This window comes from Lonchura striata, chromosome 25, assembly GCF_046129695.1.
Source record: "Lonchura striata isolate bLonStr1 chromosome 25, bLonStr1.mat, whole genome shotgun sequence".
NCBI classification, from domain to species: Eukaryota; Metazoa; Chordata; class Aves; order Passeriformes; family Estrildidae; genus Lonchura; species Lonchura striata.
In genome coordinates, this window is record NC_134627.1 from 1,327,553 (window position 1) to 1,388,500 (window position 60,948).

The 60,948-nt window shown below is 49.4% G+C and overlaps 1 protein-coding gene across 1 annotated transcript; it reads right to left on the reverse strand.

The window, feature by feature from the left end:
- Nucleotides 1–13,779: 13,779 nt before the first annotated feature.
- Nucleotides 13,780–44,427, reverse strand: CRHR1 (corticotropin releasing hormone receptor 1). Its single transcript, XM_021542298.3, has 13 exons — nucleotides 44,012–44,427; nucleotides 35,914–35,998; nucleotides 25,377–25,496; nucleotides 24,146–24,231; nucleotides 23,068–23,174; nucleotides 22,608–22,728; nucleotides 21,990–22,143; nucleotides 21,692–21,752; nucleotides 20,257–20,329; nucleotides 19,147–19,232; nucleotides 17,620–17,755; nucleotides 17,387–17,428; nucleotides 13,780–16,726 (listed from the first exon to the last, which is right to left on the reverse strand). Exons 1-13 carry the CDS (start codon nucleotides 44,048–44,050, stop codon nucleotides 16,586–16,588), a joined length of 1,251 nt encoding a protein of 416 aa, XP_021397973.1. The 5' UTR covers nucleotides 44,051–44,427; the 3' UTR covers nucleotides 13,780–16,585.
- Between the last annotated feature and the right edge of the window lie 16,521 nt (nucleotides 44,428–60,948).

Sequence of the window (60,948 nt, forward strand, 5' to 3'; positions counted from 1 at the left end):
CTAATTTTGAGAGCCAATAGAGTAAATTTGGAGAGAGAAAGATCCGGCTGCCGCAAGATCTCCCTCCCTACCTGATCCCAAAAAGGGACTTGATATAATTTGGCTGCCGAAATATTGGGGAAAGCCTGCGACAGCCACCGGACAAACTTTTTAATTTCAGACTTCTTAACTTTAACCCCCCCCACTAAAAGGATGCCCACAACTTGGGTATACAAGCCCTTCTGCGGCACAGACAGCTTGGCACCCATGCTGCAAGTTGGAAAATGTGCCGCGGATTTACAGCTGGGGAAAAGGATAACAAAACTAAGGAGACTACCCCACCCGCTCTCTCCCTAGACCTTTAGCTTCCTGCCCGGGAAGGGAAGCACCAAAAATGAGGGTTTCTTTCCCCGAACCCCAGGGGAAAAAGAAAACCCGACCAACAAAGGGAATAAACCCTTAACCAAAAAGGACAGGGGAGTGCCGGGGGCCCCAATAAAGAAAAACCGGGGGGCCCTAAGGGAAGGGTAGAAACGAAAAAACCCAACTGTAACTCACCAACGAGGGGGAGCCGACTCCGGTGGTGCCCTCCGGAGCTACCGGATCCGTCCCCGGGAGCGCTACCCACTAAAACGCGGGTCTGCTCCCACCGGGGTAGCTGACGGCCACGAGGATTTTTCTTCGGGTCCGGGTGACCCTAGGATCCTCAGACGAGGGGTCCAACGCCAGAAAACGGGGCCCCACATTGGGCGCCAGCTGCCGCGCTCCCACCCCAGATCCCTCCTCTCTCTAGCCCCGGCTAGCTCTTCCTGGGGCGAGAGTGGGCAGTGGAGGCACCCCCCGCTGCTCCTGGATAGGGTTTAGGAGGTGCCTTTGTGGGTCCTCGGGATAGCGCTGGCGAGCCTCGTCGGTTTGAAGGAAAGGCGGATCCAGCTGGGGGCTAAATCTTCTTTATTCTGGGCCAACGGGGCCAAGTACACAGAAGCGGTGCCAGCCAACTGGAACACTGGGAGGGGTCTGACACCGGGTTATAAGCTTTCTGGGAGGGGTAAACCTTGAGGGAGGGATATCGGGGAACCAATGAGGAGAGGGGAAGGGAGTGGCTCCGGGATGGGGTGATTCGGCCTGGTCCAATGGGGTAAGGGTATGGGAGGGGCCCCAGGCCCTCGTCCTATCACTCGGTGCCCTGAGCAGAAGCTTCTAGATGGAGGGGAAGGAACACCGAGTGACAGACAAGGCACCTGGGAGGAGACAGGGGAATGACTCTGCACTTTCCAGGGTGATGGACAAGTGCTGGGAAGGCGGGAAGGGAGGACCAGGCGGGAAAACAGGGAACAAACCAAGTGGGAATGGGGGTGTACAGGAACAAACCAAACTGATAATACAAATATATAAAAACATATAAAGCACACAACTCCACAGTGGATCAAGCCAACTCGCTGAACTCAAGGCCGTTCAGCTGGCTCTGGACATTGCTGAAAGGGAGAAGTGGCCAAAGCTCTACCTTTATACTGATTCATGGATGGTAGCCAATGCTCTGTGGTCTGGCTGGGAAGGTGGAGGAAGGCCAACTGGCAACGTAGAGGAAAGCCAATCTGGGCTGCTGATATATGGAAACACATTGCCTCTCGGGTGGAAAAGCTGACGGTGAAAGTCCGTCATGTAGATGCCCATGTCCCCAAAAGTCGGGCTAATGAGGAGCACCAAACAACGAGCAGGTAGATCAGGCAGCAAAAATAGAGGTGTCAAAGATAGACTTAGATTGGCACCATAAGGGGGAGTTGTTCCTGGCTCAATGGGCTCATGATGCCTCAGGTCATCAGGGCAGAGATGCCACCTACAAGTGGGCACGAGACCGAGGGGTGGATCTAACCATGGACAGTGTTTCCCAGGTTATCCATGACTGTGAGACGTGTGCTGCCATCAAACAGGCCAAGAGAGTGAAGCCCCTATGGTATGGTGGGCGGTGGTCCAAGTACAAGTATGGGGAGGCCTGGCAGATTGACTACATCACACTGCCCCAGACACGCCAAGGCAAGCGCTACGTGCTGACCATGGTGGAAGCCACCACTGGATGGCTGGAGACTTTCCCTGTACCTCATGCCACTGCCCGGAACACCATCTTAGGCTTGGAAAAGCAAGTCCTGTGGAGACACGGCACACCTGAGAGAATTGAGTCTGACAACGGCACCCATTTCAAGAACAGCCTTATCAACACCTGGGCCAGAGAACATAGTATCGAATGGATATATCATATTCCCTATCATGCTCCAGCTGCCGGCAAAGTTGAACGGTGCAACGGACTCCTTAAGACTACCCTAAAGGCACTTGGTGGGGGAACATTTAAAAACTGGGAAATTAACCTGGCAAAAGCAACCTGGATGGTCAACAACCGAGGGTCTGTCAATTGAGCTGGCCCTGCCCAGTCAGAACCCTTACACACAGTAAATGGAGATGAAGTCCCTGTAGTACATATGAAAGGTATTTTAGGAAAAACTGTTTGTATTAATCCCACCTCAGGCAAAGACCAACCCATCGTGGGATTGTCTTTGCTCAAGGACCTGGTTACACATGGTGGGTAATGCAGAAAGATGGGGAGACCCGCTGTGTACCACAGGGAAACTTGGTCTTAAGAGAGAACTGGGTGTAAGATTTCATGGTGTGCAGATGGAAATAGAATAAGGGGTGGATAATGTCCTGGTTTGTAAGATAAGCTTGTATTCTATTTGCCATCTGTTGGAGGTTGGGCAGGTTTGTTATTTCTTCCAAGAACAATGGTTTGCTCCGAAGAGGCAATGGTTTGTTTATACACTATTGACTGACTCACTTGCAGGGCTGGTAAACGTAATATCATCCCATTGTGAGATGCTCCACCCAGAGGGGGAAGCCAAGCACTCTTTTATTGTATAAAGGGGTACCTTTTTGGAGACAGAGCAGCTCTCTCTCTCTTTACGGGATCCCCAGAGAAGCAGCTCTCTCTCTCTTTATGGGATTCCCAGAGAAGCAGCTCTCTCTTTGCGGGATTTTCCCAGAGAAGCAGCTCCTTCGTCGGGATTCCCAGAGAAGCGGCTGGAGCGCGGTGAGGCGGCGGCGGTGGAGCTCGGAGGCAGCCCCAGAGCAGAGGAAGACCAACCCAACTGCCACCAGATCTTCAGAGAAAACTATACCCTTCTAGAGGAGCAGCTGTCATTTCAACCGGACTGCTACCAACACCCCGAATCCTCAGGTTGTGGACTTTATCACTAGTTTTGTTTGTACCGATTGCATTTGCCTTTTTTTTTAAATTGTTATCTAGTTTTCTCCTAGTAAAGAATTGTTACTCCCATTCCCATATCTTTGCCTGAGAGCCTTTTAATTTAAAAAATCCTAGTAATTCGGAGGGAGGGGGTTTACCTTCTCCATTGCACAAGAGGCTTTTGCCCTCCTTCACAGACTCCTGTCTTGTCAAACCAAGACACTAAGGCCTACTTTTACAGCTTTCTGGAAGTATTCTTACCATTTCCCACAATGCTCCCACCTATGGTCTGGTTTTCAAATGAATGCTAAGATGAACAGTTCCAGAAGAAGCCACAGAAGTCACTGGAGGATTGCAGTACGCAGTCCAGGGAAATGTATTGCCTCAGTTAAAAAGAAGCATCTAACTAAAAGCAACGAGTGTAACTCTCTCTCTGCTGCAAGGCCAAGCACAGAAGAATATGAGAGTTTGAACACAAACTGTGCCAAAAAATTCCCTCAGCTCCTTCCCTCTCCCAGACCTAGCTTAAAGCTACAGGGCATAAAGCAGATGATAGGGAAATACAGTATTGTCATAAAATCACCTCAAGACAACAAACCTCCCAGGGGTGTTGTGGTGTGTTTTGCTTTGAACCCATGTTTGCTCCCTGTTCTCCTCCCTAATCCCCTTTCTTCCCCAGTTGCTAAATTTCCCAAACCCTTCCCTAACCTCCTCCCTTCCAAGTTTTCAATCCTACCTATCCCTACCCCTTTCTCCAAAGAGTTCTGTATTTGTCTTGTTGACCTCAACACCCCCATTTGTTCCTTTGTATTATTCCCCCCTCCCCATTTTCCCTGATAGGCTCATGAGCTATTTGCCCACCTTATACTCCTCCCTTACTATATTCTCATTGGTTCACTTCCTACACCCCTAGGCCTGAGCTGCTGTATAAACACTTCTGTTCACCCAGCCCCAGTCCTGTCTGGGAGCCCAGGAATAAATTCGTGGTGTCCCAGCCAAGCCCCGTGTCCTCGCGGTGTGTCCCTGCCGATCGCTGAGGTTGCAGAACTCGCAGGAACAGTCGCGGCCGCGCCGCAGCCGCCCCGCACAGCGCTCGCTGCAACACGGGGGCAGCCGATCCTGGTGCCCCAGCACCGGCCCTCGGAAGCAGCAAGATGGAACGGCAGGAATGAGCAAACATCCCGGGGTGGTAGACAAGATGTATCAGAAACTCTGCAGCTGTAGCTGGAACCACGAGGGGAATGTCTCAGGGTGTGCGGGTCTGTAGTGCAGCAAAAAGCCCAGAGCAGTTGCAAAGCAACGGAAGGGCTGGGCAGTGGCAGCCCGGTTCCTGAAGATGGCAGAGAGAGGCTCCCTTGGACGGGAAAGGGGCTCAGGGATCCTGGGGTTTCCCCTGAGGCACTCCAGCAGGTGGCGAAGGGTCCTCTGGTGAGGTGACACGACACAGACAATGCTGACGGCAGAAGAAAGGCAGCAGGAGATGGAACCCCGCAGTGGCAACGAACTCTCCCCAAAGCGACTGCAGCCTCTCTCTCCCCTCTGAATGCCAAGAGGACAGGACGCCTAGGAGCTGTGCCTAGCCCCTTTCTCCCCAGCCCAATTCTTGATAACTTTGCCCTTCCGAGTGAAACTCCTCAGCCCCCACAATAAAGCCAGCCGCACTGCTGCCTTTCCTCCGTATTACTTCTTTTGTCTCTCTTAGGTACCGATCGTTATTGTTTCTTAGCAACAAAAATGGGAGAAGATTCCCCGAGAAAACAAAAGGAAGAAATCCTAAACCCCAACACATGGTGTCCCTTCCCATGGCAGGGGTATGGAACCGGGCGGTCCCTTCTAACCCAATACCATTTTGGTATTCTTGGATTCTGTGACTTTCTCCTCCACCTTTTGAATCCCAAGTGTGTTTTTGACTTGTGCAGCTGGGTAACTCTAGACTGGCTTCTGTGGTCAAATTTGCCAAATCAGTGTGACACTACACCATCTTCTTGCAGCAAAAACTGGGAAAGTGGTGTCGTCTCCCGTTTTCAGGAGCCCATGACACTCCATGCCCTGAGCATTGCTATGAGGAGAGCCACTGACACTGCACCCTCTGTGCCCTGAGAGCTGCCCGCACCCCTTCCTGCAGTTCCAGCCCGGTGCTGCCCGTGAAGGACTGCTGAGGTGATTAACGCTGATGCAGCTGCCTCCTGTGCCATTAAGATTCCTCTCACGCTGTGCAATCACCCTCTCCGAGTGCGGGGAGAGCCCAGCCGGGCTTTTCTCCGCAGTGGCTTTGCCGCTCTGTCCACAGTGGTGCAGAGCTTGTGGCTCAGTCTCTGCCAGGGGAAGGTTGCAAAGAACAATGTGTGTTTCATTTCCAGTGGCACAGATGATTATCTGCCTCTTGTTCATTGTTATAATACATCCCAACCTTTATTGTGCCACATGCCCAGGGAAGAGTTTTGTCCAGTCCCTCCCTCAATGTACCTTTGCCTCCAGAACACTTTAGCCATCCTGCTAAACAGGCTCTCCAACTAACTGAAAAATTTTACCTCTAAATCCAGTTTTTGCCTCCTTCCCAGACACATTTTACTTTCTCAAAGGTCCTGAACAGCATCAGGGGCAGAGTTAAGGGTGTTTCCAGGACTGCTCTGCTTTGATGTGTTGTAACAAGAGACAGACCCTGAGTGACCTGCCCCTTGTTAGTGCAGTGCTATGGTTAGGAAAACGGGTTTAAACTTATTCTAAACCCTGCGAAGGTGACTAAACTGCTTGAGGCTGAATTTTGAAGCCAGGACACCCAGCTGCATCCTGCTCCTGCTCTGCTGCTCTTGCTGTGCCACTGCTACTGTAGTTTGTCACACGAACAAATCAAGAGGCATTAATTACCCTCCAGCAAGGAGCAGAAGGCCACAGACCCTGTGGGGAAGGCACCTGCATGTCCTTCCTGCTTTAGCACCAGGCTGTGATACCCCTTGTGAAGAGTAGCTGTGGTTGAGGCCGTGAGAAATTTCAGCTCAGTTTTTATGTGTCAGAGGCAGGGAGCTGGGGGAGCCTGAGGGATGGGTGTTAGCAAGTGACTGTGAAGTGCAGGGAGCGTGGAGCCAGCCATGAGAAACAGGAACACAGTGCAAAAACAGTCCATGAAGTACCTGAGCAGCTCCTTAGCATGGTCAGTGCCTTCCCCTGCTCTTGCTTGCTCCTTCCAGGCAGTAACAACCCATTTCCTACTCTCTTGCCAGGCATACTGTGCGTCCCTAGGGTGGACCCACAGCCTTTAGTCATACCCAGGGTAGGCCAGGAGAAGGACAAGACCCCCCCCTGATGGAGATTGGTAGACCCCTTCACCATGAGTGATCTGGACATACAGTCAGAGGCTTCTGCCACCTGAACATACCTCCCCACCATACAAGAGCTGTAATTTGCCTTGGGAAGAATCAGATTAATCTTGAAGGGGCTATTCCTGCTGAGGTTTAGAAGTAGATATGGCCATGATACATGGAAAGACTCTAAAACTCAAAGTGAATTATAAAGTATTTTCAGCCAGACACATGCGGGATACCTCCACAAAGGCATACGTATCTACCCATTCTCAGCATTCTTTTTTATCCTCTAAAATATTACATATACATTAGGTTTTGCCATACATTTATGCATATTCATTTCCTGGCTCCACCTTGTCCTGCTTCATATAGTTATGTGTAATATGGATAATTCATACTGATAAAGATATATATATATGTATATATATATATATATATATATATATATATATATATATATATTTAAAATATGTTATGCTGCCAAGAAATTTTGTATAAAGTTTTAAGCATGCGAGCCAGAGTCAGGGGATTACCTCACATATGGTGATCTGAGAAATTCCCAAGTGATGGTCAACTCGATAAATATCTAAGATTGAGCTTAATGGAGCCATTGGAAAGATACATCTCAATGCCAAGTTCCAGTAACTCAATCAGGGACATACATTGCTCTCTGAAAGGAAGAAAAGCCTGATCTCCAAGATCTCTGCCTCAGGCAGAATAAACTGTATAAAAACCCCACTTGAATGGGGAGGTTGGTGTGAAACATAGGGGACCCTATGCTATAGCAGTCAGACTTGTGTCCCGGGCTCAGCACTGTCCTTTTGATTGTGGCTGTCTTAGACCAAATTTTGATCACTGAATAAAAACTTATTTTTATTAATTTTTAATTTGGCTGGATCACTTTTACCTATAACAATATGTTAATTATCTTACCAGTCTGTTGCACCTGCCTACTTGTCTCTGGTGGTTGTCTTGAGGGAATTGGGGGTTGCAGGAGGATGAAGAAATTAGTCTTCATCAAAGCTGACCTTCTCACTGTCTTCTTGTGCATACTTACTCCTGTGGTCACAGTCCAAACCATGAGGTTGGCTGGATCTGGTTTGGGGGTCCAGAGGAGCCTTGTTATCTTGGTAAACTTGTAACTTTGTCCTGTCTTGATGAACATCATCCTTCCCTTATCACACATCCCTGCATTCTTCCATGTTGCTCTTGCATGTATACCCTGTCCCCCACATGTACCCTGCCTTCCCTTTACAGGCAGTTAGCACAGTAAAATGCAGCAAATATTAAACAACATTTCACCTAAATATCTATTTCTAATCAACACCCCTCTATGTCTCAGCTGCATGCCACTCTGCATCCACCACTGCTCACCCGGTGCTGCGGCTTGAGCACTGGGAAAGCCCTGTGGCTGCCAACTGAACGTTTCTGGGAGCAGCAGGATGCTTGCAGAAACAGCTGCTCTTTGCAGGGATGGACAGCTCTGCATAGAGCATGGTGTCACTGTAGAGCAATTAGCTCCCATTATATCTATTAGGTGTGTGATTAGTGTCCCATTAATACAATTAGCATGGTGACATTAGCAAAAGTATGTAATTGGCACCAACTGTGCTGCAGCTCAGCAGCTGAGCACCACATGGCGCCTGTTTCGGGTTTATCTGAGCTCGGTGAAAGGAGACACCTGGTAGTCCCCTCTCCAAGCACTGGACAGGGTGATTTCTATGTGCAGCCCTGGCTGTGCACCCCCACCTTCTCCTTCCTTACTTTAGCTGCAGTAGAAAGAAATCTCCCACCCTCTGTTCTTGTTTCAAACTCCCAGAGCTCTTTCAGGGACCTGATGAGGGGTGTCCCAGCTGCTTCGTGGAGCTGCAGGATGCAGAGCTGGGGTTTATCCATTTAGGAGGTTGGAGAACCAAATCTGACCTTGGCTGGATAACAGGTCCTTTTCTAAGCCTTGTATTCTCCTTGTGACAGTCCATGTGGTCACTACCAGGGGGATGAAGGTGGACAAGGAATGTCTGCCCACTCCCAGCCATATCCTGGGCCCCATCCCACCTTGGAAAGACATCAGACCATGTCACAGTTTGGCTTTCAGAGTCTTGACAAACTCCTCTGCACAGCACCAACACTGTTGGTGTGATAAATGAGTAATGCAACAATTGACTCTCACAATTAACAGACAAATAACATGTATATATGTTAAGAAAAGCTTTATAGGTTTATAGTTATGCTTTACCCCCCTGCATTGTTATCAAGGGACAGCCAGGGTTGGGACATCTGGGAGGGTCAACTTGTCACTATGGTGGCATCTGACCTCCAGTGAAGATTTAAGGAAGTAAACTCCACCACTGGACAGCGAAGAATGGGTCGATAGACAGAAGTTTGGGAGGGGCAAAAGGGTTAAAAAATCAAAACCTTTATTGTGCGGTTGAGCACATGGTGGGAAAAATCCTTTGCTCCCAGTGCCATAATATTTTCTCTATTCAGTCTTCTGTTGTATTTTTGATAAGGTTTAATAAACCTTTCTAAATTTCTGAAGGTGAGTAGCATTTTCTCACAGTTGGCCTTTGCCTTTCAGGATGTCAGGGAAGGAGAAGGGCTGTGTGGGATGGGGACAGGCTGTGGAGGGTCCAGTTCCATCCAGCTCCACCAGAGATGTCACCTTCCCAACCACCAGTGTGAAATCCCCAGCCCTTTTCTGGAAAGACCAACAAGCCACTGGCCTCTTCTGACCAGTGCATTCATGGGTCAGGGCTGAGCAGAAGAAGCTGTGGAACATCAAAGTTCCTTGCCAGCCCTCGCTCCTGTGAGGGTGTTTGGTTTTGGGAGAGCTTCTGACAATCCTGATTAACAACCTTTTCATCTATTCATACTGGTGATAAGCCATGGGAGCTTTGGGCCTTTGCAGCCCTGTAATCAAGACTGAAAGAAACAATTTTCTCCTCCTGCAGCCTAGTTAATTCTCTTTTAATTGCTTCCCATTTTGCTTAGATTTCTTTTGTTTGCCATGGCACTGGCTCCACACTTCCTCCTCTCCAGCAGTGCTTGACTCATGCCTTGTTTTGCCAGGTTGGGATTTGTGATGATTTGGTCTTTGCCAGGGCCTTCAAAGCTCCCCACACAATTTAGATGTACCATGCCCGAGTTGTAACTTCTATAGGAGAAGATCTCTGGGGACTGAGCTAGGTTTTGTTCCTTGCAATCACATTCTGTGTGGGGGCACTGCTTTTGGAAAAATAAATGGAAAAACATGGGAATTACACACAGGTGGGAAACTTAGTGGCAGTAAATGTATCTTCTTTGGAAAAAACCAAACCCAACCAAGCAGAATTAATTATTTAGGACTAGAAATTTTACCCTGGGGGTCAAAAGAGATGAATGGAGCCTTTGTAAGCTGATCTGAACTAAGATATGTGGGGGTTATCTACCTTTTAAGGTTGGGTTTGTGTGCAAGGGCTAACAGCAAGGAGAAAAGGAGTTAGAACCCTCCTGACCAAAGAAACAAGGAACTTGATGAAAGTTTTGATAAGGAGCTGGGGACCAGCATACAGGTGGACTCAGTTGTGTTGGGAGCCCCTGATCCTGGGTGGAAGCAGTGGGACTGCTTCAGAAGTGGGTGAGATGCACTTTGATCCAGTTTGTGATTTATGTGTCAAACTTCAATTCTGGCAGTGGAAAGACTTTCCCCCTTTTCCTGGTACTCCAGGCCCTTGTCCAAAGACCCTCTCCAGCTCTTTTGGAGCTCCTGTGGGCACTTGAAGGATCTCTAAGGTCTCCCTGGAGCCTTGTCCAGCTGAACAACCCCAGCTCTTCTTGCGTGTCTCCAGAGTAGAGGAGCATCTCTATGTCCTCCTCTGGAATCACTGCAGAAGGTTCCATGTCCTTTCTTTCTTAGGGTGTCTAGAGCTGGACACAGCACTCCCTGCATGGAAAGCACTCCCTCCATGCAAATGGGATAGGACATTCCCCAGAGGAAAAAAAAAGTCTACTTTATGTGCTTGTTTATTATTATTCAATGTGCAGCATCTAAACACACCTTAACCACATCGATGCATTAAAATATAGCTCCCTTTAGCCATCCAAATAATTTTAATCAGAAACATAAGCATTTATATTACTGTGGCTTGGGTTACTGATGGAGTGTCACTCAAACTCCAATCAGGATGTAATTATTCTTGCCTATAGTCCAAGGTTTTTCCTTCATCCTATTTTCCTTTTGAACTAGCTAGCAGAGTCACACTGCCTTTTCCTGACATGTACTAAGATCCTCCTTCTGTGATTGTGTGTTTCATTCTTAGGCTGCAATTTCCCCTGTTTGTGTTTCTCCAGGTCTCTGGCTCCTGCTGTGCCAATGATTGTTTCTCTGCTATTGGGATTGCTGGAAGTGCTTAACCCAGGGCTACCCTTTTTGCCCCATATTTCACATCCCCACAGGATTCTTCAGAGCCACCAGCTCCTTGGGACTCTCCAGCCATCACACTGCAGGAAGAGACTTATCCACCCTCCAAGACCTCACCTGGCATGCCCAGAGCTGCAAGAACAGGTCTGGAGACCCTGGTTGCAATATCACTGGATTATCTGCTCTTGCAAAGGCTGGTTTCATCCCCAAAAAAGCTGACATCCTTCTGGAAGAAGAGAGATGTTATTAGTCCCCGGCAGTCAGAAAAGATCCTTTGAGACTGAGCCAGGGGCTCTGACACCTCGTGTTTGGAGGTCAGCCACACTCAGCACACAAATCTTAAAGACTTTTTGCTGGCTGGGCTTTGACAGCTATGTCACCAACACCGTGTGCTGAGAAGGGCGGGCAGGGACAGGTCCTTGGTGAATTGCCTCTATGAAAAATGGGGAGGCAGAAAATGAAGCAGCTAAGGTCCAGGAGAGGATATGGACATCTGGATCTCAAGCATCTGCATTGGGCCCACTGGGTACTGGCCCTGTGGGCACAGTGTTGAGTGAGGGAAGTTGTGACCCTTCTTCTGCTGCACCCAAAATTAGGGTCTGGCAGGGCACCTGGATACATCAGCCAGCTGTCAGGAAGTGGAAGCTCAGAACAGACAGCAATCATGTTTGGTGGGGTTGGCTGGGTAAGGGTGGGTTGCTGGGGACATTTCCTTGGGGCAGAAGGAGGCTCTAGGCTGCTGAGGAGGGTCCCAAGCCTGCTTCACACTGGTGTCTCCTGAAACAGGTCTCAGACCTGGACAGAGGATGCTCTGGGGCTAGAGGATGCTCTACAGCAGGGGTGTCTGTCAGGATGGTGCTCAGCCAGCAGAGTCCAGTATTTCCCAAAATCCATAGCAAATCTGTGCCTCAGTTTCCACACTAGCAGGAGGCTCAGCAACAGATTTCAGCAGCCTAAAAATAACTTTCCCATGGAAAATTTTGCCTGACAGGGAGGAGGGGAGGGCCAGGGATCTCAGCCATGGTGCTTGCAGAGGCTCTCCTGGGAGCAGGTGGTTAGGGACTGAAACCTTTTCCAAGCAACCCTGGAAAACCTGGACAGTCCTTGGTGTCCTCTGGATGAGGGTGCCTTCTGGGAGGATGGACTCAGCTGTGGGTGAGCCCACGAATTCCTGGTTGTGGGGTTAACCCATCCCTGCTCTGTGCAGGTGTCAATTCAGCAGGCTGTGTGATCACACACCTCTGCTGCCTTCAGTACGGCCCAGCGGCTTCTCAAGCATCCTTCTCTCCATGGCTGAGCACGTGAGCCTCTCCCATGGAATCACTTGTGTCTCTGATCTTTAGTTTTCCTCCAAATTGGAAAAATATGTCCCTTTGAAATTTTCATGAGGGTGGCAGAGCTGTCTGTCTCCTACCACCATCATGTGTGTCTGAGAGCCATTTAACTGCAACTATGGTGACAAATATCAGTGTGAGGCTCATGCTGGAGAGAGCAGTGAAGGAGGGGGCATTGAAATGAAAGGATTAAATATTTACTTTGGAGTTTAGCATGTTCAAAGGACAACACATCACAGATGAGAGGCATCTTGGGGTGGACAGTGATGAAAGCCACAACTGAACCCACTGGGCTGTAAAACTGCCACAAGATTTCCTGTCCCTCCCAAGCTCCCCCCCCTTACCTGCCTGGTAAGGTACAGCAGAGCAGGGTTCAACATCCAGGAATGGCCCAAAGCTGTGGGCCACCAGACAGATATGTGTTGTTTGAGGAAGGGGAATGACAGCTCCACTTTGCTTTAAATACCAGCCATAAACCCTGTGATTTATGTCCCATGTAACTGGGAGGTCCTGGCTCTGGCAGTGGGGATATTTGCAAAGGGCAGCCTAGTTGGAAGGTGGAATGAAGGCACAGATCCTCCATAGGATGAAGAAGCTTCATGAGCTTCTCTCTGCCTCCATTCAGGCTCCGGAAGGTAGGTTTTCTCCATTGCTGGACCTTTGTTTGCTGGGGATATATATCAGGGCACCCAAACTTTGACCCCGTGTGGTGGGGCTGAGGGTGGGAAGTGACTCCAGGACTGGCAGCAACCTTCATGGTGGGTTTAATGTATCAACCAAATAAACAAGCTAACTAAAAATCCATCTCAGTGTGCTGTAGAAGCTCCTGTGTATCATCCCACTGGGATATTCCATAGCACCACCAGATCCCATCCTTGGACTCCCATTTTGCTTTTCCCAGCCCTGAAAGGTACCAGGATAATGTAAAGGGTTAACACAGGAAGATCCCAAGAGGCTTCAGCCTTGTCAAGAGCATTAATCTCAGAGTTACTTGATAAGTTTAAATACAATCACATAATCAGCAGGAACCCATAATTATTATTTATGTGCATGGTGCTTACTAAATTACAGTGCTTTCCAAGGCTCTGTGTGATGAACAAATTAATTCTGCATGAGAAGAGCTTGACCAGAAATCTGTTTATGTCTGAATTTCACTAGTAAACATTGATGTATGAAATTAAAGTCGAGTTTAATTGGTCCTCCCTCCTGCTATGAAGCACATTACATTTTTATTCTGTATTAGCTCACCTGGCAAGGGGGAAAACCTGGAGGACTTTCTCCATCCCTGGTGGTACTTGTCTGGAAAACCTGTGTGGAATTCTCTTGGATGAGATGGTGTAGATACCTTTGTGGAGAGCCACCTCCATGCTCTGGGCACATGGAGTTGGGGTAGAAAGGAGACTAAAAGGCTTCTGGACCAGTGGGATGCTGAGCCCACTGCAGTGTGAGGATGATCCCATGGAAACTGGGGAGGGGCCATGCCAGGGTTGTCTTTTCCAAAAGATAAACATGCTCCAAAAGTCCTTGTAAGAGGAATTAAAGTATTTTTAATCAAACAAGACTGAGAATACACACTCCAGCTATGGAAATCAAAGTCACATCAGTTGGAGCAGACCACCAAGAAGAGAAAGAAAAACAGTGATATGAACACAGATGCTTCTGTTTGGGTTTCTTTCTTTGGTTTTTCAATTTCCAGCTTCTTTCCACCAAAAGACCTCACTTTAGAAAAGTCAAAATTGAACATGTAGCATGTCATTTTTTGGCAACATCACTTGCAGGGATGAGGAAAAGAAGCTCTCTGGGACATTTCCCCTTCTCCATTGCCAGCAGATCATTATTAGCTCCTGCCAAAGTACCCAACAGAGAAACCATGACACAGAAGATGCAAATCTACTCCTTGTAGAGTACTAGCAGAAAGTGTCCATAGAGCTGGCAGCTGCCCCTTTTCCCATTGCATAACTCATGGGGTCTTTTTCACAGCCATATTTTGAAGAAGGGGCAGGTTTTGGTACTGTTTGCAGTGGCTGAACTTGAACAAAGACTGAAACGTGCCCTATGTGCAGGGTATGGTCCCTGTTGTGGTCACTGTGTCATACTGGGAACTGTTGCTATTCCTAGCAGATTATTGGAGTCAATGGGATGTCTCCAGTTTTGCTGCACTGTAGACTTGCAGGTAGAAAATCAAATGGGAGGGAAGTGGGAGGAATTTGCTCCAAACTACTGAAATTCACAAATGAAGAAAGAACCCAGAGTTTTTTTTTCTTATGCTTCTCTTTAAATAAAAAGATGCAAGATTTTATTCCTGTCTGGTGGTATATCCTGAGGAAATCACAAAATACTGCAATTTCAAAGATGCTTAAATCTCCCCAGGGCAGGAAACATTTATGCCTGTTCTTTATAGCCAGAAAACTGAGGCACAGAAATGTGAAGGGGCTCACACCACACCCTGTATGGCCCCAGTGGCAAAATCCCTGGGATGCAGAGGGCAGACAGCCCATAAACCTGCTGTAATCTGTCTCCTGCCTGCGTCCCCAGACCTTGTATGGGACAAGGAAAAGGTGGCTCCAAAGAGGTCAAGGCAAATCCACTTCTCTGCTCAGCTGCTTTTGGTGACCACATGGAAGAGGGCAATGAGCGAGGGGGAACTGGGGACAATCTGGAGTCCTGAGAATGGGGAGGGAGATGGGAAGGGAGGGAAGAGAGGGAAGGGAGGGAAGGGAGGAAAGGAGGCTGCTGCTCCTCCAAGGCACTTAACCCCAACATGGGGATGGTTTAGTCCCATCCCCTGCACAAGAGCAAGGAGCAGCTTTGACACTGGGCCCATCTACCCAGGTAAAACAGGGCAAGGAGGAGAGGGCAGAGCCAGGGCCTGTACCTGCCTTTGGGTGTAGCGATATCTGCCCCAGGACGGTTTGGGTGAATTGAGGCGAGAGATCTCTGAAGGCTGCTCTTGGAGGATCAGGTTTATTGGGGATGCAGAAAGGTTCTGCCTCAAGCTGCCAGACGCAGCACGTGGCGAGGCTTAAGGAGATGGGGGAGGGGAGAGACAAAAAGATGCTCAAGGAGAGGGGGAGTTCTAAGAGGAGGGGAAGTTCCAAGAGAGGGGAGGAAGTTCCAAGAGAGGGGAAGAAGATCCAAGAGAGGGGAAGAAGATCCAAGAGGCTGTCCGGCCCCTCAGAGTCCCCTTTTCAAGGAGCTTCAAGGTGGGCTGGAACAAGGCTCGGGCCAATGGGGTTACAGGCACTTGATGTTTTAGGGGAGGGGTGTGGGGTGAACCATACATTTTGGGGGGTGAGATGGAACAGTCCACTTGACCCCTGGACCCATCTGTAGGCAGGGGCGTTGTCCAGCTAGCTGGGACGACTGTTTTATCTTGGCTATATTATTTATGAATAATTATATTTATCCATCCTCTGCAACATCTGGGGACCTCAGCCACCGCTCCACTGCAGGGCTTCCTCTCCTTTCCACCATCTGAGCAGGGACATGGAGTCAGCATGAGGTCCAGAGCTTTGCAGAGACCTGTGGGTCCATCTGGGATGAACCAGAGAATTTAACTAATTCCTGTGCTTCCCTCCAGATAAGCCAACTCTGTGTGGCTGTTCAGAGCCCCTAGGATCCATCCCCATGGGAGAAGGAGTTACCTCCCCTCTCCCACCCCACTGCTTTACCCCACCTTTGGTGTCAAGATGAGAAATGATCTAGTCAGACCAAGCAGCAGTTACAGGACACCAGGAGACACAGCAAGAGACAGGGGAAGGACTCAGCCCCAGTGCTGCAAAAACACAGCCACATGAAGCAATGTCTACAGTCATTCCAAGGCTCTCTATCCATCCCCTTCCAACACACAGGACTTTGACTCCTCTAGAGGGTTCCCCTGCCACCAGCAACATTCCAGCATGTGCTCACTGGAAGGCTGACCCAGCTTCCCAGGGAATTAGCCCCATAAGCTGTCCCAGCAATAACCTGGTTTCCTGTCACCTCAAAGCAGACAAACCTGATAAATCATGCCCAAACCTTGAGACATCATGCCCAGGATGGAGCTGGCAGAAAGACCCTGCAACCTCTCCAGGTCCTTCTGGCTCTTTCTGCCATGCCAGTAGGTCACACAGCTGCCAGGGAGATGACAAAGCAGCATCTCAGCTGTCCTGTCTTTCAGGCCTGCCCAGCACATGGAGCAGGAGCTGTGCAGGTGTCCCATGACCGAGTGGGTTCATACTCTCCTTGCGGGGCTGGGGCTGCCAGCAGGACCTGGTCTTGTGCCGTGCCCCCCTCCCAGGGGTTCCCCACGTCCCAGTGGAGACATCGGCTCCTGGTGTGGCCTCTGGCTCCCGGCTCAGACAGCCGTGGATTGCTTGATGCTGTGGAAGCTGACGCGGGTCGGGGAGGTGGGGATGGACATGGCCCTTGCCACGCGGGCACGGATGGAGTGCTTGTCCTGCCAGCGGTGCCACCGCTTCCGCACGGCCGATCGCACCTGGGCGAAATGAATGAGGGACATTTGGTTATCACACAGAGGCTGTTCAGAGGCACCAGCCATCCTTCTCCTCAGTCCTCCAGCCAGAAATGGATTAATGATATGTGATTTGCTAACAAAGCGGTTCATGAAGGGTAAACTTTCCTGAGTCAGCAAAGGTGTGAGAGCATTTGGAGGAGAGAGAGGAAAGAGCCCTATGGCCAAATATCTGGACCCAGGATTCACTTCTACTTTCAGCTCCTTTGCTTTCTGCTGTTTGTGTTTTGGGTCAGAGCCTGGGAGAGATCCTCATCCATGTGTAATCCACATGTGTATGGAGCTCACCCTGGAGAGGGATTTCTCTGGGATGGGGAGGACCCTTGGCTCTGCTGCACCAAATCACACAGGTGCACCATGAGAGCATCTGTTCTTGGGGGTGGATTTTCCTCCTCCAGAGGAGGAGACAGACAGCAGCCATTCCTTTATCAGCAAATTCTGGGGCTGAAGATGTAGCTAGGGCTGGAGGTGAAGCACTGACTCTGATCACCGAAGACCTTCAGGTGGAGAATTAGGGACCAACACCCTCCAAGCCCTGTGCAGCAGTAGAGCCTTTTGCTGAACTTGTCTGCTTGCAAGGAAGGGTCTAGGCCCCCACGAAAAACCCCAGCCCACTCTGCTCACCTCACTGTTCAGGAAGCAGTAGAAGACAGAGACGAAGAAGCCCTGGAAGGAGACAAGCAGCAGAATCACAGCCAACAGGTACCCCTGAGCCAGGAGCTTTGGAACAGTTCTGGGGTTTGGGGATGTCTGGTTTTGGGAGGGGGCAGAAGTGGGATGAGGCATCAGCCAGGATGGGCTCCTCCACATCCCTTGGTGAGAGGACTGGGATGGAAGACAGTGTGGAGGACCATTACCTGGAAAGACTCCAGAAAGGAGTTGAAGTAGATGAAGACTATCCTGGAGATCTCATCCTCCCCGGGGTTGACAAAGAACAGCATGTAGGTGATCCCCAGCAAGGGCAGCAGCACCAGTGTAGCTTTGACTGCTTTCCTAGGGAGAAAATAGGGACCTGAGCTGCTACAGTGCAGCCCTGGGCACAAGGACTCTGCCCATCCCACTTCCAGCACCAGCATGGCTTGGACTGGTCTGCTGGGACTTGACAACCAGTGGCTAGGGGAGGTGGAGCCAAGTTGGGCTGTTTTCCAGTGCAGTTCCCAAGGGACTGGGATGGTTTGAGCACTGGGCCCCTGCTCTGCTTCTTCAGCCAGAAAAGGGCAGTGGAGAGCAGAGGCCTGACCTTGAGCTGGCATGGAATGATTGCTTGGCTGATCTACAGCGCAATTAAAAAGGAATTAAGGAGGGTATAATAATTCACACCCTTCAACGTGAGTTTGTGGAAACCTAACTTCAGGTAATTAATTTGATATCTTGATGGGATTAAAAGTACAGTTTGTGAAAAGTCATAGTGCTGATACAGAGAGTGTGAGAAGGATAGGGGCTTGGCATCTTATTCCTTTGGATCAGGGGACAAGAACAATGCCAATTCATTACTTTTTGCTTAAAAATCCTGTTAATGGACAGATTCCAACAGATGGTCATCCCTGGAGGGTCTGAGCTGGGCAGAGAGGGGGTCTGGGACCTGTTTTGCATCTCTGATTTAGAGGAAAGAATAATAATCCCTGACACAAATGGGCTGATGCCATGGAGGAGCTGGAAGGAACCAAGTACAGGAGTTGGAAAACTACAGTACAGCACATTCACTGGTGTAGCTTTCCCAAGAATAGAACCAGAATTTTTCCTTTCTCAGCTGAAAAAGCCACCTTCCACCTCAAACCAGCTTCTCTTGACCTGGCACACAGCAAGATTCCCCAATTCCTGCCCACAAAATGATCCAGACAGAGGCAGTGATGACACCCAAAGTGTCTTCTTTTCCAGGTACTCTAGGGAGCTGCTCTAACCATGCACCTCTTATGTTGTCTGCAAAATACTCCCCAACAGGCAAAGAGGGGTTAAATCTTCCTGCCTTGTGTTGTGGGAGTACTGTCTTCTTCTTTACAAGGAGGTGTTGTAGTGGCATCGATTCATCAGCTTCCTCAGCTTTTGCTTTTCTGTCAAGCAGTGATTTAATTCTCACCTCTATGCCAGGATTTACAGCTCCCAGCCTGGAGAGCTCATCAGGTCCCACCAGAACAGGCTTTTGCAAAGAGACTCAAATCCCAAGGGTTCACTTCAAAGGCAGAAATAGACATCCACACTCTACATCACAAGGCTCTCCCTGGCCAGATTTAATGATCATGTGCCTCCAAAGAGCATTTGAGGTGCTCTTAGGTGTCTGTCCATGCTCCCATCCCCTTGCTACCTGGCTAATGGGGCTGTTCCCATCCCCACTAATCATGAGAGAACCCAGTTCCTAGGTTGGCTTCCAGCAGGGTCACTCTTACCTGTACTGGATTGTCTCTGACGTGGTTGAAGCTCGGAGCTTCGTCATGAGGATTCGGACAATGTTGAATAGAAAGATGAAGTTGATCTGGGAGGAACATATGGTTAGTGTCTGCTCCCTCAGTATTTCCTCCCATTTCTTTTACAATGGGTGGGAAGGGGGAGCCAGGGGAAATGGGGATGTTTCCTCTTGAACCTGATCTATTGCCTTCCGTGCACCATGAGAGGATGTCTGCCTTTTGTAAAAACACTTGAACAATAAGATTTAGGAGTTTGGTCATGGGATCGGGGCAGCAGGGCATGCCAAAAGATTGCCAAGAAAGGACAAGTGCTAGAGGAATGGTTGGAGGTGAAAAAGCAAAGGGAGAGGAAGAATCTAAGGCTGTCATCACATCCAGTGTCTGCCTGGTCGCTCTCTTGGCTGCCAAATTGCTACTGAGGGAATGGGAAGGAGTCATTGGAGGTGAACACAATTGGCAGGAATTAGTAGTGGCCTGGCTACCTGATGGGGAAATGGGAAGCAGGATCAATTATTCCATCATGCTGGTGATTTTTACTCCCTTGAGTTTTCTCAGCATTGGGCAAGGATGAAGGAATAGTTTTGGAACTTTGGCTTTCCCCCTGCAAACACAGGGTTGGACCCCCAGCTTTTGACCTGCCACCTCTGCTCTTCTTTGTCCCTCCCCAAAAGGCAAAGCCCCATCCACATGACCCTTGGATCAAGCACACCTACTCAGCTGGGGACCAGGAACAGAGAGGTGCAATCAGGATCAGGGAATGGAGTCAAGGATCCCAGGCTTCTTCAAATGCTTGGCAAAGCATCCACCCACACCCAAACAGTTCCACGGCAGGGATGGAGGGACCTACTGATGCATGTTGGAGTCTGCTGATGGGACACCCCTGTCAGAGTGAGGTTTCCAGGCTCCTTGGCACCCCAAGCCCAAAATTGCTCAAGGGGCAGTCTGGGTGAGGGCCAGTGCTGCTGTGGGGCAGCAGAACCAGCCCCAGAAGAGTGAAGCTAAAGGAGGGGGAAATACCCTGTACAGGAGCAGCTGTGTCCCACCTGCACACAGAAGGACTATTTAGCATGCAAAAGGTCACTTTGCTCTTACCAGAAGCACCAGGATCATGGGGCCTTGGTAAATGTAGTCAGTATAAACACCTGCTCGCTTCCCAAACCAGCATCTGCAAGTCAAGGACAGTGGTGTCAGGGACAAGCCTGACATGGGAATAACTTGAATAGACTCCTGTCCTTGTACAGTCTCTGTAAGTCACTGTCTGTGAGGTGAAAGCACTAAAACTCAAACTGCTGCAGCCATTGTGAAATAGCTTCCCTGGGAACTCAGTAAAAGGAGGTGCGTGTGGGCTTGTAGGAGTGTTTATGGGTGCCATATAGATGTGGGAGCTGGTTATTGCAGGACAAGCAGGGACACCCTCCTCACAAAGGAGGGACTGTCCCCACTCTGTTCTGCATGGGGGCAGCCTCACCTCGTACCCTGTGGGCAGTTTTGGCACAACAATGTAAAAAAGATCTGAAGCCATTAGAGAGCATCCAAAGGAGGGACATGAAGATAGGGAGCAGTCTGGAGGGGCCACATGAGAAGCAACTGAGGATATTTGTAATTTTTAGCTGTGGCAGAGGTGACTGAGTTTAGACTTCATCAGGGGCTGCAGCTCCTCCCCAGGGGCAGCCCCCATCTCTGCTCCCTGTGACAGGGGCAAGACCCAAGGAAATGGCCTGAGGTTGTGTCACAGGGGAATTTGGGATGGATATGATGAAAAGTTCTCCCCCCAGAGGGTTCTTGGGCACTGAACAGTCTCCCCAAGAAATGGTTACAGCCCCGAGGTTACCAGAGCTCCAGGAGCTTCTGGGTAATGCTCTCAGGGATGCACAGGGTGGGATTGTTGGGGTGTCTGTGCAGAGCCAGGAGTTGGACTGGATGTTCCGTGTGGGTTCCTTCCAGCTCAGGTTATTCCATGATTCTCCATAACCTCACACACAAGTCCAGGTCAGCTCTGTCCTCAGCAAACCCTGCAGGAACTCACTCAGGTGCATCCCTGTCCTGGGAGCACCTTGTCAGGGTTGTTCAATCAGTGCCTGTGTGAGTAGCACAGTACTTCTGTAGCCAGGAGGGAAAACTACCTCTGGAAAACAGAACAAGCTGCCATTCATCTCAATGGGCTCCTTTCAACTTCCCACTCTGGGATGAACTCTCAGGTACCTGTTAAGACCTTCATCAGCAGGTACCTGTGAAAATGGCTCAGGTGAGGGTAATTTAGATCTCTGCTGGTTAAATCCCAGCTCCCTTTAGTAAACCTATTGTAGGAAATCTGGTTTAATCTCTTTTCCCCCTTAAAAATCACATTTGCCTTTTGAGGAGAAACAAGCAGGACAGGGCTTGTGCTGCAGAGAGCTGAGATGTGGGATAAAAGAAAGAATGGAAAAATATTATCCTTTTTTTCTTCCCTGACAGAATTCCTGACACAACTGATCCCTGAGGATTTGGGACAGAAAGAAGAATAGAGGGTAAGAACAATCATGCTCACTTCTCATTGTCGTAGTAGAGCTTCCCAATGGCCCAGGCAACGATGATGGGAAAGGGGATACCTGCAGGGGAACACACAGGTGAGTCTCAGAAGTGCAAGGCTGCCACAAAACCACACCGTAACAGAGGATTTCTCACACACAAACCACCCAGTGAGATGAGGTGTCCATGCAAATCCCATCCTCCTGCTCCTTTTTGCAGCTCTTTGTGTGCAAGAAGAACTGGAGCAGAGGCTGGAGGGGGCATCACCCATCACTAAACCCTGGGTACTGCTAGGTGAGGGGAAACCTGGCACTCACACCAGCCGATGCAGATGAACATCCATTTGCGGAGCTTGTCCGTGGAGTATGTGAGCACGATGGCTGTGTGCAGGTAGCAACCCTCACCAAACATCCAGAAAAAGTTGGTGACATGGAAGTAATTGTAGGCAGCAGTGACCAAGCGGCACCAAACCTGTCAGGAGATGTGGAGCCTGTCGAGCTCTGTCACAGTGGTGCAAGCAATGCACGGAGCAGCACAGAGCCCGGCAGAGCAAGCAAATCCGTGTTTCTCATACAGACAACCAGCCACCAGCCAGCCCTATTTGTTCTCTGAAGTTGCTTTTGTAGCCACATCCTAGTGACTTCGAACTGAAAGAGAGTAGGTTTAGGGAAAACATTCTTCCCTGGCAAGGTGGTGAAGCCCTGGAACAGGTTGCCCAGAGCTGTGGCTGCTCCATGCCTGGAGTGTCCAAGGCCAGGTTGGATGGGGCTTGGAGCAACCTGGGATAGTGAAGACATCCCATGGAAGGGGGGTTGGAACTAAATGATCCTTAAGGTCCCTTCAGACCCAAACTACTTTGCGTTTCTGTGATCCTCAGGGTCCTCACACCCTCCAGCTGCTCAGGACTGGGCTCAGCCTGGAAGAGGTGCACCTACCACATTGCTCTCGTGCACCTCTGGGTTCATGGTGAGCTGGACCACGAACCATGTGGCATTGCGTAGGATGAAGGCTGTGATCAGGTTCCAGTGGATGATGTTTCTCAGGCACCGGATGCTCCTGGAGAGGGGTGGAACAAGGCACCATCAGAGGAGGGGGACTGGGCACAGTGCTGTGTGTAGAGCTGAGTGTCTCTGTTGGGACCACAAGGGTGACCTGCTTGGACCATGCCCTGGGTGAGGTGGGCACCAACAAGGTGGAAGGCACCAAGGAGGACCCTCTGCCTCCATAACTAGGTGCTTTAAAAAAGCAGCAAAAGAAAGACAACCCTGAGATAGGCAGGATCCCTCCAGCCTGGAGGGCAGTGGCTGTGGCAGAGTAGATGGCAAAGCACAGGAGCTGGATCCATCCCTGCCTGAGATGACCTTGCAGGAACACGGCAGCAGGTTTGTCACTCACCGCAGGCGCATGAAGAGGACAAAGGCCACGAGGAGGGCCCCCAGCGAAACACAGTGGCCCAGGTAGTTGATGATGACAGCGATGTGGTAATGCAGCTTGCTCTTCTTCTGGGAGTAGGGGAGATGGGCAGAGAGTCAACAGCAGCCCTGGTACTAACCCAAACCCACCTCCTCCACCACATCACCTTTGGCAGCTGCACTTCAAATTCTGGGCCCCTTTTCAGGAAGCCATTTGAGCTCACCCTGGGACAGGACAGTGGGAATGGAAGGAGATGGGGATAATGTGGGAAGGAGAGGCACCAGCCTGGTTTCACATCTCACTTGTACCAGAGCAGCTCACAGCTGGGACATCCTAAATGCTTTTCTGGGGAAACCCTGCTGGAACTCAGTTGAGCTCACTAGAATCTTATATTTCAGTTCATTTCCCATTGCCCTGGGGGCAACTGAGAGGCTAGAATGAATTTGGGCAGAGGAAAGTGTGAAAGATAATTGAATTAATTGATCACTCCTGCTGTTAGGCACTCATCTAATCGGTAAATAAGCAATTAAGTGAGTGAAAAAAACATTCCTGGCAAGAGATATCAGCATCTTAAATACCAGAGTTGATATCAACCACAAATTAAAAACTCGTATCACTTCTCCTCTGCTTCAAGGGGTGGCTTGACTTACTCGGGGACTTGATCCCCATTCTTTTATCTCTTTCAGCTTCCTAAATATATTTTTTATTTCACTGCCATCAGGGAAGGACAGGGTTTTCATTGAGTGCTGTGTGAGAAGGGAGCTGTAAGAAAGTGACAGGGCTGATATGTACCCAGAGGCCCTGGGGACCTCACCTTGGCAATCCTCTTGGATTTTTAATGGGGATGGAAATAGGCATGGCTTTATTTCTGATGGGGAATAAAAATACAGATCAAGAAGGAGTCATAATTGCCATGTGCAACTTTATCACTGGAATGCTCCTGCATGCTCAGCCCTCAGCTGCCATGGGCCATTCCTGGCCTGGATGCTGTTGCCTTTCAAAACTCCATCATCTGTCTCTCGGCCTCCTGCCAGGAGCGTAGGGACTCTCAAGCTCCTACCTCTTCACTGAGGATCTCCTGGCACTGGGAGTAGTTGACACGTGCTGCCCAGCTCCCGTTCGCGAGGCATTCTCTGTACCCATTATCTGAAAGAGAGAATGCCCATCCAAGAGTTAACAGAGCATGACGATAAGCACAAGCATGTGACCTAATGTCACTAATCAGGCCATGTCTGGCATCAGGCCAGGCCTGGCATCTTCTGCTTTGAAGGCAGCTCAGTTACTGCCTTGGTCAAAACTGCAGAACCAAAATCCTATTGGAATATTGGAATATTTCAGACCCACTCAAGAATTTTGGGTCTTCAACAGCTCTGCCCTTGGCACTGGGGGACACCAACACCTCCTCACCACCCACAGGGATGCAGCAGAAGCAGCACCAGTTGACTCTTCTTCCCTTTCATTCTGCTGTTTGCTTGGGTGATCATGTGCTAGCCCAGGCTCTCTGCTGAGACTGCAGCATGAAGTTTCACTTCGCTCTCTGAATTAGGAGCTTTTTTGCCTCCCAGCAAGGACAGTAGGTGTCAAGATTGATTGGGGAGGAATGGCCCAGGCACCCCAGAGAGTCTTGTCATTGGTGTCAGCAGTGGGGCAATGCCAGCACTGGGGTGAGACTGGGCTTCCATTAACAGGAAGCTGTGAGCCTCGTCAGAGTGATGGGGTGGGAAAGGGCTCAGAGACAGGCTCAAGTTGTGATTAATACAGAGAGCACCACAAAGCAGGAGCTGTGTGTCTGTGCCATCCTCCATGGCTGCAAGAATGTGCAGGATGGAAAAATCTATGTTTTTTTTTTTTGTGAGAAGCAAGGTATTTCTTTCATCAAAAGTAGCACTTGGGTGGTCAGAAACACAACCTTATGCTAGCAATGAGTTTGGGAACTTTTCATATTGCTACATCCTCTACTGCCAGCATGTCACTGGCAGGGACAGTGCAACCACCTGTGCCAGGAGAGGACAACATCCAAAGTCCCCCAGTCTTTGCTCAGCTGGGGTCTTCAGACCCCTGTACCACCTCCAAGGGCAGGGCAGGATTACTCCTCTGCCTGTGTCCCCAAGATGGGGACATCAGCCCTCTCCTCCTCCCAGGAGGACCTGCTTATAAAGCTGCTTCTCTGAAACGACCCTCCCTGAAATCTGGGGCCTTTATGGTTGATGAGCTTTGTTCCCAGAGGTGTATTGTCCCTTGTGTCCCAGAACCCTTGCCCGCTGTGTCCCCAGCAGTGCTGCCCCTCTTACTGGTGGTGTTGTACCGCACACCATAGAAGTACTCGGGGCAGGGCCGAGCCACCAGCTGCCCCACTGCGCTCCGGGGCCAGCATGTGCCGATCAGGTCCACCGAGGCGTTGCACTGGGGACCTGCAAGGACAAAGTGCACAGGGTTAGCAGAGGTGTGTGGGCCACCATGGGCCACTTCCAGGCTGTTGGAAGGTCAGGATTTGTGTGGAGAGCTGGGGCTGCTGCACCAGCTGATGGGTCACCACAAGCTCAGCCCCCAGAAAACCCTCGTGGCAGACACAAAATGGGGGCTGTGAAAGACTTGCAAGGGCTGCTTGAATCATCACGGCCATGACTTGTAGCAGTGGGAACAAAGCAACACAGACCCCTTTATGCATCCAAATGAGATTGCCTTATTGTAAAATCGGCCCCTTTTTATACCTTTAATTTCAACCTGACATAACTGAAACCAAACTGAGACCTAACAGAATTTAACAGAAAGAAGGCACCCACTGGCTGGCTCAGCTACCATGCTTCTGTCCATGCATCCTACCATCCAATCAGCCTCCTGCTCATACACTGTCCACGGGTGTTGCATTGTGTTATGGAGTTTGTTCAGTTGGTTAAGCGGTTTAATTCCGCACCCCCATGTAAGTGGTCCTGCCCTCCCTTGCCAATCCTCCTTTCCCTCCTCCCCTGAAATGTAGCCCTTCTGAGGACCCGCCCTAAGCCCGTCCATCACTCGGCAGCCCTTCCTTTCTTTCTGAAAGGTTCCATGCGGGACGTCGAGAGATAGGCCAGACATTCAGGTCTCCTCCTACCCTCTTTCCCCATTGGTGTTCCCTCATGTATGTTACCCTGATTTCCACAATCCTGTTTGGTCTCATTGGCTCACGTAGGGCCATCCCCTGGTTACCACTCACTGTTAAAAGCCTGTGTGAGAGGCTGCACGCTGCTCTTGTAGACTGTTTACCCTTCAACCCAGGTAGCTCTTCTGAGCTGCCAAATAAAGTTGGATTACAAACCCCTGCAGGAGATGACTCCTTGCCTTTGTCATCATTGCCAAGGTCTCCCTGGGGCTCAGGAATTCCGAACCCAAAGCCACTGTCCTTACCTCCTGAGGTTTGGGAAGGTGGCCAGTGCTGACCTCGGTGTCCAGCTGAGCCTGACAAGCATTTCCAGGACAGACACCGTGGCACACGGGTTCCTCCAGCAATCACCACCTCACTTCCAGCTGTCACTCAGCTGCCTCTCCCCTCACTCATGGCTGCCTCTCACCCCTCAGCCAGCTTCCAACCATGCAGCCTGCAGCTGTGCCTTTCCCACAGGGCCTTCCGGTGAGCATAAGCCTTAGCAACTTTCATAATTATGACCTCATATCCTGCAATGACTCTTACTCTGGTCATGTCTAAACTACTGGCTAAGCCCAGTTCTGGCACAAACTTAGTTTTACACCTGGTTTCTAAGTCCCCTGGCTCTGGTTTCCCAGCCCTGCTCCTTCCTTCAGCCATGATGTTGGCATCCAGCCCCACAACAGGCAATAAGTCAGACTTGCTCTTCCTCAGTGCTGTGTCCAGTCTGGTTCTAAGCCTCTCCAAGCATCTCACACCTCCTGGCTGCAAAATCTCCTTCCCAGCCATTCATGTTGGTCTCTTCCAGTCTTTCCTGGGTAGAAAACTCCAAAACTACAATTTCAGATTTCAAGGATTTGTAGGCTTTTCCCAGCTACACAAGTGTACTAATGTAGGCATTAGGTAGGCCACATTGCAGGCTTTTTAATGTATAATTTGTGTATATTTAGAACAACATGTACTGTAGCTAAATGTGTCCCTGCTTCATCTCACAGTGAGGTCGGAAGCAAAATGACTACAATATCCATATACTACAATCTCAGATAAGCAGGAAATGGGTGAACAGGAAATGCTGGAAGAGGCAGAGTTCAGTCCAAAACACTCCTTGGTACTGGAGATGTTTGTGCTGCTGGCACAGAGACAGAAATTGCCATTTCCTAATACAAAACACCCCAATTCACAGCTCCTTGGGCGTGAGAACACAGCGTTTCCCCTCCCCCTGGATTTGTGATTGTTATTTGAATGCCTTTCCCAAAAATTCCTATGGATGGAGCTGGATAAAGAGTGACCAGAGGAAAAAAAGCAAAATACTATTGATTATGATGATGAAGGTTTTTATGGAGGAATATTAGTTTTCATCAATTATCTGAAAAAATTGGCTACTTGTTATTTTACAATGTTCTCAGAGAAAATTTTCAGGATTTTCAGTGTCTTCAAATATCTTAGCAAGGAAAAACAGCTTCCAAGCATGTAAGCTGGGGAAGCATCAGAGCATAGTGAGTGTTACCTTCTGCCTCCCATAGCTTGTAGGAAGAAATTAATTTTAACAATGACCTTTGTTTTTAGCTTTGGTAATGTGTAGGGTTGCTGTGGCAACCTTCCCTTTAAGTTGTGTTTTAAGTCTGTATTTTGCAGGAAAGAAGGTGCCTTTTATCACATGTGTGTCTGTGCTTTTCTGCATCCATTTGAATTTACTGAGCTCCTTTGTTGTTTTGACCCAAATTTGACAGAGAAATAGAGGGTCACAGTTAAAAATTTTATGATAACATTCATCCTTGTAAGGAAAAAACAACCAGTAATTACTTGAACTACGGACAAAGTTAAATTGCAAGTGCTCTCCCTGTTAGCCGCTGAGGTGAGAAGCTGCATGAATGTCTGGGACAGGAAAAGCTTCACTTGGAATAATGCAGCACAGGAAAATGGAGCTTACACAGTACTAATGTCCCTGGCTGCTCTGCAGCTATCACAGCCTCTTACGGGGACTGGTAGGGCTGGGCACAAACTCCATTTTCTTTGCATACTCTTTTGCCTCAGTTCCCCTCCTGCATTTCAGGGTTTGTTTTGGGGGACGGACAGACATTGCTCAGGGAGGACAAATAGGAAGAGTGAGTAATTAAAAGTCAGCAGGGCCAGAGAGCGACAATGATGATACTCTCCACCAGTAAAACAAACCCACAGCAATGCCGTTAATAATCAACCCAAGAGAGATTAGTGGAAATGGTGTAGCCAGACAGAGGTACATCATTCTGTGATGTGTCTGCTTGAGGCTGGATTTAATATCTCCACCTTTCTCCAGGGCACTTGGTGGGATGCTGTTTGGCACTCCCGTTAGAGCATGACAGGATCCCACCAGATGCCAAACCCAGTGGGTCCCACCAGTCCCACCACAGAGAGGGTGCACTGGTATCACCAGGAGAAGCTAGAGAGTTCTTATAAAATAGGGAATGCTGGACAGGACAAACGCAGATCAAGCCAATATGGTTAATGCTATGTTCTCCGTTTATTGTTTATAAGATGGCAGTTTATATACACTTCAATATATTTTACAAATTGTGAACACACTATCATTGGCCAGCAAACATTGTTTGTCTTTGTCTTAAGGTGGCTAAAGTTTCACACTGCAGACCTATACTAATTCACACCCAGAAAGCCCATTACTTTGTGATCACACCTTAACATAATTTCTAACTGCGCCACAGGCTAATTCCTAACTGCGTCATAAATTTCAAAGGCCTCGCTGAGGCCCATATCTGAGGCCTTAGGCTGAGGGTTGCTCAACCTTCACTCTAAATATAAATCATGTCCTCTCTCTCTGAGAAATCTTGCTACAACCAGGAGCTCAGCCCTCGTTGTCCTATGGGTTGGGTTGATGCTGCGGGGTGACATTGGGGTCTGGGGCTTCCATCAGATGAGGAGACACTCAGCCAGGCTGTCGGATGCTCCTGGACCTCTCCCTGGGCTTCACCCCTGTGCTGCCACTGGCAGCATTTGGAACTCTGTCTCACCAGGTTTTCATCTAGTCAGTGGCCATAATATTTCTCCCAGGCTCACACTGAGAAAGGCTTAATGAAGAAAAACTGCAGAAAGCAGATGCTGCTCTTTTTGCTCTCTCCAGCATACAGAAAAGAGAAAAATCCCTCCTGATGGGGAAGTGATAAGTAAAGCAGTGAAGACAAAGAGTGCCACGAGGACTGCAAAATCCCTTTTGCCTAGCACAACTCCCTGCTCTAGCTCCCCCTTGAGTGGCTCCAAGCATTCAGAGCACTGTTTAGCATGGAAATGATATGTATCAATACTAAATGCTTCCCTGCCTGCTCCATGGCCCATCTGTGCTTGCAGGGGGACTAGTCTTCAGCTTCCGCACATGAGTGCTCCGGCTTCTCAGCTCCATTGGCAGCACGGGTTTGGTCTTTGCAGATCTACAGCATGGAAGGTCAGTGAATTTTCATACCTGCTCTCAATTCCCCTAATTTGGCTTCTGCCCACACAGAAACATGGTTGGAGCAGGAAGGAGCAGGTGCTACTTTGAGACAGGGAATGTGGCACAGGGGAGGTTGCTCCAATCCCTTTCCACCCTATTGCCTTTGAGTTGTGCTGCTCTGAAGCAATATAAAGCTTCTTCTGAAGAAAAAAAGCATCTGTCCAGGGACTTACACTGAGACAACTATATCACAATAACTGTCTCAGGATAACTGTAGCAATATTCCATCTGCTTCTAGAAAGCATTCTTCTCCAGTCTGTTCCCACTACTTGCAGAGACTTTCAAGATGTCTCTGAGCTAAAGCCACAGCGCCATGTGACACCTGGCAGGGTAAAGCTCCCCACTCCCAGATAATCTGCCAAAATATTTTGACCAAATGGAGGATGGAGCATATTTATCCTGGTCCAGCAGTAGCAGATGTGTGGCCACAGTGCTCTTGAGCTGGTGCCAGGAAGTCTGAAGTATTATCATACCATAAAGCCATTTCTGGGATGCTCTGAAGAGGACTAAAGCAAAGCATATAACTGTGCTGGTAAATGAATCCTGCTTTACACTGGGCAGGACTGTGCACCAGCACAATGTCCCAGTTTGCTGCTGTGCACAGACACAACTCTGAGGGCTGGAAGGGTGAAGCCTCTCTTCCCTTCTACAATGCAAAGGGGCCAGGAGAGATGATGGAAATTTGAACTACAGGCTCATTCCTGTGGCTGAGAGTGATGGGGTTATTTATCTACGGTGTCTCAAGAGCCTAACATCTGAAAGTTCTTAACTCATATCACTGTGCTGAGCTCTTCTTCAAGCATAATTATTTCTGTCCAGCCCTGATGTCCTCTGTGACCGCATTGCTGCTGCTGCCGAGGCATTATCAAGCCTCTGGTTCCCTGAGAGTGTCCCCTGTGTCTCTGCTGCAATATTTGCATTTGGCAATCAGGGCTTCATCTCCATATCTAATCAAAATAAAATTCACTGTGATGTCTGATACATCAACTGTGAAATTGCATAAAAACCTCTTTGTCCCTCCCAGGCAGCTCCACCAGATTGGTGAAGAAGAAAGACCCATATCACACCTTACTGCCCCAAAACAGGGTCCTTTTGGGAATGCTTTTACTTTCAGGTGCTGGGCTGCCAGGGAGGGGTGGCTGGGTCAAGCTGCAGAGTCACTCAGATGTTAAATGCTTGAGTAGCATCTTGGGGCATTGAGGGAAATGGCACTGGTAGACAATTTATATTAACATGGGGTAGAAATTGGGGTGGTGCAGCTATTTGCCTTCCCTCTGAGGAGGAGTCGATGCTCAGAATGGCTGGGAGCAGCTGTGGCTGCCTCAGAGTAGATCCTTGCTTACACTCTACCTCCAGCACTGCTTTCGGTGGCATGGGGGCTTCTATTTACCTCTGTAAGACTCCAGTCCTTAAAAACCCCCAGAAATCCTCCCAAGCACTCAAGTTTCATGATCCTTGGTGTAAAATAATTACCCAGGCAAATTAAGCATTATGATAGCTATGGGTCTTTGTAATTAATTTTTGACTTGTTGCTGTTCACTGTCACTGACTATCCCCTCGGGTCTTCGCTGCTGCTCTGGAGAAGAATAAATAAAAGACATCAACCTAACTTGTGCTATTGGTATCTGATGCATCTGCTCAGTATTGTCACTTATGATGATACATGTACAGATTTACAGCATATATATGTGTGTGTATATATATGTATATAATGTAGGGGGTTGTGTCTGGGGCTTATCTTGTTCTCCTGACATGAACCACGGGGTGTTTGGAGTTGTTTTATAACTAAGTGTGGCAGGAGGTTCTTTATTCCCTGGGGTTGGCTGGGATCTGGTGGTGGGTGAGTGAAACAACAAAGTTCTTCCCTGGCAGTTTTCCCAGCAGAGCCTTCTAGTTTGGCTACAACTGAACAGTCTCTGGCAGTAACTTCACTGCATCCAGTCCAAAGTACAGTTTAACTGCTGTAGCTGCTACTCACACTGGGACGTACTGGGACCCAGTTTCCTACTGGAAAACCTCTTCATCTTCCCTCCTCCACTACAATAAAGTCTATAAATATCAGCGAGTTGCTGTTGACATCCCTGTTTCGTACATGATGGAGCAGAATAGCCTTACTGACACCAGTATATATTTAAATCCACTGGGATTTTCCATATAAATGAGAATTTTGTTTCCCAAAACTACCCAATACCATGTCTCTCCCTCTAGTCCCTGCCTAGACTCATTGCTGCATCTTTAACCCTTGCTCAGCTCCTTATTAATATTTCTGCCTCTGTGGGAGAGATGCCAATGAGACTGAAAATAGTTGCTGATGTTAATTTGACCTTTATGAATTTAAATTCCAGACTCACCCCAGGGGAGTCAGTGAGTGAATGAGAGAGCAGTGGCACGTGGGCTGCTAGAGCAGTGTCAGTGCTTTGGGAGCTGAGCTGGAGTGGGTGGAAAGGCTCTTGGTCAAATTGTCACCCACTGCAAAAGGTGTTACCAACTTATCTGATAGTGCCTGTGAAGGATATATTCTCATCACTCACTGCTTCTTAGCCTAAGGAACAATTAGATTTGCCTTATTTAATGCAAAGCTACACTCCCTTTCCCCCTTGAAAAAACCTTCAGTTAAAAAAACACAGACATTTATTTTTTTTCTGCTTAGATTTGGTGTCATTTTTCTTTGCTTCAGGTGAACTGGCACTGGCATGAAACATTTCTTTCCTGACAAGGAATTTTCTGTGCTTCCCTCTCTCTCCTAAGCAGACACAGAGGCTTGAGGATACGAATTCCTCATGATAACAAGCTCAAAGAAGTGGATTGTGCATCCAGGACCAGAGGGGGGTGTGAGCAATTGGGTGGCAACTCCTTGGACTCATGCAGGCTTGAGAACTACAAATGGCAAAATAACCCTTTGAGAGTGCTCCAAGCTTGCACCACTTGAGTGCTTTCTGCTGAGCTGCTTTGGAAAAGCCTCATTATTAATTAGGAAGAAGGTTTCCCATCTTCTCAGATTCTCCTTTCCCTCCCCAGGGAAGCAGTCCTGCAGCTGCAGGGAATGCTTTGCTTCAGTGGATGAAATGACCTTGTCCCTCCCTGATGGACTTTGTGACAGGGCAAGAAGCAGCTGCACACAGATCCTGAGGAGTTGAAATCATCAGCCAGAGGAATCCATGGTCTGAGCCAGTCCATGGGCTGAGAGCCTTTGGGACAGCACCTATCCACGCCAGACAAGGGATGCTGATCCTCACTGTGTTCCTTGTCAAGCCTAATCTGAGACTTCCATGGCTTGCAGATGTTTGGGGGTGTAGCTGACCTGACTTCCCAAATGCACCACATTGACCTGTCCATATATCAGGAATATCAGTCCAGCCTGATATTCCTTCTTCACTGCTACTGTGGGAGGCAGCTTTCTGATGGAGCATCCAGCTGTGCCAGTGTGCCCTGTGTCCCAGTCCCAGCCAAAATCGGGGACTCACTGACAGGAATTTTTGATGGTACCTAGACTATCAAGTTGGAGCCTCACAATGAGCCTGAATTCCCAGGGATATCACCCTGCACTGGGGGCTCAAAGGAAGATGGGTAAAACCATGGAGATAAGATGTCAGCGCAAGGGGGCCCCCGGCCAGGTAGTAATTAGCATAGACTCCATGCATTTACAAAAGGCATTAATTATTATTTATTAAGAAACCCATTGCTTTTTTATACCCTAGTTCGCTACAGGTGGACCTAATTGGTCCTTAAAACACCATCACCACTGGCTAATTAAGAAACCACCCTTTGATAAACAAATCTCCATAACACATTCTACATGTTCACAATACCAGGTGCAGCAAGCGAAGATAAGAATTTTTTCTCATTCTTTTCTCTGCTCTTCTCACAGCCTTTCCCAGAACGATGCCTGGGAAAGGTCTGTTTCTCTCTGTGGCCAGAGAGCTGCTGCCACAATAAGAGGGCAGGACAGGAGAGCTCTGTGAGGCTCAGGTGTTCCATGTCCTGGGATGAGAGTTTGCATCACCTGCAGCCCCTCAGCCTAGACAGCATTACCCCAGTGTGCCTCTACCCTCCACACAACTGCTGTGGTAGAGACTTTTCCAGCTCAGTGCACATGCCTAGAGAGTGCTGGCACCCTGGTGACATCACTGTCCAGCTACATATCGTCTTTAAAACTGAGACATTAAGGGACTGGTAACCCAGGAGAGGAGGAGAGCCCATGGTGGGCTGTGTTTTGGAGGAGGGATGCTGCACAAAGGCATGAGGCAGTACCTGTCCATGCATCCAGCAGATCCCCTGATGAGCCACGTGCTGTGAGACTGCTGGGCTTGTGCTATCAGCATGTGTCATTTCCCAAGGGTTGTGAAGGCATTAACAAATTAAGTCTCAGGGCCCTGCTGCAATTCTCATTAGCATCACCCTAACAACTCTTCGTGTTAAATAGCTCAAATCAAAGTTTCCAGTTTAGTAAATATCCCTCCATAGGAATTGCTGTCTCCATCAGGCAGGGCCTAAATGAACCCCAAGGACCAGGACTCGTGCTGAATTCCACTTCCCAAACAGACTTAAGACAATTTCACTTCTGTCTCTTGTTCTAAGTCCCCTCCTCCAGCTGGAAGTGGCTCTCACATGTGCCAGCCTCATCCAAATGAGTTGCTCAGGAATTGCAGGTTGCATGTGTAGAAACAATAGACAATTTGCAAATCTGAAGCCTCACAGTCTCCCCTCTGCCGGTGAGATGGACATTGAGGTGCACTAAATCCTGACTGTAATCATACTGAGAAATCCCCACTGAGCAAAGCCCAATCCCTGCAGAAAGCAGCGCTCAGTGCTTGAGGATGGTGGTGATTCCAGGGCAATCAATCAGCAAACCACAGCAGAAATTCTCCCACCTTTCTGACCTCTCCTTTGGGCTTCAGAGGTTCCAGCAGTGGGTGGAAAAGGCCATGATCTGGGCATGGGGATTCTCTAGGACCTGCCTGCTGCCCTGGGTCGGGATTTATCACAACTTAACATGGCCAAGGACAGGCCCTCGCTGAGCAGATGAAACCTTCAGGGAGCAAAGCACATGAGTGATGACCAAGTTTCTTGTCTGACCAGACATCCAAGCAGTGCCATTCCACAGACAGCTTTTGATGTCCTCTGGCTTTCTGCCTCCACCTCGTGGGCTTGGGAAGCTTCTTTCAGGTCAAGGTAGCCTAAACTTGGCCAGACACTGGATTAGCTGGTGGCAAGATGGGATTTGTTAAAAAGGAGGTGTTAATGGGTGGTGGGCAGCCATTCCTCAGCTCTGGGTCCCCATGACCATCCCTCAGTGCCCAGTCCTATGGTCATTCCTCAGTGTCCAGTCTTGTGGCCACCTGTCAGTGCCCAGTCCTGTGGCCATCCATCACCCTGACAAAGAGTTCCTTGGTGTGTGCTTTGATTCTCACTCAGTCATGGAAAATCAACACTGCAGCATCCCAGAGCTGGGGAGGACTTTTCTCCTTGTCCCTGTGAGCTCCACTCCTCACACTTCTCACTTCTCCTCCCCCAAAACCTGTCAGTGAACCAGACCTGTCACTGCTGAGGTGACATCCAAGTCACATCCTGAATATAGGCCAAAAGCCAGTTTTGGCACAAGCTCTGACCTGATTGGATCAAACCCATGTACAATGCTGAGCAGGGCTGTACATGACTCTGCTGCTCCCACCCATCAGGGTTGAGCCCGCCCTGGCCATAGTCATGTCCCCAGAGGCTCTTTGTGACTGGTGGCCTCCCAAATGCTCAATGGTACCTCTGTAGAAGTGCTGGGGGCAAAAGTTGGCTGAGCCCAGAGCCATGGTGGCCACACTGCACTGGTGACGTGGTCCCCACAAAAAGTCAAAACCTCCAGTCATCATCTCTGGGCAGGGGGATAGTAGAGGAGGGTGGACAGAGAGGCCAAAGTCCTGGTGTCCCTGGGCATGGCATGGAACAGGCAGCCAGCCCTGATGTCTCTTTGTCCATCTCTGCCTCTGCCCAACAGACATTTATTTTCTCTATTTTCATCTCCTGAGATCTGCACCTTCCACCTGCCTCCTCTGTCATCCTGCAAGGAGGCTGCAGCAGCACCAGCAGAGGGCTGCGATGCAGCATCGGCGTGTCCCACCTCCCAAGAAAGGATCCATGCATCAGCAGATGAGTCCGGAGACACCCCTGACACCCTCTTCCAAGCACTGGACCCCTGGGAGGTGGCTCGAACGGGCTGGGGCTGGGGGACACTCACCAGTGTGGTTGGTGACGGGTGGCAGGCTCTCGCAGTACTGCTCCTGGATGGAAGCTGCAACCGGGCTATCCCAGAGGAGAAATGCCTGGATGGGGAGAGAGCAGACGGGGTGGGGTTATGTGTGCAATATGCTGCTTCCCCATCCCGAAATGCCTCCTTGGGTCAGATCTGAGCTTGCCCATGTCTGGGTGGGCACCACCCCCAAAGCTTGGGCACCACCCCCAAAGCTTGCACAGTGGACATGTACCATTTACAGGATGGCTTCCTAGGGAAGCTGTGCTTATCTGAGCCGAAGGCTGGGGGACCCAGTGATCCTCTCCTGCCTCAAATATCCCCCTCAGCAAACCCTCCTGCAGCCCCTGCTGAATCATGGAACCTCTGCTATTTATCATTTTAATTAACACTTTTGGGTTTACTATCTTTCAATCCTGAGAGCAGACAGGGGAAACATGATGAGCCTGACACTACGCTTGGATTTTCAATCCCTTACTGAAATCACAGCCTTGTAAGCTGTCAGTGGAAAGATGTTCATATACATCCTTAAGGAGATCTGATCCATGGACAACCAGCTCTGGCTAAAGCCTTTTTTTTTTTTCAGGAAAATTGTCAGCAAACACCAACATTCCCATTGAGACAGAAAGCCCTGACCACAATCTACCCAGCTCTGCTAAAACTCTGCACAAGGAGCAATTTTGGAAGAATGATTATTGAATTTTTGTGCCTTTGAAGGAGTTTGGGGAAACTAAAAGTGAGAAAGGCAATTGCCAGGATGAAGGGATTGCAAAGATGGCAGAGGGATGGTGCTGTCATCTCCTTCCCTCATGTGGCACAGCTCACCACGGTGCCACATGAGGGAAGGAGAGGACCTGATATTTTGCAGAAAAGGGTGACACAGGCTCATCCCCTCTCCTCCACCAGCACTAATGGTGGATGAGGCTCAACTCCACTTCTTTCACCTTCAGCGACTGACCAAAGCCCCTGGAGAAAAGTCACTGATTAAATGACAGAGCTGCGTCCCAGAAGACATCACATACAGATCCCCTGAGAAACAGCCCTGAGCCTGAAGGCAGGAAGGGCTGCACCTCTCCTGCATGCAGGCAAGCTCCCAGCTCCTCAGGGACAACCTTATCTGCCTTGCCCATCAGCCAGGCTGATTCCTGGTGCCTGACCCCCCTTCCTGAGTGCCATTTACCTCCCAAACTGCTCTGAACACAGAGAAGACATTCCTCCTCTTGTCCTTGAGCCATAGAAACACTGTCTGCCCTTGCTGGCATACCCAGCCATCCTCCTGCTGTACCAAGGCATTAACAGGATTTATTCAGACACAGAGACAAGCTCAGGACCCACTTGCTCTTTTCCAAACAACTATTTACTGCCTTGGGAAGCTGGTTTTGACAGCAAGAGTGATGTCAGGCAGATGTATAAATGGAGCTGAGAATAGCTGCCTTGTTGTGACTGATCCAGATGGCACAGAGGATCTGGCAGCTCAGCCCTGCCCTGGTGCAAGAGCTGTTTGGAGCTCCTGGGTGCTGGTCTTACAGAAGCCCAGCACCTCCTGAGTCTGCTTTCAGAAAGCTGAGACCACTCAAACTCCAGATAGGGAGGAATCTTGGTGCAGGGAGTCTGCTCCCCTCTGTGTTGATGCCCATAGCTGGTGGTCACCACACCTGGTGGCTCTTGGCATTGGCAGCTGGGACAGAAGGGTTCTGCCCAAAAGATGTCTGGGATGGTTTGTCTATCTGAATAGGCTTTCAAGTGTTAATTGGATGTGTTTCTCCTAATCCCAGCCTGTTCCAGCCTGGTAGTGCCCATTCTCCTTCCAGACACAGAGAGAGGTCTTGGCACTGAGCAACACATGGACCAAGCCAGAGACAGAGAGGGGTGTGGATGGAGTAGTCACTGGCTCTTTGCAGGCTTTGTAAATGAGCTGAAACAGCTACAGAAGGAAGAAATAAAGGAAAAAAAGGATCCCCAAAACAGAACTAATACTAAGAGCTTTTTTAACAGGCTCTGAGTCTTTTACTGCTATGTGGCCATAGCTCTTGATAGAGGCAGAGTTTTGTCCCAATCCTGTCAGCATTTTAAGGGGAATAAACAGGCATGGTGGCAGCTGCAGGGGGATTTGCCCCAGTGAAAAAAATTCTTATTGCTGGTCACTGTCCTGTCTGTTTTGCTCTTTGTGGGTTAGTACAACCCCTCTCCACACTTTTACAGAGAGAACAGGTCAAAGCTCCGTCCTTGAGGATCTTCTCGTGCCAGAGCATTGCTGCTCTATAAGATGCCACATGGTGCCCAGCAGGACCCAGCCTGGCTAGGCTGGAGCCAAGCTCACCTCAAGAGCCCCAACACAGCAGTAGGTCGTGCTCAGGCCAGAGAGGGGCTGTGTTCCTCCGCCCTCCTGACCTGTCTTCACACAGCTACGGCAGATCCCACTCTGCACGCAGAACTACCTCTGTGACCTCTCTCATCCTGCCAAAATCCTGGAGAGCCTCAGCTGAGTTCTCAGCTGTCCGGGAAAGAAGGCAATCTGCTCGTCTGGAAGCAGCCACTTAGCACAGAGCTCCCCGTTAGCCAGGGGAGCTGCTCCCACCGGCATGGAGGATGGCTCTGCCAGGAGCTGCATGGGCCCCGTGAGTGCCCGCACTGGCAGCAGCTTCTTCTCCATCAGGAGCCACCATTGTCTCCCTGCCTCAGCATCCATCCAGCTCCCTTCCAGGCTCTGTAACATCCCTGTTTTATACACAGAGATGGTTGTGGTTTAGTCTTGGACCTCACGGAGCACCAGCTCCTTCCTTTCATGTTCACATTTTCTATAGCAGTACCAGCCCCCCAGTCCTCACTGCACAGCTCAGACACAAAACCCTGACACTGCTCCCATGTTTCCTGCATCCCACACAGAGCAAACATCTGTTGTGGTTGGTGTCCCACCACCCACCATGCCAGGGTTGTCCCAGAGGGGAAACTGAGGCACTGAGGACCATCTGTCTCAGGTCACTCAAGCTGTGGGGCACCGTGTGGGACAGATTTATCCAATCTGGACACACCAACCATGTCCTGGTGCCACCAGGGCTCCAAAAAAACCCAGCTGTTCCTCTGCCTGTGATGGGACAGGATGTCAGGTCCCCTGGGCCAGGAGATGCAGCATTGTGGACTAGGACAGTGTCAGCTCATCAGCACTGGGAGTCTGGCTGCTGCTGTGGGGGTGAGCAGCACAATCACACACACTTGGTGTCAGTCTCTGTGACCTGCCACTGACCTGGCAGAAAAATTCAATTAATAACAATTAAGAATTAATATCCCCTTGCAGCGCCTTTGCTCTCCAAAGCAATCCATGGATACTAATTAATACATTCACATCCAACTGCACTATCACCCCCCTGTATTGTGCTACCCAGAGACAAACGTGTCCACCCCACTATAATGTTGCCACAAAAAAGAGGGGATCTGCATGGCAGGAAAGGCTGACAGCTCTGAGCATGAGACAGATGGCTTGTAGCGTAATTAGCAATCTAGGAGGTCCAGTGCCGAGGGGCTGTAATTGAAGAGCTGACTGATTAGCGGGATTGAAGCCTGGGATGAAGCTGTGTGAGACAGGGGCTTTGTACAGAGCTGGAGAAGTGGGAGCAGTGGACAGTAGTGGCCACTGTGACCTTCCTGGGAGGGGGGACAACACCATCCACTCTGGAGTTGTCCTTGCTGTAGGGACCTCTCTGACCAATCAGTTCTGCTCCCTGGCTTGGCTAGGCTTGCTGCTCACTACAACACTTGGTGTGGAAGAGGGAAGACCTCCTGGAACACAGAGCAGGAAAGGGCTGAGCAACTGCTGCCCTGGACCTTTCCTGAGGTTCCCTGCGGCATTAGGCTGGGATGGAGCCTGTTCTTGGCTCTGAGCCTTCAGCAAAACATGCCAGACTTTGGGTGTTAAATACAGTGAGTTTTAAAAGAGCTGGATGCCAACTTCAGATGGCAGAGCAGCATTAGTGGTGTGGGGGGGGGAGCAGCACGTCCTGCCAGGACTGCAGCTGGAGGCTGGAGGTGCCCTGCAACAGCCTGATTGAAAGAGCTGCCCTCAAATGTGCTTGCATCTCTTTGCCTTTGTCTCCTCTGGCTTCCAGGCATTGTTTTCTGCAGCTGGGGATCTTCTTACCTGCTCCACTTTGAGGGCTTTTGCTTGGAACAGTTTCCAAATGAAACCTCCAGGCAGATCTGGTCCAGGAAGGACCCTCTGTTTTAGACCTGGCAGTAACCTGTTTTGCCACTCCAAGCCCCTTCACTGCCCTACCAAGCCCCTGTTGCTCCTTCATTTCTCTCCCAAAGCCCCATTCCAAGCCCTGCCATCACTGGGACATCAAGGCAAAGCTCAGGCAATGGAACAAGGCTCAAAGCAAGACTCGTGGGGGAATTTTTCCATGGCTGGTGTTCCTCAGCGGGAGAGCAGGCAGTGAGAACATCTCCATCCTCCATCTGGCATTAAAATCTGCGAGTTTATTAATTTATCTGTATTAGATGGCCAGTCTCTGTGGTGTGTAAACAGGAGCTTTGGTGAGAGTGTTTATTCTGTTTGCAGTCTCTCTCCAAGTGTGCTGGATGCAGATCCTAACAAAAGAATATCAATCAAGGCTAAATAATGCCCTGTAAAAACTGATTTATGAGCAATTAAAGGTTTTCCTGGATTAAGCTCGGGTCTCTGTCACTTGCCATAAATAATTCTGACTTCATTTATCTGTCGTGAGAGACATGAATTTTTAGGGACAGGTTAAAAAATGACAAATGGCATTTGGGTGTTGGAAGCTAAAGGCATCGTCAAGCTGGGAAAGGGCATGCAACCATTCAGCTCCTATGGGATCTGGATTTGCAGGGGCAAAGGCTGCTGAGGAAGACTGGAGTGATGGGCACAAGCCTGGGGGAGGGCTGTTTTTCTAAGGCAATTTTATTAAACTCTCCTGCAGATTGTACATGTGGAACTCCTGTGTATTGACAGCTATTTTCAGTTTGGGATTGGACATTTTTCCCTCCAGCTCTGTCCCAAAACCCTCATCTTGACTGCCCCAAACCCCCTCGTTCACCCATCACCTTTTTAGGGTTGAACATCCACAATTAAATTCCCCATAATTTTTTTTTCTGGTTTATTCACATTCACAGCTCAGGAAAGCTTGGCCACACCAAAGTTGCATCTGCTGGGGTGGATACTGCAGATTTCAGGGTGGAAGAGGGACTGTGATCTGCAGAATACCAACACACTTTGCCCTTGGCCATTGAAATAGAGGCGACTCCTCCTAGGAGGGTGACTGTAGATAAAGCAGAGAAGGAGGGTCTCTTCTATAGCTCAGAATACAGTTAGGGAAAAACAACAGATGGGCCCGGGCTATGTTATTCCATCTTCAGAAAGAGCCACCCTCTCCTGAGTGACAGCTCTGAGGTGTTGGACAATGGCTCCTGGGCTCTGCTTTGTGAGGGAACCCCATGATTTGGGGGTTGATTTGTGCTTTCTTTGGGTTCAAAAACTGTTCTCACAGACAAATCCATGGATGCAGCCTCTCTAAGCACTGCAGACTCAATTGCAGCTTGAGCTTGTCACTCACAATGAACTTCTAGGCTAACCCTGTGCAGGATTTTGGGAGCAGAGCTGGATTTCAGGGCAGGGTTGAGCTGGTGGTGCAGGATATTCTCATTGTATTCCTATACATCCTGTGGTGATAGTGCAGCTATTCTGGGAACAGGCTGTGCCTTTTCCATTCACTTCTTTGCTGGAGATGCAGAACCACAGGGATGATTTCATACACACTGAATCAACTCCAGCTTTTAAGGAAAGCAAGGACTGGAAGAGATCCCCAGGGTCAGCATGTCCTGCAACTGCAGCTCTGCATTTTATGCAAGGATTCAAGCATGGAAGGAGCAGGGGTTGTTTTTGGGCTTATTGCTGCTGGAGGTGGTCAAGTGAAACCAAATCATCAATCCCTGATTTTTCATAAAACACTTTGCAGTTCTATCAGCCACAGAAATGTCATTGGCTCCTGACAGAGATGCAAGTGGACTGGTTTATTTTTAATCACTTTTTTAGTTTGTTTCAATGACTTGCAAGGGTGCCAGGGAGCACTTGGCAGCAAGTTTGGCAGCAAGTTTGGCTGCCTATCTCCTAGTCTGTCTGTCCGACATCCTGAGGGATGTCTATTCAGTAAAGCAACATGGGCAAACTGATGCTAAAGTGGAGGTACAAACCAGGTGCACGGGGAACGCCTAAACTGTGCCAACCCAGTATCTGCAGGGGAGGTTTGTCCCTGCTGAGCTCTGGGTTGGAGCTGGGCTGCTGCAGGTCTCTGCACTCACAGGCAGGATGCTGCTGCAGCTATACCTGGCTGCAGGGATGCACTCATGGCTGGAGTTTCATGGTCCTTTAGTTCATGCTGTCCCCAAGAGAGGGTTAGGACTGTTCTGGAAAAACATCTGAGATTTGAATGCATGTATTTATAAGGAAAAATAGACAGCTTGACTGCAAAGTGGGGGTGGGGGGGGGTAGTTGTAGATTGGCTGTTTCTTTTTGGAGCCAGCTGGAGAGGCTTCTCTTTGTCTGGTCTGGTTTTTCTGACCCCTCTCTCCTGGTCCCAGCCAGAGTGCAGGGATGGTTTTGTCTCAGAATCTGGAAGGTTTGTGAAGATTTGCTGCTCCACCTTCACAAGGAGAATATCCTTGGGGAACACCTGGGGATGGCAAGGGAGTCCCCCTGAGCCTAAGGAGCTTTGACAGAGGATGGAAGCTGTGTATCAGCACCTCTGGGCTTCTTTTGTACCACTTTTTGCTCACCGAAGTTATTAGGAGCTGTCATGTTCACGTGGCTCTCCCCACCAGAACATGATCTTACTGCACTGGGTCTGTGCTAGACTGGCCAAGAAGGACCTGGGCTGGGGGAAAAGATCCTGCCCTGTGTCAGCTTTATTTCTTACATCAGAGCCCAACAAAACCTGAACCAGGGAAAGTAACAGCAAAATAGCTCCCATAAACCCTATCAATCAGGCTTAGTGGGTTACAGCAATAAGAGAGAGCAGCTGCTCAGAAGAGTTTTTAGAAGCAACACCAACTAGGCAGGAGGTCTCCTGGTGCTCATCAGCTCTTTTCATCATTTAGGTAAGAACTTTCCTGGCCCAGAGGTGCAGCTGACATGTGAGATACGCATTGGAGTGAACAGTGGGGTGCACAGCCTGCAGGGTACAAGCCGTAGTGGTGACAATGGGGAGAGCTCTCCCTCCACTTTACCTGCTGTTTTAACTCTGCAGTCCCAGCTGGGCCACTGAGACACCATTCTGCAGCCAGTCAGGCAGATTTGTTCTTTTACCCCTCCTTGACACAGAGGTTTTATCAGAAACCTGATCAATTTGTTTAACTGCCACTCTAGGCTTGTTCAAATAAAATTCAAGATTTCACTGGGAGACCCTTCATCTTGTTTGTCCATGGCTTGGGATTTAAACAAGCTTTGGGGCTGTTAATGTTTCCCTCCTTGATGAGCCCTCAAGGAGGAGGAATATTGCTTCTGACAAAGCATTTGCATATTGTGCAGAGCTGCAAAATTAGCAGTGGCTACAGTTCCACAGCAAGCAAATTAGAGAGAAAAAGTGTTGTGCTTTGCAGGTGCAGGGCAGTAAAGGAGAGGGTTCCTTAGAAAATTAATTATGGGAGGTACAACTGGACTGTGCATTTGCACTGTCCACATCCACCACACGCCCAGAGTGGCCACCCGCTCCCAGCAGCCTGGGAAACTGGTGGCAGCTGTTTTCACTGGGAGGTGCAAGGCTGGGAGTTACTGGGAGCCCTGGGGTGAGTTCAGGAGGACCTGGCTGCGATTCTCCCCCCCTTTAAATGATCCTTTCACTCACTTCAGCCCCCCTCCCCGATAGTCTTTGAGCATCACGAGATCTTGCTAAACCCCAGTGCCTCGACTGGAGGAATTCTCCCGAGGGCCCTTTGTGTTGCGGTTTCTCTTCCTACTTTTCCCGTCAAAGAAATTGAAAAGTCACTGCGGAGAACGCGGGCGATGCACGGCGTAGGGGTGATGGGGACGGGGCAGAAGGGCCCTTATGGGAGAAGAGGACTTAAAGCATCTTACCTGCAGGAGGAGGAGGGCAGGACGTAGGCTGGGCACCATCCTCAGCTGCCCCTGCGCCCAGCTCCCCGGGGCATGGCCGGCAGCGTCCCCGCTCCTGCCGGGCTGCTCCTGCCGTCGGGGAGACAATCCTCTGGGCTTCCAGCGAAGGAGCCTGGCGGGTCCCGCAGGGCTGCGCGGAGGCTGCGGGTCCTTCTGCGTCCCGGTCCTGCCTTTTATAACCTCCTCGGAGCCGGTCCTCCGGCTGCCCACCTTCCAGCTCGCCTGGCGATGGGCTACATCCCTCCTCACCAGCCTCCCACTCCCCCTTCTCTCCCTCCTCCTCCTCTTCCTCCTCCCCTTTTCCTTCCTCCACCTCCCTGGTGCCTTCCAACTGTATTTGATTTCTCCCCCCCCGCCCCCCTTTTCTCCTTCCCTCCCTCAGCATCTTCAGCAGCAGAAACTTCCCACCGGCCCAGGGACCGCCCTCCCGCCTCTCCTTGGAGGGGGTTTCTCCTCTCCACCCCTCTCACTCCCATCGTGCAGACGCTGTGGGGTCCCTCCTGTGGAGCCTGGCGGCTTCTTTTGTGTCTGCGAAGGCTTTGGGGCTGCATTTGCCGGGGATGAGGGGATGAGCGGGTGTTACACATTTGGGGATTTCGCTCCAGGGCTCTGTCAGAGGAACTGGGACAAGTGTCCCAGTTTCTCCCAGGTCCCCCCCGTCAGCCTTTGCAGCCCCTTTGCAAAACGGATGGTGAGCACGAAAGGAGGGCAGAGCCCCTTTTCTCTTCCACAGGGATGGGGTGGAAGGGGTTTCAGCCCTGCCTTGCGAGGGAGAGGCTCCTGAGGGAAGAACAGGGATGTGGGGCAGGTGGACTCGGGTCTTCCACACAGCGGGACTGTGCGAGGGATGTTTGATCACAAGGGTGGACCCGGAGGAAGTGGAGGTGCTGCTAGCACCGTGCTTTGTCCCGTAAGCTGGGTTGGTGGCAGGGGCAGAGGTGATGGGACAGGAGCAGGTGGGGTTTGAACTGATAGAGAAGGGGGGGAAGGGTGGGGAACAGTGGTGTGGGAGAGCCTGGATGATGCTCCTGAGGTCTTGCATAATGATATGTCCCTTCTCGCCTAGCATAACCCTCTGGCTTTAAAGGGTCTCCTGTCACACCTCTGTGTCTCAGCTCCTGCAGTTCCCTGGCAGCCATCTCCTGGTCTCCTGGGGAGGGATTCCACACACCCCTGTGTCCCGGGGTTGATATGGTCAGGATTGTGTCCATCCCTGAGTTGGTAGGCTGGGTTAAACCTGCTCCCCCATGCCAGGGCAGTTTCAGAGCATGCCTTCTGTACTCACTGAGGTTTAGGGGGGTGTCCCACTGTGGGTGCTCTGCGTATCCTGGGAGTGAGCCCAGCTCCATCAGCCTGAGGTGAGCTGGGGCAGACAGCCAGGCAACAGATTGTTGCTTCCTTCTTTCCTTGAGGAAATAAGGATCAATGAGGTGTACTGCTGGGAGGGGGGATGCTGGAAAATATTGCCATGGGACCACCATCTAGGGGTGTGATATTTCCCTTAGCTGATGACGCTTCATCTACCACCAGCCTCTCACAGGGTGCTGGATTGTGCTCCCAGCTGCAGGCTCTGCCTCTGGGAATGGCTGCAGACCACAGCAGGTTGCAGATAAATCAATAGAAGGGCAGAGTCTCTTGATGAATTCACGGCCACAGCCTCTATCCATCTTTACTGAGCTGCTCTTTGTCTCTGGAGCACCTGCAGCTGCAGGACCAAGGCACAAGTACTGAGCAGGGCTGTGTCCCAGCATGTGGGGGCACCTAGTGACCCATCCTGGCCCCCAAAGGGTAAATGCTCCTGGCCCAGTAATTAAGGGGAATAAACAACACAGACATAAATCTTTTGGCGTTAGCTGGGTTAAATCAATTGTGTCACTGCTTTGACAAAGAAATATGAAAATATTTAAATCTCTGGTAAATTCAGCAAACTTTTGTTTCTGAGATATCTTAACATCCCTCCTGTGACAAGTATGGGATGAGACAGACTCCAGAGCCACCCTTGTGTTACCTCTCACTTCAATAAGCCCATGGAAAATGCATAATTTTCTACAAATGGCTTGAGAAAGCTTGCTCCAAATAATTTTGAGCATCCTGGATTCAGCTGAGGGCATCACAGGATCATGGAATTGTTTGAATTGGGAGATCATGTAGTTCCAAACCCCTGCCATGGGACACCTTCTACCATCACAGGTCTAGGGCACAGTTCCTGGTCACAAAACACACTCTGGTTTTGGAGGCTGCTCAGGGCTTTGTGCACCCAGGGGACAGAAGGGACCTTGCAATGGGAAGCACAAGAGACCTTATTCCCACACCAAGACCAAGGATTGTCTTTCATCATCTCAGCCTGCCCATGGCCAGCAAGAAGGACATGTAGGATGGCCATGCTCTGCTCAGGTGCCCTAAGTATGAGGTGATGCAAGGAAGGCAGAAGTGAGCACTATTTTTAGTTAAGGAATTGGTTGCCAGGGACATGAAAATAATTCCTTCCCCATATATCAGGGAAAAGGCTGCAGTGTTGTTTAAAGCACCTAATTGAGGGGATTTATAGTAAAATGCAACTTGTCAGATGTGGCAAAGGAAAAATAGAACAGTCCCTGAGACACAGAAATCAGTCCATTTGTCACGGTTAATCTCAAACTTCTCGATGCAGTGCAGAGACAGATGTTGGATATGGCTTTTAGGGATGGAGACAATGAAGAGAAATATCGGATATCTAGGAAGGAGGGAGAGATTGAGTCTGACTTACCTGCCTTTGGTAAACTATTATTTTATGTAACTCCATGTGGTTTGACAGTCCTGTGTCTGAGCAGCTCCATGACAGCTGCACTTTGGGGCTGTTTGCAGGACTTACACCACTGCCCTGCTCCCACCCTGTCCCTGCAGCCAACCTTCACCTGGTTTGGGAAAACTCCATGTGTCCCTCCTGCAGTATAGGGATGAGACTGGGACTGTTCCGTGCACTGAAAGGGTGCAGGGAAATGCATCCTTGCTTCTCCCATGGAGCACTGGTAGCAGGGCTTTGCTTCCAGCTAGGACATCTGTAGGAGAAAATAATCCTCAGTGTCCTGGACATTTAGGCCAGTTTGGTGGAAAGGTGAGGTTTAGCTTCTCAGCTGAAATCCCAGCTGAGATCAGCAGTGTGCCTCAATTTCCCCACCTGTGTGTTGGGACTGTTTCTTTCCCAGGAGGTTGAGTGCAGCTGGGAATGCTCGGGGCACTGCTCAGGGGAGGACAGGCTGTCAGCACATGGGGCTGTGTTAGCAACTGCAGGCCAAGAAAAAATCCAACCCACCACATTGTTTCTCCCAGGAGACTTGTTTTTTGCCCCGCTTTTAAAATTAGTTTCCAGGTTTTCTGTCCTGTGTCCTTTTCCCTCCTCCTAGACCTGCAGTGAGGGGAACACTCTCTCAAACTCTGCCTGACTAAAGAAAGTAGCTGCTGGGATGAGGTTCCTCTCATTCCTGCTTACCACATAGTATAATCATGCCTCATATTTGAGTATCCCTGTTGTATTTGACCACTCTGTATCACCTGCTTCACCCCTGCAAATCTCAGGTGCTCTGAAACGAAGAGCAGGAAAGCTCAAGCCACAGCCCTGCTGAAAACATTGCAGGGAAAGAAACCAAAGATTGTTACCAACCTCATTCAGTGAGTATTACCTTAGAGCTGTGCTGGCAGATTTTCTTGAAGGCCTTGCAAATGCTTGGGTGGCCTCTGGACACTTCAGACCCCTGTTCGTCCCGTCAAACTCTGCTGGAGATGCAGAAGAGTCCATGCAGGAAGACAAACTAGTGTCCTGCTGGGAGAAGGAAAACTCAGACACATGGAGCTGGGTTTACTCTGACTCATTGCTCCATGCAGCAAGTGACTGATTCTTTCATTTACACGGATAAATCCCCCCTGCCATTTTTAATTCCCACACTGTGTGCATTAATAGGAGATCCCACATTTACAAAAACATGGCAACTGCAAACTCAAGGAAACCCACAAAGATTTGGGATCTAACTGAATTTCTCATTTGCTTCCCAAGTTTCTCAAAAGTGTTTGCCATGTTTTTCAAATTGCTTTTGGGAGGATGTGTCAGTTTTGAATATAACAGAAACACAAAAGCTTTTGTTCTTCAGCTAATTAAACCTCAAGGCAGAATGCTAAACTGATCATAATAAAAGTCATAATTATTATTTTTCTCATTCAAAGCAAAGTCAACTGAAATTTCCCAATCAGCAGTTGGCATTTCCCATCAAACAGATCACAGTGGTTTGTGGTTGGGAAAAACTCCATGGTTTTATTCTGGAAACTGATCCCACCAAAGCAGCAGCAGAAAGTGGCTCTGTCTTCACACCGTGTGTGACACAGAGATGCACAACACTGTCAGCTTTGAGCCTCTTTGTAGCTGTGTCTGGCAGCATAGGAACACATCACAATTCTGCTGCATTGTCTGTTGTTGTACAGATGTACATGAGTTCTTATGGATATACAAGGATGTACAGAGACTCTTCCATGCATCATGGAATAATAAGATTGGAAAATCCCTCCCAGACCATGGAGTCCAACCTGTGCCCCATCCTCACCTTGTTACCAAACCTAGAGTACTGAGTGACATGTCCTTGGACACCTCCAGGGATAGGGACTCCAAACCTCCCTGGGCAGTCCCTTGCAATGCTTAATAGCTCTTTCCATGAGGAAATTCATCCTGATGTCAAACCTGAACCTCCCCTAGCAGAGCTTGACACCATTTCCTCTTGTCCTGTATCTTGTTCCCTGAGAGAAGAGCCCAACTCCACCAGCTGCCCCCCACCCCCCGCTGGTGTTGTGGAGAGCCAGAAGGTCCCCCCGAGCCTCCTTTTCTCCAGGCTGAGCCCTCCCACAGAAGAATGGGCATATCCAGAGTGTTGCACTCACACCTGTTGGCGTTAACTCCACAGCATCATGGATGTGGACATGTCATGGGTGGTGGAAATGTCCTGCAGAGATTGTAGCAGGGATTGTGACGTTCTCAGAAATAGCTTGTGGTAAAAATACTTCCCCACTTCTCAGGTCTGCAAGTAGCCCTCAGGGTAGGAAAGGTTCTGGATGTCTTTCAAATCTGGTTATTTATTCCCTGTATGTTTGATGAAATATTAATCTCCTCATCTCCAAAAGGCAATCAAATAAAACTGAGAAGAGATGACGCACAGAGCCTCAACACAGACAACAAAAAGCAGCAAAATAAAAATGAAATAAAATTCCAAATGCAATGTAGAATTCTATAAAAGACATCTCTGTGCTGGCATAAAGGGCAGAGACTAAGTGACCTGGTGTCCCCAGGACTTGGCAGGCCAAGCAGAACCGTGCAAGGAAGAGGATGAAGAGGGCTTGGATCAGGAAATTGCTCAGGTTGGTCTGAAGATTTTCTGTGAGAGCTGTTGGTGGGATTTCTTTGAAGGTTTCCCCTTCCTTCTCCTGTGCATTAGAGGGTGGGTTGGTGCCAAGGCACCAGCCAGCTTGAGCCACTGTGCTGGGAATGGAGGGAAGGCAGACGGTGGATGTGTTGGAGGTGGTGGCGGCTGGCACCGGGAGCAGCCATTCAGCATGATGGAAACAGGCAGCCTGGTGGGAATGGAACTCCAGAGGGGAAGTCTTGCTGCAGAGCTCCTACAAGGCCCCAGTTCCATCTGCTTTCCTGGTGATGCAGCCTCAGACTGGACTCGGCCACTGTCTGAGAAGAGATGCTGCACTGTCTTCCTGAAATGGGCCTTGGAAACTATTCACTGGATGGTGCTGGTACTAAAGGGATTGCACATGCAGCCAACAAGAATCTGGCAAAGTTTTGTTCAGTTTGTGACCTCTCAGCCCATTTTCTTCATGTGTTTGGGTCACATCTTCTCTGTACAATAATCTCACAGATAATCTCCCGACATTTGATGAGGCCAAAAACTTTCTGCCATCTCTGTTTCTCTGGCTGTTGCCAGTGTGCAGGTGACATGGAAAGTGGTGTGAGTACCTTGTTTAATAGTTGTGGTCATAAAATAATTTGGTCACATAGGTAAAAATCGTTTTTCAAATGTTTTTCTCCAGGCACATGTTAACTACGATCCTGTAGGTCCTCAGTGCTTCAGCTGGGGACAAAGGCCAGTCATTTATTTAGGATGTCTTTGGGTTTGCCCTCTTGTTCTGTAAAGTTCCTCAGTCCATGAAAAGTCCAGAGATTATTAGTATATATATAATGCTTTATCCCAGAGATTTTAAGGTTTTAGCAGTTTGCTAACTGTATTCCTGATGCATATTTTACTCCATCATTGCTCAGGATTTTTCCTTCATTAGCAATAATTAACCACTGAGTAAGGGCCAACCAAAGGCCTGCAATTTATTACAGGGGAAAGAGGAAATTTCAAATCTGCTCTGCTGAAAGGGATCCAGTTTGCACAGGGATCTACTTCCCCTCTCCTCATATTTCCTTGGATGTGCTGAGGTGGCACCGTGTGTGAATGGGAAATTTGTGCATGGCAGCTCATGGTCCCTGCAGGCACAGGGAGCATTGCTGTGGCAGTGCACAGGTCACTGCTGTGGAGCAGCCAAGAACAGGGCACAGCTGCCCTCAGAGCAGGGCAGGTCCCTTTTGGGATGTAGAAGAAAATATAAGAAAAGAAGGGGAAGAAGAGAAAGAAAGGAGAGAGGAAAGAAGGGGAAGGGGAAGGGGAAGGGGAAGGAGGAGAGGAGAGGAGAGGAGAGGAGAGGAGAGGAGAGGAGAGGAGAGGAGAGGAGAGGAGAGGAGAGGAGAGGAGAGGAGAGGAGAGGAGAGGAGAGGAGAGGAGAGGAGAGGAGAGGAGAGGAGAGGAGAGGAGAGGAAGGAGAGGAGAGGAGGAAAAATCGTGCTTTTCCTCCTTTCCTGTCTCACTGAATAGAGTACCTCTCTCTTGCCAATCTCTCCTCTTTCCTCCTCCAATTCCCATGTGCAGGTCCCAAGCTGTCTAGGATGAGAAGCCAGAGGCATCTCCCACATCCAGGCTTTGGTTTGACCTCAGGCTACGAGGGAATTCCTGCTGGCAGAAATTATTTTCACTAGGGAAAATGGAGCCTTGTCAGACTCCATTCATGCTGATGCAGGGCTGCAGGAAGGCCTGATTTCCTAGTTATTCAAGGCCAGCTCCAGACTGTGTGAGGTCACTAGTCCTTTTCATGACTGGGATGTACACTAGGCAAGGACAGTCCTCACCATATCCCAGCCACCTGGCATTAGCTGTCCTGAACTGGGAGATGGAACACCATCCCAGGACCTCCCAGCCCTGCAATTCCGTCTGACAGCAGAGCCTTCTTGGCTGCACTGACAGATGTCTGCTGCAGCTCATTCTTCCCTTCCATCCTTCTTTCCTGATTTTTCCTGCCTGCTGCACAGCTGAGAGGCTCCAGGGTTTTGGGACCCTGCAGCAGGGCTGGGATATGCAGTTTCAGCCTCAGCATCTAATTCAATCCCACTATCAATCTTGCTGCTTGTGTTTTGCCAATTATCCAGAAAGACAGCTCAGAAATCAGCCACACAGAAAATGGCAGGGTTACAACTTCCATGCAGGAAGGGAATAGGAAGCAGCTGGAACCACCTGTGTTCCTGTGCCAGAGGAAGGTGCATTGGCAGCACCTGTGAGCAGACAAAAGCCACAGTCAGCTCTTCCAGGCTCAGTCTGTCAGCCCAGCCCAGGAGCTTTCCAACACAACCACATCACTCCAGAGCAGGGACATGGCCTCATGGGTCTTTTCCTACTTGGATTTTGTTGCTACACAGGATGACTCAACACAGCTAAAGCCTCCACATTCCAATTAATTTGAGAATAAGCATCTAAATGAATTAATTTGACAAGGTTTGGCTCCAGCTTGGCACATCAGTGCTCTGGTCTGCCCAGAGCTGCCTCTGGCTGGAGGGTGTGCTTAACAAAGGCACTGAGCAGAATTTGTCCATCTAAGGCTGAGTGAGCTGCTTGCCTTTGAAAGCTTTGCTATTGTTATGAGAGGTGTCACTGTCTCTGTGAATTCCCCCCACATACGAAGGAACTGGCTCTATTTGTTTTCTTGCTGCTTGGGTTTACTCTGAGTCCCAAAATACTGGCCTGTGTTCACGCTCCAGCTCCTGACCCTGCAGGAATGGTCACTGTCCATTCACACAGAAAAGTCAGGGAATAAAGGCCAAAGTGACCCAAAGACACCCAACTTAAGATGGTAAAAACCCCAAAATGCCTTTTTTTTTTTCCTTTTAATAAATCACATGGAAATTTAAGCTTTTTAATAACTGTGGCCTTCTAGTCAGTGGGGGTGACGCATTGGGCATCAGGTGAGAGGCTTCCCTGAAGCTAAAGGTGCCGAACAGGTTGAGTGAGGCACTTTTGAGAAGTTCTGGTCCAGGAGATATTTTCCTTGACACTTCAAGGGCAGATCGCAGGAGCTATGGCTGCTTCATGAGAAGCTGTCACTTCTACCACCCTCAAAACCTCCCAAATATTTCCTTCCAGGAAGCCACTGGGAGCAACTCAGCTCTTATAGAGTGCCTGGAGCATCCTAGAGGCTTTTCAGCTGATAAAAGGCCTTTAACCTAAAATTAGCTGTGTGGCCCAGGCAGGGGAGCGGGTGGGGAGGCAGCTCAGACTGGGAGTGCAGCGGCCGCTCGGGACACTCACCACGGTCTCCAGGAACATTATTTGTGGTTCTCTGCTGTTCCTGGGGTCACTAGTGCTGGTTTATCTTTCTGACAGCTAATCCCAGCCCAGACAGTGCCAGCTCTGATAACATCACCTACTCAGCACCTTGTACAGGTTCAGGATTGAGTGAATTGTGGCTTTGCCAAGAGGCCTCTTTTCCCCCCCATAGACAAGATCAGGTCAGGGTGTCCTCTACAAGTTCATTTTGCTCCTCTGCACCAGGAGGATGCAAGGATGAGCATAAAAGCCCCTCTGGGCTGCTGAGGTTTAAATGGGAGCCTAGTCCACCCTCTGAGCGATGCTCTAAGGTCCTGGTGTCCTTAGATGCTGGGTAAAGGATCTAAAATATGCCTTAGCAAAGGAAAATTTCTTGAAAGAGAAGGGCTGTGTCCTTGTCCTTGGACGAATTATGTCAGAATGGCTTCCACCAGGGCTGAATCCTCAGCTCCTCCATGTGGAAGGAGGTCAGGACAAAACGAGTCTCCAATCTGTCAGTGCTTCCAGGCACAGACCAGACGTTTATTATCCAGTGGTACAAGTACAGGGTAACATGTGTCCTGCACTCCCAGCACAGAGCAGCAAGGGCAGCAGAAGCGATGATTTATGTAATGCTGCCAACATGCTGAGCCAGCGCTGGATCCTGCTGCATCCCAGCCTCACCAGGGCACTGAACTGCCTCCCCAGCTGAATCCTGTGTGTGCTCCCAGGGCAGCAGCTCCAGAGAACATCCTGCTCTCCAGTGAAGGGAGGTAGGTCAGAGAGCTGCTTCTCTGAAGCACCTCCATCCCTCTCACACAGGGGAGAGGACAAATGCCAGTTATTTGCAAGGCTCTGCAATCTAATCACACAATCACAGAATGGTTTGGGGTTGGAACAGACCTTCAAAGGTCATCTCATCCAACCCCCATGCTCAGAGGATAAACCATGACACCCTGTAAGCCAGGGAACAGGAGCACTTGGCTTCAGTGGTGGGAAAAAGGGTTTTGTGCATCTTGATTGTGATCAGCCCATCTTCCCCATGGTGCCATAAGATCCGGGTGCTGCTCTGGTCCTTTCAAGTTGCTTTTATTTCATGGGAATCTCCATAAGCACTTGACTGTGCCTAAGTTTTACTCTGTCACGAGCTTACTAGGACTGCAGATCCTGTCATGGATCAGGAAGGGAAACCCTGCTGATGCAGACCAGGCTTTAGCTGTGGGATTCTGGGAAATGGCTCAACCAGTTTCTATCTCTAAATCCATGTCTGGAAGCTGAAATCATCTTGTTTCCCAGTAGCAGGACAAGCCCAGAGCCAGGATCTCCCCCATGCCACACCCAGGGGAGTCTCTGCTGTGTTTGTGCTGCTGTGCTGAAGGTGAGGGGGAAGCCTAAGCCACCAAAGCAACCATGGGGAAAGGAGTTTGTGTGATTAACCTCATTATTCCAGCTAAAGGACCTGGAGCAGCCCCAGACAGCCTAATAGCTGCTCTGTGGATATTACCCAGCCCATCCATCTTCCATGTAATCACCAGGCTGTAGTGATGAGACAGACTGATCTATGGACATCTGCTGCCATTTAACCAGCCTGGAACCAGGAATATTTAACACAAAATGATTTGGGGGCTGGAAAACATCATTCAGTGGGAAATGAAATGGGTTCACAGTGTAAAAGGCCTAAAGGCATCCTGGTACTGAGCATGGGAGAGGTTTCTAAAGACACAGATATATTTTTCATAGTGAAATGACATCTTTAACCTTTAATTTCAGTTCATTTTAACTTTTATATTGCTGGGTGGGGAAAGGCTGTAGTTTTTCACTATGGAAGTGTCCTCACTGGGACTGGTCACCTTATACTCGTTCTTCCCACCCCAAACAACACATCTGCTAGATCAGATAAATCAAAGCCTCAGTGAGTTGTAGACAGAAGAAGGAAGAAAGGTATCAGATACAGGAGAAAAAAAATCAGCTCAAGGAATGGACCAAAAGCAGAGAGTGAAGGACTGGCTGGGCTGTGAGAAAACTCTGCTGTGAAAGTCAGAGTTATTTTCTGGATAACACATATAAAATTTTCCTAAAACCTTCTTAAAAAATGAGATCTAGTTGAGCTGATGGAAGGGAATTATCCAGAGATGCTCTGCTAATGTATTTTGACAAGGCCCCTGCTGCAATGTGTTAAGTTCCCACATAAAAGCAGCGGACAGAGAGAGCGTGAATTGAGTGAAAGCTGGAGTGAGATTCCCGTGCTTAGCTGTGACACCAGGACGCCTCAGACAGGGGCAAAAGCCAGCCAGAGACACTGGCACTGATCCATGGCAGGAGATAGCCTGGCTGTGTCAACAAATACTTTGGATTATCATTGGTTCTGAAATTGGGTGTGGGTGGTAGTGTTGGGTTTCCACCTTTGATGCTTCAATGAGCACTGGAGATTAAGAAAACCAGCCACAGATCAAACTCTGGTCTGGGGGATGCTGGGGAGCTACAGCACACCACTGGACTCTTCAGTATTACTTGGAGGCCAATAAATCTCAGTCAGATCCTAACAGCAAAAAAGGGTGTTCTAAAGAAGTAACTCGATGCCTTTGTTACTCTCTGTCCTTATCTCAGTATGTAGGAACTATTTTCTCCATTTCTGCTGTTTCAATACCAGCTTTTCCCTGGGGGATTCTGGAGTTGGTACCAGCAGGAGAAAAGAGACTCACCTATGTGAACTGGGAAACAGCTGCTTTCATTCCACAGTGATTTGCAGAGGTTTTCTGACTATGACGGTCTGGAAGACCATGGAGTATTCACAGGGAAGATTCAACCAACAGGACATTGGGACCAACAGACCAAGGGGAGGGGGGGGCATCCTTCATCCATGTGGACTGGCTGGATTTGGATGAAATTAAGATACGGACAACACACCAGAGTGCCCAAGGAATCACAGAATCAATTATGTTGGAAGTGACCACAATGGATCATCTGGTCCAGCTCAAGCAAATTTAGAGCATGTGGCACAGGATTGGCACAGAGGGTTCTGGAATGTCTCTAGTGAAGGAGACTCCACACCTTTCCTGGCTGACGTGTTCTAGCACTAGTCACCCACAGAGCAAAGTTCTTCCTCAAGTTCAGGGTCAATGACTTTAGTTCAGTGGCTGAAGACCGTTCTGCTCCAGACAAAGAGTATCTGAAATGCAGAGTCTGAGCCACCTCCTCAAAGAAGAGCTGGACACAGCTGAGTGTGTCCCCTCCTACACCCCCACATTGCAGAGCAGGTGAGGATGGGACAGGTGCTTAACAGGTGCCTCCATCAAAATCCACAGCTGACTTTTCCAGTGTCTGCTGCACACAGTGGCCTTTGGATGTCTCACTGCAAACCAGCCAACACCACTGGATGCCAAACACTGCCCTGATGGTGATGGGGGGAGCTTCCACTCACAGGGCTGTCCCCCAGGGTAGGCTGGGACAAAGGTACGTCTCCCTTGCAAACGGAGTGGAGACCTGTGAGGTGAGGGTCTGTAGTGATGCAGAGTTCCCAGGCAGGTGCGAAGGAGAGACTCTTTATTCCAAAAACTCAGTCTTTTTAGGCCATTAGCCAGTTATCAGCTACATCATTTTGAATCCTAACAAACATAATTCAGCAAATCACCATACACCATGATGTGAACATGCAATGGTTATGTATCATGTTTTTCCATCCCTAATTCAGCTGAGTCTCTTCCCCATAGTCCTTTTTTACTTAGATAAAGTAACAAGCCTGAACCGTGATTTTACAAGGCCTCTCTTTTAGAAAACCTTACTTATCAGTAATAGAGACTCCTTTGCCTCAACCAGGCTGCTGGTGATTTCCCTCCTGGTAGAGGGAATTGCCAGAAGCAAAGATCAAATCCAAAGGATCAGATGAGAATCTGAGCAGTGCTGGAGGAACAGATGGAGTGCCAGATCCAAAACAGAGCAGAGCCCTGCACCTGGGACCAGCTGTGACAACTGCTCTGCTCCTCAGGAAGCTGCCTGCAGGACCTTTGCTGCATTAGAAAGTGTATTTCTTCCTCTAACTGACTTGACAAAAGCACTCCCTGCCAGAGACAAGAGGCGGTCCCAAGTGCCATCACTCGTGCCCTGGCCACTGACTGCAGAGTTTTCACCCAAGCAACACCTGATGGCCAAACCTGTGTGTCCAGGCAGTTCCCACACACTTCCTTTCCAATGCTCTCCCTTGTCACCTCTGAAAGGATGCGAGGGTCAGCTGGGTGACAGAGATAACCAAAGTGCCATCCCCGTGAGTTCTCCCCTGTACCTCCCCTTGCTCACCCTCCTGTACTGTCCTCCCGCTCTCAGCTCCCTGGTCATCTGCTGTGGATCTGGGTAGATGCCAACACTTCTTTCTTTCCTTGACTCTCCTGGCTGACGTTGGACATCCAAAACCTTGCAGATGCCTTTTGTAGAATGGATAAATACTCATTCTATGTCTTCCAGACAGACACTTTGCAATGATTCTACAGCCTTGGTGGAATCAGCAGAATTTTCCGCAGATTTCCAAGCTGAGTGCCAGTCAAATACAGGAATGTTCTGCCTTCTGATTCCTCCAAAGTATCACACTGAAGTCAGAACTGTGACTCCTTCCCATGGGAATCTATTAAGTCCTAATATTATGAGCAATATTAATTTAATAATGTTCCTACCTAATATACCACAAATGTGTGAAGGGTGATGATCCAGCACAACTCCTAGGTTAGTGCCCCAGAAATTTAGATGTATATTGGATTTTCTTTTTTCTGCATGTGTATTGTGCTGTGAGAGCAGCGCTGCATGAGGGTGCTCCAAGGAAGGCGGAGAAAGAAGCCATAAGCTTTATCAGAGAAATTGTAATTGAAATTAAATTGCATTTGATGTATGATGCTTAGCAATTCCAGAGTGAATGTGAGACAGGTAAAGTGATAGTGCTCATGTGAAATGCCTTGTTCAATCACTTCTCCACATTATTAAAATCATTTGGAAGCATCATTCCTTGCCATTGGCATCAACTTGCCTAATCCAGGAAATGTGAATTCTGAGTGTGTCATTCATGGCCCAAAAAGCTGAGAGGGTGGGATGTGCTTTACTCTCTGAAGCATGTGGTACATCCAGCCCTGTACAGAATGTGGAATGACAGGCTGGAGAGCAGCTCTGGGAAAGGGACCTGGGGCTCCTGGTCAATGGCAAGGTCATTGAGTCAGCAGTGCTCTGGAGCCAGGAGAGAAATCCATGTCCTGGGAGGCATCAGGGAGGCCAGGCCAGGGAGGGGATTGTCCTGCTCTTCTCTGTGCTGCGGGGCCCCCATCTTCAGTGCTATGGGAAGTTTTGAGCACAGCAATGTAAGAAATATCTAAAACTGTTGGAGAGGGTCTGTCTCAGTTTAAAAAGACAGGTGTCCACTAAGGAAGGCAGGAGCTGCCCCTGAAATGGAAAATGCAAACACCCTCCCTCAGAATTATTGTAATTTTTGGAATTAAAAGGCTCTCAGGCAAAGATAGGGGAATAGGAATAACAGTTCTTTATTAGGAAAGCTAAAAATACAAATGTAATCATATAAACAACAACAACAACAAAAAACCCTATGGACAGAGTCAGAACATGCCCTGGCAGCCTGTGGGTCAGGGAGGTGGCTCAGCCCCATCCCAGGGGGGCTCAGCCCTCCTGCAGTGCCAGCTGTGCTTCTGCTGGAGCAGGATCTGCACAAGGGGGGAGTTTTCCTCTGGAGCTCCAGGGCTGGGGGAGATGGGCCTGGGCTCCTCTGGGAATGCAGGGGGAAGAAAGCTGCTCCTCTGGGAATGCAGTGGGAAAGAAGCTGCTCCTCTGGGAATGCAGGGGGCAAAGGCTGCTGTGCTGTTCCCAGGTCAGATTGGATTCAGGTAGGAATGCTTGGCTCCTCCCCTGGGCAGAGCATCTCCCCATGGATGATGGAATTTTCTCAGCCAGGCAGGGACACTCAGTGGCCATAAACAGCAGAGATCTCCTGGAGGGAGGATTGGCTGTGGGAGAGATAAAGAAAAGTTCCCAAAGAACAGCAGGGACCTGCCCCAGCTCTGAGAGGTGGCGAACAGAATACACATATTATCTTTCAATACAGGACAGGGTCCACAGGAGGGACACAAGAATGGGGAAGGGTCTGGAGGGGCCACAGGAGGAGCAGCTGAGGACACTTGGCCTGTTCAGCTGGAGCAGAGGGGCCGAGGGCAGAGCTCAGCGGGGCTGCAGCTCCTCCCCAAGGGCAGCTCTGATCTCTGCTCTGGGACAGGGACAGGAGCCAGGGAACGGCTGGAGCTGGGCCAGGGGGATTTGGGATGGAGATCAGGGAAAAGTTCTTTCCCCAGAGGTGCTGGAACTGCCCAGGCTCCCCAGGGAATGGTCCCGGCCCCGAGGCTGCCAGAGCTCCAGAACGGTTTGGACAGCGCTGCCAGGGGTGCCCAGGGTGGGATGTTGGGGGTGTGTGCAGGGCCAATGGGTAAAAAACTTCTGTTTGTATTTGTATTGAGAGCAAATCCCAGCTTCCACTATCCCAGGTTGATCCAAACCCAATCTAATCTGGCACTGGACACTTCCAGGGATCCAGGGGCAGCCAGACTTGTCCCAGTCCCTCTCCAGCTCTCCTGGAGCCCCTTTGGGCCTGGCAGGGGCTCTGAGTTCTCCCTCTGCCTCCTCCTCACCCTGTTCACCACCCTCAGACCCTTATGAGGCTCTTGGTTGTGCTGTACAATTTCTGGGTCTGCTTAGTCAAGATGGTCAGGCTGTATAGGGTTCTAAGAACCCTGGTCTACTGGAAGATGTCCTTGGCAGGAGGCTGGAACTGATTGATCTTTAAGGTCCCTTCCAACTCAAACCATTCTAGGATCCAACTGAACCTTTGAGTTTCTCCCTTCTCTCATTTTATTTGATGCACTTCTAAGAGCACAAATGCAGGAAAAGTGTCCCTAAAGACTCTGCCTCACTGTTTTCCAGGACCAGGTGCAGGTTCCACTGAAGGAAGTTTTCTGAATGCAGAGCAACAGCATTTCTGTGTTTATTATTCAAAGGAGGTTCCTCAGATGCTTAAGGATTTTCACCACACTGAATTTACAGTAATGCAACACCAAAACAATAATTTTGAATCCTGAGAGAATGACTCTTAAATAATTCAGTCAGTGAGAAAAGCAATTCCAGGATGTTTATGAGATGGATGAAGGATTTTTAATTAGTCAGCAAGACTTCATTTAAACACAAATAACTCCAGAAGGGGGATATCAACTCCTTTGTGGAGTTTTATCCTGTTTCCAGCATGTATCTGATGAACTTGCTTTCATCAGAAGCAGAATGCAGCTTTTTTAAACCATGATAAGAGTCCTCAGGATGAGGAGAAGCTGCTGGGAGGTCCCGGGTGTGCAGCAAGCAGTGCTGGGGAAGGGGTGCTGGAGGAGAATGAGGTTTTCCTAGGAACAGCAGGAAGCTGCTGCTGTCTGGCAGCCTGCCCAGGCAGGAACTGTAGGAATTTCTCAGTCGTCGGAGACGCTACTTGACAAATGTGACTGGAAAACACCCTGGGGAGAAGCCACACCCCCAGCTGCAGTAGCTGGAATGAGCTAAATCAGCATTTCAGAATGCTCTGTCCGGACAGTGCTTCAACCTCCAGATACTTCAGACCTGGATGCTTTTACTTTTGGTTAAGAATGGAAAAGGTAAAGTTTTGCCTGAATTACATCACCTCAGGGAAGGCGAATTCCTTTGCTGCCTTCAGCCCTGCAAACACCCCCCTGTGAGTCATCCCCAGTGCCACTTGCTCAGTGCCTTCTCCCACTCAGGCTGAGTCACTCCCAGCTAGTGGGGTCCCCCCATGATGGCACCAGCAGCAGGAGTTAACCTGGAATCTGTGTTATTGGAGTGTAAATCTGGGAATCATTCCTTGTTTCTGGGAGGAGGGAGCTAAAGGAAGGAGCTGGGTTTTTGGAATTTTTGGAGCAGGTGCAACATCTACATCTAGTTCCATGTTCCTGGACTGTTGCACGCAGGTTCATGGAGTAATATGTGACTGCTGCTCACCTGGAGGATGCAGTCCCACTGGAACCTGTAGATAGGACTGCAGAGTCACTACTCAGTTTTCCCATCACTGAGCTCTTGAGCCTGATCATTTCTGCTGGACACAGGCTGTTTGCTGGAACAACACCCAGCTTTGCTCTGGAAACAGCAGAAGGATGGCTAATCTGTGTTGCATGGCTTAGTCATGCTCAGTGCAGAAAAGCCCTGTGCCTCATTTCCAATGCA

Bases quoted from the DNA above. Each gene is read 5' to 3' on its own strand.
- CRHR1 (XM_021542298.3), bottom strand. From the start codon at position 44,050: ATGGTGCCCAGCCTACGTCCTGCCCTCCTCCTCCTGCAG. The intron at 24,232-25,376 runs GTAAGAGGGGCA...TCTCTCTTTCAG, and splicing joins TGTGCGGTACAACACCACCA to ATAATGGGTACAGAGAATGC. The intron at 22,144-22,607 runs GTAGGTGCACCT...ATCTCCTGACAG, and splicing joins AGGTGCACGAGAGCAATGTG to GTTTGGTGCCGCTTGGTCAC.